The 60,444-nt window shown below is 42.0% G+C and overlaps 1 protein-coding gene across 1 annotated transcript; it reads left to right on the top strand.

Moving 5' to 3' along the window:
- The first annotated feature begins 653 nt into the window (after nt 1–653).
- Nucleotides 654–32,858, top strand: pid1 (phosphotyrosine interaction domain containing 1). Its single transcript, XM_083985578.1, has 3 exons — nt 654–790; nt 14,229–14,375; nt 30,356–32,858. The coding sequence occupies exons 1-3, from the start codon at nt 761–763 to the stop codon at nt 30,851–30,853; spliced, it is 675 nt and encodes a 224-aa protein (XP_083841704.1). The 5' UTR covers nt 654–760; the 3' UTR covers nt 30,854–32,858.
- The last annotated feature ends 27,586 nt before the right edge of the window (nt 32,859–60,444 follow it).

The raw sequence follows: 60,444 nt of genomic DNA, 5'->3' as shown, positions 1-60,444 counted from the left end.
ATGTTCGGTTTTGATCATTTCCATTTTAACAGCATTTTTTCTTTGCGCTCGCTGGCTACCCTGGTCTGGATGACTAATCTTAAGGCCTTGATGTCCTCTTATTAATGGGGCCAAACATGCCTTTTGGTGTCCAGCTTGAAAGTCATTCGTTTTTATGTTGATTTTTACATTGAATGAATGGTGGGAATTAACCAAAACAGTAAGGCTGCCAACCGTAAAAGCAAAACAATTAGGTGCAAAAGAAAAGTGCTGCCTAAATCACACTGTGGGTGCCAAGTCTTCTGTGGGTTCACACGCAACTCTTACATCATTGTTGCTTGAGGAAACTATAAAACAGCATGAAAATACTGAAATAAAAAAGGAAAACAAGCCTCAAGGGCCAGTTATTAGCATAGTTAAAAAATAAAAAATAAAAAAATAAAAAGTAAGCTAGCCTTCCTCTGGATCCATCCATAGACCGTAAAGCCCACCTTCTTCTCACTGTCTGGTTGTTTTCCGAAGAGCACCTGAACGCAGCACCAGGAGATCAACCGCCATATCTACGCAGCGTACAACCAAAGACGGTTATATCTTTGGTACAACCCCACCTGCTGGTCATTGTAGAAACCACAGCCGAGGCGGAGCAAACACATCCTTCATTACCGACCAGTCCAGATTGAGGGAGGACAGAGAGTCAAGCCGTGAAAGCGAACAGATGTGAACCGGACTACGAAAAGGGAACAAGCTGTAGCACAGACGGAGAACCTCTGATTCTGCTAATATGTGGCAACCCGCGTCGGAGCGATTGCAGGTAGGGTAACGTTAACGATTGTGTGTATGTGTGAGTATGAGTGTGCAACGCTCATTGTCGACAGGGTAGTAGCAGATAGACTGATACAAGCTGATCCGTGTTAACAGTCACCGAGACCCGCCGTGCTGTGCATGGCTCCTCCAGCCTGCCTGCTACGGCTTGAGAAGCGGCTACAGATGTTTTGTGTGCACGGTGTTTCACTCCGGCTGCCGTCTCTGAAATGGCAGCAACGAGCCACATGCGTTCAAACAGTCAATCATTTTTTTCTGCGTATCTCTGTGTCTCCATATGATTCCCTCTCGGTGCTGCGTTTAAATGCACCTATTCACGTTACGCAAGCCGGGGGGGAGAGCCGATGAGCCGCCGTGCAACAATTTGTACGCTTCACACATTTAGAAAAAAAATTCTTAAATTGTCATTGACATAAATATTCTAGCAAAGTGTGAAATGCTCATTTTAGCACCTCTGGCCTGTTTTCATCCAACAGTGTACCTTATTCACATTAACCTGAGTGCAGCTGGAGGCCTTCTCCTCCTCCTCCGGTTGTCACTCTTATTTTTCCTTCATGTTGCCACGCAGGATGCTTAAAAAAACAAAACTTAAAAAGAAAAAACCCAAACTCTGCTCATTCCTTTGCATAAACAACAAGATATTCTGGTCAGTAACCTGCCGTCTGCGACCTGTTAAGAAATGGAAAAAAAACGCACATACACACTACTCACACACACTGTTAATGACACGTAGTTTGATATCCAGGGGCAAGCCGCGCACCGAGCCTGGCTTCACGTCTCCTGCAGACGTAATGCTCTCCAGATGTGGGCCTGTGGACTGTCTGCCAAGTGAACTTGCACAATCCCCTCTTCTGCCCAGGCGTCAAAAAAAGATGGAATCACGAATTATTATTGTTATTAAAAACCGAGAGTTCCGGTGTTTGTCCTCCTAGTCAGACGTGGAGTTAAATTATCCCATAAACACAGACACAGCTAACACGACTCCTCTCCCCCTCCTCATTTAAAAATCCATATTTTAGCGGTTAAGTCAAGTCAGTGATACTTAATGTGTCGCCTAGCAACCGCATTCCAGAACTATCACCTGGAAACAACGACGTTCTTCTGGAACACTGCGCCACGATTTTTGGGGGATATTCGGTGTCACGCTCAACAAGTGTCATAAAGTCACGCGTATATCTCACATTTTCCGTGACTCGTTGCTTAAGTCAATTAGGATTGTGCTTTGTGAGTAAGTGAACCGTTCCAGTCGTTCACTGTGCCAAGTTCAGGCAAAAAGAAAAAACAGCCACATGAACAGTCCATGTGCTGCAAGGTTGGAATAATGTGAGGTGATGAAAACAATGATAGATTCTATTTTTCTCACTGTGTAATTTATTGAAGTTCATATAGAGCTCTTGGTTTGGTTATAAACAGTAACAGACCGTTACATCTGTGGAATTTGTGGATTCAGATTATAGCACCATAGCCTATGCATATAAAAGCAGGAGGTAGGTGTATTCTTTGTAGGGGCATTGAACTCTTTTTATCCTAATTGGGGAGTGACACTCAACCTGTAAGCATTTGTAAGTTCTCTAAAGGGCCCACATTATATTTATCATGTTGCATTCAAGTCATCATCAGAGTTACCGTAATTACAAGATTCCAACTTGCAAACAGCATCACGTCAATGTCCAAGTTATAATTATTACTGGGAAACTTTTGAAATCTTCCTACTGTAGCCTACTACTGCCTCATGTCAGCCAAAGGCGGAATGGATGTCGTGTCTTATTGTCTGCGCCTTCTTTTGATTAAGCTACTCTGTAATCATACAGCCACCTTGAGTCAATGTGAATGTTTGCAAATATAAAATAAGTGTATATGCCCCTTTTGTCCATCCTGTGTGACATTAATGCAGTAGTATTGTGAGGGTTGAATGGCAGATGCTGTTGAGTTGCATCATGGGACATGTAGGATCCAGCTTCATGGAAGTGCAGAACTAGACTGATGTAGGGCAATGCATGGTTGCTTTGTATGTTTGAAGAAATCTAACTGTAGATCACCAGCCCTTGGCTGACATCAGCTCACCGAACAGCTGTGGTCCAGATTTGATAAGGAGTAGGCTACATGGCATGTTTTCCTGTCCACTTCAAAACTATGAGACACCGTGGTTAACCTGATGGATGACTTTGGAGGAGAATTTGAATCAACAAAGTGTACGAGTCTTGTTCCGTTCTTGGGGTAAACAGCAGAGAACATAATAAATCGGTCATAGTTCACATGGACTTCCTGTATTTTTCGGATCAGTAAGTAAAAGGTTGCAGTTTAGCAATACCTGGCCATTTCCTGCTTTGTAACCATAGCGACAACCCCTCCTTTCAGCTGGTATATTTAACCTCTTTAAGACTGGGAATGGTGATGTTTCTGGTTTCTAGATCTGAATCCTTTACTGTAGGTAGCTGATCTGGAACATACTAGTGTTATCATCTTCTGTTTTGTTGTTTTCATTCACTATGGCATCCATCCACACGTGTGCTGTCCTCTGTTGCCATAGCAACACCTGATGTCTTGCTGCATTTTTGTCTCACGCTCAGGCAGTAAGAGGAGGGGGGGGTAGATGGAGGCAATGGGGAGGAGGAGATACAGGTCATGGCGTTGGAGTTTCACACTCGGCACCAGTGGCAAGCAGCTTTTACCTTGAGACCTTTGTTGGCAAAGTGTGTGTGTGTGTGTTGCTAAGGCTGTGTTGGAACTGCATTATGCCTCACTGGTACACACTCACCCTCTCTCTTGCCACTTCCCCATCCCTCCTTTCTCTCGCTGACCACATCCCTCAGTCAGTTTCAGGAGCCCTTCCTCTCCAGCCAGAGGCCATGTTAGTTCAACGACAGATTGCGCAATATGCAGTCTGGACACACACGCACACACACACATATACATCCATGCAAGTTTGCAGGCAGGTTAGGCATGCATACGCACACAACAACTTCCTTTTTGAATTTCCTTAAGCCTGCCAAATATGTTCTTTTCCCTCTGTCAGCAGCTGTTGCTTTAGCCATGGTTTCCACTTTTGACATTTTAATGCGTGAGACACTGACAAACTGGGCTGAGCAGAGAAAAAGATGTGGACCTGACGGTGCAGAAATAGCCAACTGAGGTCAAGCATGGTCAAGCAGTCACAGTTCATCCTCATTGTTTCTGTCTTTTTCTTTGGATGTCTGTCCGTCTCTTTGTCCGCGTGAGGTTGCTTTGTAGCCACAGCTATGTTGTTGAGACTGTGGCCTCAGTGGCAAAGGGAAATCGCAGAAGACTGGCACAAAAATTCCTACAGATTCTTAACTGGCAGTGTTTTTTTTTTCAGTCATCATACATTTGCTTCTTGTGAACAAATGGCTGTTGGCTCACTAGTTGGGTCTTTGTATTTGATGAATGGGTATAATCTCCTGTTTGCAGAAGTTATAATTTTTCAAGGTTTTTTTTTTTCTTCAAGATTCAGTTGTATCTTTCCCATTGGTCAAAATGGAGCTGTCTCAGCTGTATAATTTAGTATTTTGATCTTTAACTTGTGTTTTCAACAAAATATTACCATGGATCGTACACTGTGGTCTTGTTTTCCTCTTGTTATGTCTTGATTTTTAGCAAAGTGTAGATATCTTCTTTGCTAGATAAATCCTACAAGGCTAGAATCATGGCACTGGAATGATACTAAACAAACATCTCGGTTTGTCCATGGGGAGACTGTGTTATGGTTAACTATAGGCTGCAGTGGGTCTCTCACATCTCTGAACTTTCAGTAGTGTATTAAACAAACCTACATGTTGATCTCAAAAAGCCATGGGAACATTGACAACGACCTGTCCACATTTGCCAATGTTAACAACTTTCCCGACTTAACAAAGCACAAAAATCCATTATAATGTCCACACATTTTCATCTGAGATGCACCAATTGATGGCCTTGTGATCAGGAAAGACCGGCTATGATCGGTGACTGGCCGATCAGTGTCAGATTCTATGTTGGTTAAATTTACACTCAAGCTCGATACAATGCTTCATGTCATACACATTGACAGCACAGCTACGCACACAACATATTGGTAGCATAGGAGGCCACTTTATCTTAGGTTAGCTGATCAGAAACATCCACGACATTTTGCAGTGACAAACTAGGGTTGGGCGATATGATGATATTAAATTGTGAAGAATTAGAACGTGTTGACGATCTGCCAAAGCAGAGAGATCTTATCATCTTTAGAGCACATTCTATCCAATACTGCTCTTGCATTGATGCATCAGATCACACTATTTGCTAGTCCATTTCATTCCTAGAGACATGACGATCAACCAATCAGCGAACTACAGGTAGTGCTGCAGATTTGTCATTCCCCATCTGTTTGATTGAGAGTGTTGCAGAATGATTTACCATGAATGAACGGGCATTGTGAATAAAACCTCTGCTTGTATTCTTGAAGCGGCAACTCTATGTTGCACTCTGGGCTAATTTTACACAACTTTGTATCATTGATGTGGCAACTTGTCCAATCAGACTTGAGTATGGAGTTTAAAGGTTTAGCAAGTGAGGAGTGACCCAATCCGGGGTGAGATCAGCTGTTGCTGCTGCAGCCTGTGTTTGAGGAGCCAGAGGAGCTGTTCAGATCTTAAAGGACAATTCCAGGCGAATTCAACTAGGGGGTGTATTTTCATATCATTTTAGGTCTAAAAGAATGAATCTGAAGATTTTCAGTTTAATCGCTCCTGTTTTGCGGTAGTTGCATCTGTCCCCGCATCCCCACGGCAGCAATGAATGGGAGTGGATGTAAGTTCCGCTGTTTAGGCTGTTTACAGCCCTCAAAGCCGCAATTTTTTTTCCACAGACAGCGTCAGATGGCGACTCAAACATGCACCGAGAAGTTTATTTACTTCAAGCAAGCCGGCATGTTTGTAAAACTAGATCTAATTCAAAGTCTCCCGGAGTCTCGCACGAGCCCAAAGTTGCAGTGCTGGTGTATTCAGGCGCAGTGGGAGCTACCGCTTGTGTCATAAACACAGGAATATCAACTCTTTACTTGCTTGAAGTGTACATTTTTTTCCACAGACAGCGTCAGGTGGCTACTCAAACATGCGCCGAGAAGTTTTTTTTACTTGAAGCAAGTCAAGAGTTGATATTCCTGTGTTTATGACACAAACGGTAGCTTTTCCCACTGCACCTGAATACACCAGCACGGCAACTGGGTCTCGCGCGAGACTCCGGGAGACTTTGAATTAGATCTAGTTTTACTAACATGTCGGCTTGCTTGAAGTAAATAAACTTCTCGGTCCATGTTTGAGTCGCCATCTGACGCTGTCTGTGGGAAAAAATTGCGGCTTTGAGGGCTGGAAACAGCCTAAACAGCGGAACTTACATCCACTCCCATTCATTGCTGCCGTGGGGATGCGGGGACAGATGCAACTACCGTAAAACAGGAGCGATTAAACTGAAAATCTTCAGATTCATTCTTTTAGACCTAAAATGATAGGAAAATACACCCCAGAGTTGAATTCGCCTGGAATTGTCCTTTAATTGTCTGTACAACAACTTGCTCTCTACAGATAAACGATCATTGTCTTCTACAAACATATCAATTACTAATTCATAAAATCACAAAAGCAAATGTAACGACTCATTACAGCAGGTGAGATGAGGCTGTTGCTAGTAACACATGCAGCTGGTCTCTCAATGAATCGGTCACTCAGAACGTGTTTTCTCAGTGTTAACGTTGACAATATTATTTTGTATTAGATTATTTTTGCAGATGCATTCTCATTTGATTTGCTGGTATATTGGAGTTAATTTTCATTAGATTTTTTTTTAACTGATCTGATTCATGCAAAACAGTCTGATTGTAGGCCTACTTGAAAAACCTTCTCTATTGTACCTGCCACAAGTTGGACAAAATTGCACAAACTGATCTCTGAAATCTATTCAGAAAGGTTCTTTGGCTTAAATGCTGTATTATAATTTTCTTTTCGTTTAGGACTATGTTCTTACATTGGGAAATAGCTAGTTGGGTTGCACTGTTCAGTAACTTGCAAAATAGTCAAAATCAATGTGAAAAATCGTGATAACATCCTGATCGTGATTTTACTGTAAAGAATTCAGTCATGTCATCTGAATCATGTCGCCCACCCCTATGACAAACATCATTAGACAAGTCTTGTTTGGACTGGTTTTGACCCAGGGTCACATTTTTTGTCACTAGTTGGTCCTTCTCACAAGCCTTAAGACTGTGAAGACAATTTAAGATGTTGTGGTGAGTTCACTGTTTACGTCAAAGAGTTGTTGATGTTTTTATTGCCAGACAGAGATTGCCACCCCCAGGCTCTGAGGTTTGGGTACTTAAATACCCACTTCCTCCTAGAGAAGTAACCCACCAGTCATAACATCCGATCACTGACCTTCTCCCCGCCTACATGTCCTAACCCTCCAATCACAGTTGGGGAAAAACAGGTTTTCCTCTGCTAACGGACCTCCCACAGTCCTTTTCAGGGCTAAACCCATTCAGACATATTTCCTCTCATAAACTGTACCAGGATCAGAGAGGGAGGCTGTAAACACATGGAGGGACATTCACAGCTTAGAAAGTTACACTGCCCAGTCCTTTACCATGCAGGGAAGTGAAGGGGTGCATCCACCTCCTGACTTTAGGAAGTAATTGCCACCACATGCTGGGTGAACCCTCCCCCTGCTCTACCTGTGGACCACAGTGTATACCTACAGGATGGTTACAAAGGGAAAGATGTGTTTGTGTGCACAACTGAGGTCTGAGGTACAAACAAGGGTAAGCTAGGGCTGGTTGCCAGTACAAAATGATGCAAGATTTGGTAAGTCATTGTTTGGAAAGACTTATTTGTTGGATAAATTGGGCCTGTTTTTAGGACAAAACTCATGAGCAACTAATTTGATGAGTAACCCCAGTTCCTCTGCTGTTTCTTCCTGACAACTGGCACAACCATACTGTAGGTCAGCCATGGTCCTGTTACTAAATATGTGGGACATGATGATGTTGTTTCATGTCTGTTGAATTTTTGCTCTTGCTTTAAAGGCAACCTGCGGAATTTTTGGCCGCAATGTTTTTTAAAAGTTGGCACCCATCTGGTTGGTCACCTGCACTTGCTCACGATGCACATCCCTACCAATGGGTTTCCAACTATGCTGCTCAGCAACAAGTGGAAATAACAAGCCAACATGCAACTGAAAACACCACCCAAAGGCATGGAAGAAGATGACAGCTAGCAAGCAATCAATGTAAACAATGCATGAAATGTATTCAACGTGTTTTGTGTCACTAAGGCTAACACACATTTCACTAAGATGCAAGTAGAACCTCGCTTACAAGAAAGCTCCACAGGGCACCAGGTTTTGTCAGCTAGTTGAATAGGACCATGTGCAGCTCAGTAGGTGATACGATGTGTTTCACTCCCTCTTCACCCTGTCATTGAGACAAAGTGTGATATCTTGCTTTCTTTGATAGCTCTACTATACTAATTTTCATGGTTGGTCTCCTGATGTCCATGTTGACGAATCGTGATCAAAATTAAAACTCTAGGGTGGTGTATGCATTAGTGTTGTTCACAATAACCTGCCCGACTTTTAATTCACAATAAGATTTTTGATTGATTTATACTAGTTACTTCTCAGATTATATTCCTTTCCATCTGTGTTGTGCTGCGTTTAGGATTACTAAACTCTAGTTCAGATTATCCTGTGTCCTGTGTAACCCATGTACTGGTGTTGTTGGCTGCACTGCAACAGCAGGGCTAGTCCTATGTCCCTGACTGACTGACTGACTGACTGACTGACTGACTGATGACATTTCCACCACTGTTGAGCAGAATGCCCATTTACAGTTTACCAAGCCACTATTGTTTTCCAGTTTTTTGGGAATGGGTTGGCGGCGGGGGAGTGCTTACAATAAATGCAACCTGACCTCCATTACAGCTGTTATGACCAATTCTACACATCTAACAGGGGACCTACCTCTAATAAAGGTCTGTTATGTTCTGGAGTTGAAAGTATGCTGAATTTGTGTGGTATGGAGTCTGTAGCTACAATACCAAATAATAATTTTTGCCTTTCATTTTTTGGGATGGACACCCTGGTAACTGACATAGTAGAGCCACACACCCCCTGGTGGTCCAGGTTTGAATTGAAACCTTTGCTGCTCTTTCTCTCTGTCCTGTCTCCAGTCTTTTCCAGACTATCTCTCACTGAACAAGTGCTAAAGGTAAAAGCCTGAAAAAATAACTTAAAAAAGAAAAGACATCTGCATCTCCAAAAATCTGAGTGATTATTTTATAAGTAAATACAGCTGAAATCACAGCTCAGTCTTTGGCTTTAACTTATGCACTTTGTGATTTTGTCAAACAACTTTGCTGTTATAAAATCAGGATTTAACCATGTTGATCCAGCACATACAAGGTGTTTGACCTCGTCTTGTTTAATGGGTTACAGACACTCATCTATACCAAAAAATGCATTATTAAGTAAGTTTGGTAATACAAATATGAATGGTTGTTTATCAGAGTGCAAAATACTGTGCATACAGCTGTATTTATCAACTTAGTGATTGTTTATTTATTCCAAACAGCTTCATGGTGCCAGATTAGCCTAGAAATCTAGACGCACCCTAGTGGCAGCAAATGTATATTGCTCCGTAGGTGGGTCTAGAAACGAGCCGTAGGAACTTTTTGAGTCTTGAACACCGTTTGTGTTCACCAATCACAGCGCTCTATCTGTTTAGAGTCGTTGGGCGGGCTTAACGTGATGACGACATACATTTTAATTGGCTTGTCGCCATCCTGCTCTTTGCTCTGATTAGTCGTAGCCCTCAAGCGCTACCCTATTGCGTGCAGAGGCAGTTTGAAAGACAGCCTTCATCCCGCCCCCTGGATTGAGCCGAGGTCTACCGGTCGTTGCCAGACATTTTAATAATATAGTCTGGCTTGTCAGGCTAGTGCCAGATATTACAGTACTAGCTCTTTTCTGTTGTTCATGGAAACACGCACTGAAACAGTTGTGATCATATACTCAATCTGCCTCTGTTTGAATGCAGAGCTGGTGGAAATAAAATGAGATGAGATGCAGAACAGATGCCCAGATAACAAACAGTGATGTCCCACTGTCTTCCCCTCTGCCAGCACCCAGCAGACCTACAACATCTGGTACAGAGCTCTACACACTCTTTCATCAAGTGTGTCTGGCCCAGTGTATGCAGATGTGTCTCACACAGGCTAATGTTGTTGACAAATTGTTTTGGTGTCTAGTTCTGTCTTAAGATCTCAACCTTACTTCAACCACGTTTGGGGTTTATGTCATGCACCAGTAGCTGTCTGTTTCCGAAGCATGTGTTCTTTTAGATTACAAAGATCATACTTTTCAGACAGAGAACATCTACCAATTTAGCTTCTGCTGGCTTCTCAACATCATTTCCAGCTGTTTTCCACTGTTTTGTCATGATCACATCCGTGGAAGTGCATTTCTGTGTGTCTCAGTGGGTGTGGCAGAGGTCTGTTTTTACCCTGTTATGCAGTGTCCTACCAAGAGATTGACCTGAGAACCTGTTTCCTTTAAGAATGCTCCCTCAGGGGGGCGAAACTTTAACTTACCATCTGCGACCTGTTAAGCTCATCACTGCAGGAGGCAAACTGCACAAGACACTCTCCAAAGCCTATCTGCTTTACATGATTGCTCAAGCATTTCCCTGGATTTGCATGTTTTTGAATGCGCAATTCACAATTATTAACCTGTGGAGACACTGGAGAAATTGGCATGGGTAGTCACTCTGATGCCACTTGTGATTAGCAGCAGTAATCAGAGATCTACACAGAGAGCAGTCATTCAGGAATTGGCTGGTAACACTGGATCTTTTTGGTGATAAGATCCAGATTTGACTTTGGTCTGCCCGATTTTAAAAATTCATAATTTGCTCAGAACAAAAAAGTTAGGCCCACATTTTCTATTGTGGGATATACGTAGTTTATTGGAAGTACAGATTTTAGGCAAATGCACATTATATGGGCCATGAGAGCCGTAAAATATGAATAACTGAAATGTTGTAAAAGTCACACTGTTGGAATTTTGGAAGTTTCAGTCCTGGTTCCTTTTTGCTGTAACGTCTTTGCACTATAAATACAAATTAATCACATGGGTGCAGGCAGCTGTGAGTCAGTAATCATGCTGTTAGTGTTACAGTCATGCTGCTTAATATGCAGAACTTTACTTTTTTTTGACAGTAAATGTACTTATCGGCTTACAAGTGACCAAATACTCCTGATTCAATTTACAGCTAGTGGCAGTCACAAGCATATGGACTATATCGTATTATTTTAATATTTCTTAAATCACTGGTCATAAAATCATAAATCATTCAACTTTTAAATGTACTTGCACTCTCAGGCATGTGAAAAGATCTGCGGACACATTAGAATATTTTATATCTCCTCATGAATAATGGAAATCTACCAGCTGGTTTGAATGTGCACGTTAGTATGTTTTGTACCATGTAGCTCAGCCTCTTACAGTATATCTCAGAACTACGACAGTAAAATGAGAACTGACTGGTCTGTCAGGGTTTCTCTTTCTACAATGATCAAATAAGTTGCTTTGTAATGGGCTGTTGCATGATAATCTCTAATCCAGTTATTAGAAGTCCTGTGTGAACCTTTGTGACCTCCTCGCAAAGAGAGAGAACCTGCTTTGATTAAATTGACTGGTGATCCTAATAATATCCAACATGTAGAACTACCTTTTTTCATAATCCTTAAGAGGACAGTATAGCAGCCATTGTTCATCAATTGGCCTGTAAGTGTAGACAGGACCGTGTAGCCTACAGTGGCCTGATGGTGGAGACAGAAAACCTGCCTGGATCCAAGTTGTAATTCGAAATAGAATCAATAACAGCAGTAACTTGATGAGGAGACAGTTGGGAATTGAGAAATAAAAAAAAACATTGAAATGAAGTGAAAATATTATGAATAGAATTCCAGCTTTAGGCCACAAGCGGCCCAGTACGCTCAGGCGTTTTGCTCCTGGTGGGGGGTGGAGGAGTCGGGGAGCCCGCCACAGGCCCCCTCAAGACACCCCCACCCCACCCCCTGTCCGTACTGGGGCCAACCGCAGGAATGTGAACCGCTGTCAGGAAGCTGTAAACTGCTGACGCGGAGGTCAGCGAGCATTTACACATGTGGCTTTACTTTCACAACTCCATCTTTCTTTTTCTCCTTTTCCTCTTCATCTGCTCTTTGTTTTTTTTCTCGCCTTATCTTCATCTTTCCTGAGCCCCCCCTCCCCTCGTTGCTTTATTATTCTTTTGAACATGAGGGTCCATGGTGTGCCAACCCTGTGTCTTGTTCCTATACTGCAACAGGTTGTACTGTGGGGCATGGGGGTCACAGGATTAGGTCTGTTACTTGGTGGCACTGAAACTGGCTTAATGTGTGAAAAACTTTCTACATAGTACGTAACAATTCAACTATACAATTACTCTAATTGGACCCACAATCTTAATTGTTACAACCCAAGACGAGGACATAGGCATTGAGGATGCATTTAATGGAAATACAATAAAGTATAAACACTAAGATTTAGAGATAAAATGCCAAGTTTTTCAAGTGAATGTTATGAAATGCATGATAATTATCCGTGGTGGTGTTTATTTTGAAGATGGAAATCAAACTTGTTTGTGGAAGTTGGTTGAAGATGGTCTTGTTGGCTCCTCAGGTCTAAGTCCTGATGATGGTCTGTATTGACCATCTGTTGAATGAAAAATGGACTTTGTGCAGGTCCAACATGGAAAACAGTTTTGAAGTGCCAAAGGGGAAAAAGAAAAAAAATGAATGGGAGCATTTGTAAAAGTAATCTTGACGTAATCCATCATTTTGTTGTTGTAATCACTTACAACAATGTTATGTGAAGCCAGGACTCTGTCTGTGATATATCTTGTTCTTACAGGACCAACAGGTCACTGGTTCAAGACCTCTGCGATGGTCTGGCTCTGGTTATAACAGCATCGATCTGTCCGACAGAACTGCTGGCTTCAACTTTAGCAGCTTAATGTCTTGACAGCTATCGGATGGATTGCTATGGAATTTGGTGCAGACAGTCGTGGTTGTAATATCATGAATCCTGAGGTCTTTGACCTCTTCTTTGGCTCCACTCCTAAGTTGTCGTTTGTGGTTTTCAGTGTTTGGATGGATGGTTGGATGTATTGTTATACACCTTAGAACTTTCTAGACTTTTCACCTCACATGAACATACCAGTTTGTGCAACACTTTTGTTGATGACCGAATAGTGAGCTTAATTTATTCAACTGGCTTTTTTTAAAATAACAAACCTGTCAGAATTGTGTTGGCGACTTTCATGTTGTGCAAGAAGGATTTCTTTTCAGGATTTTTCTGCCAGAGTTAGACGACGCTAAGTAACTGAGATCAGGCAGCAGACGGCCGGCAGACGTGCCATAGGGCGTCCTTTTTCTGCCTTAGTTGCGAAAGTCCTGATCTCATTAGCTGCTTCGGTTTTGTCTTTTGACTATATCGAGGAAGCCCAAAAATTCCACAGGGTGGAACGTACCAGGCCAGTTTTGCCGTGTGGTTCTGCTCCACTTCAGGAAACACTGGCCGTATAGTTTTTGGGGGTGACCTGTGTGGGGTACGGTGCGGGTGGGGAAGGGATTTATGTTTATATGGCCATGTATATTGTGTTTGCTGTCATTGTTATTATTGTACTTTTTTGTCATGTTTTTCATTGTTATGTTTTTTTAAAAAAAAGAAGAAAGAACTGAAATGAAATTGATCCCAAAAAAACAGGAAACACTGGCCGTGGTCTGTCGTATGAGAGCAGGCAGCTCTGTGCTCTTGTTTTGACGGAGGCAGCGAGGGCACAGCTCCCTTCTCCTGCTCCTCACATTCCACCTTCTCCAAAATAAATCTCCTGCACCATCTCACTTTCAATCCTCATTTCTTGTTTTCACCAATAGAATGTGGTTTCTCTGTGTGAGTGTGTGTAGACCTGGAATACATGTGCCTTAAATTTCATACTGCGTTCTTTTCGATAAGTGCTAAACGATAGCTTAAAATATAATATCCTGATGTCCTCTGGTGGAATTTCAACCCTTTTGAGTCTCATAAAAGTTTTATGAAACAGCAAGTAGCATTTTTTTTCCTATCTGGACATTCCTTACTGTAGCATAAAACTTGGATATATCTGGACTTGTGAGTGGTGACATATTGAATACTGTATCACACAAACACACACTTACATACCAGTGTTGTGGGGTTTGCAATTTATTGAGCCTTCAGCAGTGTTTTCAAGGAAATTACAAATACTAGACCATAGGCCATGCACCTGCACCTGTCTGGGACTGACTTTGCCTAAAGCACATCCTATTTCTTTCTTTCTTTCTCTCCACAATCAGCACTTTCAGACCATGCTGAAGACCAAGCTAAATGTGCTGACGCTGAGGAAGGAACCGTTGCCCACGGTGATCTTTCATGAGCCTGAGGCCATCGAGCTGTGCTCCACCACGCCGCTCACAAAGAGCAGGACCCATGCTGGATACAAGGTAGGATCACATGAGCCTAATAATCCCCAAATCCAGGCCTGTTCCTGAACAGTAAATCTATAATAGCATTAATAGAACCATAATCCAACTGTTTTTCCCTTTTTGTTTTTGGATGCAGAAGTTAAATTCCTTCCCATGTGCACCCCCCTCCTCCCCCACCCCCCACACACTGGGAGACACACTTTTAGAAGTTTTTGTGTCTGAATCACATCTTTGAATAATTAATATTAACTGTGTGTATGGCCACATGTGCATGTGTGTGTGCTCTGGCGTGGGTCTGTTTGTTTTCCTCCTCTCTCTGGCTCTGCTTAGTGTCAGATGTAGAATTTGAACTGATGTGCCGTTGCACTCGCAGCCTATTCTTCTTTCTCACTGTCCTCGAAACAGAAAACAAACAGGGGCTACAGATTTAAAATAGCAGCCGCGCTCTGTTATTACACATAACACATTCAACCAAGTAACTGAGTGTGTCTTTGTGCATATGCCTGCCTTGTGCCAGAGCATTGTAAGCATAACAAATAAAGTGAGACGACTGTGGGCACATGTGAGACAACTTGACGGGGCCATGTGGGAACAAAGATTTAGTTTTTTTTTCTTTCTTTTAATTTAAATGTTCTTTCTTGGTCACTCGTCCTGCACCGCTAATAAGCACATCAGAAAATAAGTTCCAGGTTGTTCCAACTTCACCTAAAATAAACATTTCATATCTGGCAGTTGGTGTAAAGTGTCGAGGAAAAAGTAGTTCCCTCTTGAAATTATTGCCAAGGAACATACCCATGGAACACACAGTCCCCATGCTTGTTGTTGATACTTGTGTTTGTTGGATCACTGTACAGGAGAGCTAACACAGACACACACAGACATACACTGTATATATATATTTATGTGCATTGAAAAAATACTGAGTCCCCATAAGCAACTTACCAAAAGTCAGGAAGATGCATTTTACTGGCAGAGATATGCATGTCATGCAGCCATGGCGATGGGTTTCCTGTGACTCATTGTCAATAAAATGGTTATTATATGTTAAAGGGGAACTACGCAAGTCTTTTCCTCTGTGTTGCTAACCCTCCTCCCGGCCATGTGCATTTGTTTTTAATGAAGCCGGTGACAAAGCAAGCTATTTAGCGGTGGATAACTTTATATATCATATACAAATTTAAGATATGTATACAGTATTTGTGTAGTCTTATCTATCATAAACAAGAGATTACGGGTTAGGGGGCGTGTTTGTGTTGCAGTCCCGCAGAGCTGGAGCTGGGACACCGGTGCTGATCTTGTAAGGTTGGTTTCCAGCCAAGAGATGATAGGTGGAAGGCAGAGAGCCTCCATTCTCCCTGTAACAAGTTACATGTCATTTATTCAACCATCACAATTACTCCGAAGTTTTTTCATTAAGGTAAAAAATCTTGCATAGTTCCTCTTTAAATAACAGTATGGCTCTTGACGATGAGAGGATGGTGATGAGAGCTGACAGACCACTTTGTTTAAAATAATAATAATAAAGAAACATTCTTGATATGACATTGTTAGCTGATGCATTATTTACGCTGACGTGAAGACTAGCTTGTCTTCATGTCTCTTAAAGACAGCTGTTACTGTATGCTGCCAGTTATGATAAGATCAAGCAGGGCCTCAACTTCTTGCAAATGCTGCAGAAAGCATGTTTTCTCTGAGTCTACACAGGCAGACCAGTGAGATAACACTCTAAATTCCTCTTTTTCTAATCAATGTTGCAAGAGTGCAGTACCTGACTGGCATTAAAGCCGAAACCCTTCCTCTTTCAAGATGTTGGCTGAAAATGACTAATGACTGAGATGGACTTACTTGTGTTAGGTGTTGGCACAACTCGGTAATGGTTTAAAACTGTATTTATCCTTTTTAAAGGCTCAGTAGAATAACAGTTAAAGCATCTGAAGCTTGAAGATGCTCCAAGTGTTGTTACCTTGGGAGAAATGGGGTAATTGGACCTCAAGAGGTTGTTCCACACACTTACAAACACTCGATTTTGCTCATGTTACCCTGACATGGGTTCTTATAGCAAGCTAATGTGAATTTATACGATAGATGGGAGCTCAAATGGACATTGTATTGGATACTTTAATGTATGTTTAATGTAGCAAGCATTATCAAACATTTTTGTGCCAGGATTAAAAAAAGGCGGGTTTTGTAAATTCTGTAATAACAACTGCAAACACATGGCCTCAAGAACTTTAATAATGTAGTTTTTATTTCCCTGTGTTGTTAAGACTTTTTACTCCATGCGAAACCCAGTGAGGTAATGTTGTGTCACACTTGATTTCCCCCCGATATAATCGTTTTTCATTACCTGTCATGCACATACAGTAGCTGCATTATGTGGCTGCAATAAGTTCATCTAAACTCAGCAGCAGTGTTTTTTATATATAGGGGAATCAAGATAGCAGTGACACAAACAGCCTCCTATCATCCTACTTTGCAATCGCTGCCATGATGCAACATAAATATTGACATATCACCTGGGTGAATGCTGCACAGAGCCAGACTTGGTATCCCTCTCTGTCTAGTGTGAATCCCAGCGTCCTCTCACTGGCCGGCTCCTCTGTCTGTACCCGCTGCTCTTTCCAGCATTGAGAATGCCAAAGGCACGTTGCCATGGATACCACTACAGCTATTCAGCAGAATACCAGCTGCACACATAAAAAAAAAAAAATCATTTCCCTCATCTGTCTGCAACCTCCTTATTTGCAAGTCTGTCTGTCTTGCCGCCTGCATCTGTTGGCCTGTGTATTGGCTTGTGTAACTTCTTGTCTGAGTCACTACCTGCCCGTCTGCATATCTGTCTGCCCACCTGCTTTGGCACCTCTGTCTCCACTCTTAGACCTCGAAGAGACGTGATTTCTCTTTTCGTGGGAGAAAACAGAGGAAACAATGGTATTTTTGCACTCCTTGCCCTCATTCCTGCTTGGATGGGTTTTTTTTTATAACCCTACAATCCAATACGATACAATTTACTATCCTCATGGACTGTTTTAGTTTCCTTCTCCATGAATTTTTCACTCCTTCCTGTTATGCTCCGCTCTCTCCCAGGTGTACTCCCAGTTTACAGGCAGGCAGGAGCGCTGGCGAAGGGCTGCCGCGCCCCTGCGAAAGCTAACAGCTAGCCAGGATGAAAGGCCACCTCTCATTGCCCTGCCGGGGCGGCTGCTGTCAAAGCGGGTCCACTTCATCTCCATTGAGAAAATGTGCTCAATGCACTTTACAACCATTGCCAACTCCACAGTCACACTCCATGACAATGGTGAAATTACTTTGGAGACCACTCAGAGCACAACTTGGCTCCTTGCTCATTACTTTGCTGGGTGTGTTTTTTTAAAGTATGTTTTTGGGCACTTTTGCCTTTATTTGATAGCATAGTAGAGAGAGAGAGAGAGGAATTGGGAAGGCAGAGAGAGTGGGAATGACATGCAACAAAGGGCCACCCGATGCAAGACTCGAACCAGGGCCGACTGCAGCGAGGACTATAGTCTCTGCACATGGGGCGCCCGCCCACCCAACCCAACGCACCACTCGGCGCCACGACTTTGTTGCGTTTTAAATTTAATCTGCTCTCTACTCTCTAAGAGTAAAAAACAGAAAATGTTCCCAACACAGTCATGCAGACTCACACACAGTTCATCTTAAACTCTCTGCTCCTGTCTCCTCAGACTCATGTTTTCAGGGGGGGATCAGGCCATAAATCCCAGACCAGTCAATCTGGTTTTTATAAAAGTGTACTTTTGCATGCCACCTCCAGGCTATGCATGTACAGCAAGATGGTGTGAAGAGTGTACAGAGATGTCAAGTAGAAACGCCTCAGCCAAAATGCAGATGTCAGATCAATGCAACAATTAATCATTTGGTTCAATGACAATATTTTAATTATTTATTCATCTCTAATTAATCTTTCATCTCATTTTTAAGCAAAACATGTTGTATTTCCAGCTTCCTGGTTCTAAAGATATCTTTAAATGTGACCAAAACGTCTTTGCCACAGATGTTGCAGAAGAAAAACAGAGGCGTAAATAGATTTAGACTAATGGCTGAATTCTGTTCAGCTGCTTCAGTTTCAGGGTCCTGATATTTAGCATGATGGTGCAACATTACACTGTCATGACTTACTGGGACACTTATATAGAACATCATAAATGTTGTGAGGAACATGTGTGCTGCTTTCCCTGCTGTGACACGTCAAAATGCCTGCTGTGAAATAGGACCTATTGTCAATGGAAGCTCACGTTAGCACTTTCCTGCTCGTTCTGCTCTCTTCTGTTTGGCCCAGTTTCCCTCATGTTGAGTTGAACCAAAGCAGCGCTGGTGTGTGATTCTCCCACACCGACGTCATTCACACTGGCGGCCCAGGGCAGGCTGGTCCTACCATGTCTCTATCATAATTGTCAGGCAGAGGGTCTTATTGTCCCTCTGTAATTGGTATGCTGATGTCAGTCAGTGTGCTGGACGTGCTGTCACTTCTCCTCCAGTGAATGACAACAGCAAGCACAGTGATGACATTTAGATGATTAGCAACCTCCAGGGTGAGCTGCCCGGTGCTCCCGGCCCCCCGCTGAATGCATGAATGTCTGTGTCTCTGTTTTAGTCTGACGGAGCCTTTGTGTCTGTCTTTTGTCACATGTGACATCGTACATTCCCAGGTTGTGTCTTCCCAGCTTAAATATTATCTGTAATGTTGCCTCACAGCTGATGCGTTTTCTGCATTCAGTTAGTCAGACGATAATCCTTAATAAGTGCCTAATAAGTTACCTGTTACTGTTTGGTTATGGTTGGCAGAATATTCATGGGCATCAGCATCACCCACAGGTTGCACATGCATTGCAGCGACTCTTAAGAAGTTATGAAAGCTTAAGCACATGCACAGTTCTGTTTCTGTAGTTATATTTGAAGAAGGCACTGCAACCTGTGATCGACATTAGGGCCAAATAATCGTAATTCAGAGGCACATATTGTTTAAAATGGGATTTCCTTATCTTTTTTGATTATAAAGCTGGTCTAGTTTCTAATACTGTGCACTGTGCCCTGAAACTGAGCCGTCCAGCCATGCAGGATTTGGGTTCTCTTAATGTCAGACATCTTTCCTCTGATTGGCTCACTGACAGCTCCAGGGAGAAGCCTTGGGGGGAAAAGATTTTAAATTACATTGGATGTTTTTTTATTTGTTTTTTCCAGTTAAATCCATTAATTTATCTTATTTTGGATTAAAAAAAAACTCAAAACACCATAAAAGTTTAAAATGTGGGCCCTTTTTAAGCTTTGCAATGCTTGTTGTACTGTTTGTTTTGTAAGAAACAGTCTGAGTGTTTTCTGGTGTGTTGTCTCTGCTGGCACTGCTGCTCATCAGTGGGGGAGCCAGACTGGGCTGCAGTTCAGGGCCTCTCTCAGATCCACTGATTGACCCAGGCTGTTTGACTCCTCTCAGATAAAGACTGCAGAGTCGGAGCAAATGTTTAGTCACCATCTCTTTCTTTGCGTATGTACAGCAGTTACAAAGTTTCAATGCGCCATGGCCTAAAGGCATATAGGAAATAAAAGTGTCATTGATACCCTTTTGTATTTGCATTGCAGATTTGTGTGGGTGCGTTCGTGGGTGGGTGAGACCATATTTTGTGGTCAGAAAATGAAAAAGTCACTGGCTCCAGTGTCGCCTGAGTGAAAAGCCATTGGAATATGGAGAATTTTACCCTATAGGCTGAATTGAAGGGGTCGTGAATGTGAAAGCTTCTTTCATATACACTGAGGTTCTCCTGTCTTGACTTACATTGAAACATTCAGACTCAGTTTTTCACACACACACACACACACACACACACACACACACACACACACACACACACACACACACACACACACACACACACACACACACACACACACACACACACACACACACACACACGCCACCTTCTACTCAATGCACAACACAAACAAGCAAATACACACAGCACTTGTAGAAAAAAAAAAAAACTCATCCATCTTTGCATGCCGTGGCAAGCGGAGCCAGCTGTACTCTGCTGATTCAATAAGTTTAGAGGAATGTTAACAACCTCCTCAGGAATGCTGCGTTTCCCAAGCTGTGGATTTCCAGTCATGTTGAGAGATCCACACGCAGGGGCCTGCTGAAGGAGAATGTCAGGATAACCTTCATCTCCAACAGTTTTACACATGCTGTATCATTTCTTTACATGACTCAGTAACTGTCTTTATTCCAGTGTCATGGTGGCGACTATAGCCTGGCTGATAGCAGAAACCAAAACAGATATAGTGATATATAAAGTCAATAATCTTTCTTTTTCCTCCAGATAAATATATTGTGGAAAAAGAAAAAACTGTGACCCAGATACAGTGTGTGCTGAGGAAGGCATTTTGCAAGCGAAACATAAACTTGTAAGTGCTCTGAAGAAGATAATGTTGATATTTCTAAATTACCTAAAAGTGTTATTGTCTGAAAGCCGTCCAGGGGGAACCCGCCTTCTTGAGATTGGCTCCAGCCGTCCCACGACCCTGCATGGATAAGTGGTATAGCTAATGGATGGATGTTATCGTCAGACAAAATAATCTTGACTCAAGATCCACTTACTACCTTTTTTATACCTTTTTTTTCATCAAATTGCTAAGTTTTTATCCTAAAATGTGATCCTTGTGTTAAGATTATTTTGTCAAACTCACTTGCTCACTGACTTTTTGGCGCTGCAGTTTCTTCCTTACTTATCAGCAGACATACTAACTTTATGCCAGTACTCCTGTCGTCCCCATCTTTTCTAAATTCTCTGAAAGGTTAATTTTTTGGAAGTTATGAGCTTTCTTTTAAGTGCTGATTATTACAGGCAGCCAACATCAAGTCACTGCTGCCAGATACAAATCTGATATGTTTCCAAATAATCAGCTTGAGGTATGAACAAAACGATTCCCATTGGCATCTCACCTAATGCCATTTGGAAATGATAGAGAGTTGGATAGAGAGAGAGGGTTGAGAGAAAGTGTGTTTTGTCTGCAGCACCTGTTTGTCCTTGGTCCAATGTCTGGGAAAGCACAGGCCTAATGTTGAAACAGCCAGTTCCAGGAGGGTTGCTGACTGTTTGTACCTTCACATCAGTCTGTTCCCACACTTGATCCAACAGGACCAAAGTGCTTTCCTTAACAACTGTGTCCTTGTTCTGCTCTAAGCCCCTCTTCCTGTCATCTCAGCCCCTCTCCTCTTCTTCCTCCGTGTTCCCAAAGCTTCTCCGTAGGGACAGGTATCTCCTCATTGATTCCTCTAAGTCTCTCTTCCTCCTCCTCCTCCTCCTCTTTTTCCCATACCTCCTTTCTTGTGCTGATAGCTGCACCAGCTGTGGCCCCAGCAGCAGCGGCAGCAGCTGCCCAGGCTCTACACCTCTCATACACACATGCATGCCTGTGTGCTTACACGCAGATACGGACTCAGTCTGACCGATGCAGACACACAGACGGTGTGTGTTGTGCGTGAGTGCACCAGGATGTTCCTGTCTCTTTTCCCACTGGCGCACTTGCTGGGCTGCGGATGTTTTTTCTGTCTCCCTCTATGTATCCCTCTCTTTCTTCTGTCTTTTCTTTGCATTACTTTCTATCAGCTTTTTCTGTCTGTTCCCCCCATGTGTTTACATTAATACGTTTCTGTGTGTGTGTGTCTAGTTCTCATTTCATTCCTTGGTTTTCAGGCGTTCGGGTTATTGCACTGCAATTCTTCGAAAATATTTTAATGTTTACAGTGTGTTTACATTTACAGGCCCTGTTCTAGACTGCTTTGGCTGGGGTAGCAGTCACACCTAATGTGTGTCTGCGTATGTTTAATGCAAATGTAAGAGGGGAGGGAGACTCTCAACGGACCACCAGGTTGAATCACCGAGCTAACAAGTGCTACGGCTAATATGAATGAATGAATGAATGAATATTTTATTTTCGTGTCATGCCACCACTGTGGCCCATCCCATATGGGATTACAAGACACAATAACAAATACAAAAAAAACAAAAACTAGACAGTCCTTCCTGTTGGTGTTACTTGCCACACAGGTGTGACATAAATAAACAATTTCAGATTACTTTCAGTACTCAACAATATATCGCTCTTCGTCTCATTGCCCAAGCCTCTTCAAGAAACAAAGAAAATGCAAAAATATTCAAATAAAAAAGAAGTTTTAGCTTCTCAGCATCGTCCAACCACACAAATTCATTATTTGGATCTACTTTACTAAATAATTTTTGTCTTGTAGAGTCATAGAAAGGACAGTAGAACACAAAATGCATTTCATTCTCCACCTCTCGGATGTCACATAGGTTACAAATTCTATCATCTTCTGCTGTGCCAACATATCTGCCTGTCTCGATATGAAGACCAAGAATACCAGCTCTCAATTGAGCACACAGGGATCTTTTCTTTTTAGACAAATTATACAAAACATAGTTTTCTGGGCCAAATACCTGTTTTATTTCACAGTAAGTACGCAGCTTTGGTTTACCCCAGATATCTAATGCCCATCTATCTTTACTTCGTTGAAAAATAATTTCTTTTAATACGTTAATCTCAACTTTCTCTTTGTTATAATAATGGTCTTCATATCCAGCTCTCAGCAAGATGTCATATATGTCCCTATCCCAAGCCCCATTGGGGCTAATAAGCTGATTTGCTAGTAAAGATGAAGCTACTGCGAGCGTTCAGTAAATAAAGAAGTTAATAGAAGTCCACTTAATAACACCTTAGATCATTTGTTTTATTTGTACATAAACAAAAGTGTAAAAATAGAACAGGCTCTTCCATTTACTTACAAACAGAAGCTAGCACCATTTTATTGACCATTTAAGTTCTGTTTCTTCGGCCTCCTGTTAGACTGATTTATGTTATCATACAACAAGAACGTTAATTGTGTAATATTTTGAAGAGCATTCCAGTTGTTGAGCTAAGCTTACTATACAGTATATTCAATTTAGTGTTTAAATTTACGTTTGGATATGATAGGAGTTTGTTTAAATTGTGCCAAATTTCCAGTCAATTCCCATAAATCCTGTAATTCCCATGGAAAGTTTCCAATTTGAAATATTTCCAAAATTCCCCAGCTTAACGTCCCATGGAAAGTTTATGGAAATTGACCAGCTATTTTCTGCCCCTTTGCAGCAGTGAGCAGACAAGCTGGCAGGGCTAACAAAATCTAGCTGTCTCTATCGTGTCATGTGACCTTTGCCTTGCAGGTCTATCAGTTCATCAAGCAGTCTCTTGATGTAGGAGAGAGAAAGAATAGAAAAAGACAATGACCTCCATAAACCAAGAGTAATGGTGGCCACATGTCTCGCCACACATGTAAATGTTTAACCACACTCCTCCCTCTGTGTCACAGTCACAGACTCACTCCATTTCATTGTTTTCATCTCTCTCCTAATAAGCTGGTATTCAACATCTAGTTTCTCATCTGCTGCAGCAATCCAATGATAATTTAAATTTCAACTTGACATGAGTTTAGTTTCCAAAACCCAGATTTTTTTCTCCTTCCCACAGCCTGTGAGTTTGTCTGTCTGTTTTCCTGTCAATGTTTGCTCTGTAGCATTCCTTCTTTGCAGCCCCCAAGGCCTTCTCTCCTGTAACTGATCATTATTTCTGTCTCCGTCTCTGTATTGCTTCACATGGAATCAATATTTTCAGTTTGACTGTAAAGAATTGCTAGCAATTAGCCGCAGAAGGGAGAGCAGAACAATAGAGGGGACGTGAGGATAGCGAGTGGAGAGATGGGAGTTCAAGGAAGAAGTGGGTGAAAAAGAGAAGTGTGAGTGGAGGGAAGAAGAGACAACAGAGTTCCAGAGTGGAGGAGAAACACATGGAAAGTTGAAACAAAGGGGAGGACTGTAGATCTCTGGAATGATTTAAGCTGCCTGCCTCACTTCGCCAGCACTGAGACGACTGGTGAGCAGGCTGCCAGAGCACAGGACAGCAGATGTGTTTCTGTTCTGTATGCATAAGTTGACGTATCAATTTTTGTCCCATGCTTGATGTGTAGAAAGACGGAGCAAGAGTGATATGCTTCGTGCTCTGTGCAAACACTAACAGAGTCCTCACACAGGAGTTTATATACAGTAGTCTGGCTTGGAGATCCTGAACGCAGCTTGTTTCTGCTGTCGGTGAGTCAGTCCTTTCTCCGTCTGCAGAATTTTACGATCATCTGAGTCTGTGTGTCTCTTCATTGTTCCAGTCATAACTCGTGAGTTGTAACTTTGGAAACTGTCCTCACACACACACACACACACACACACTGCTGTTAAAACTCACCGACTTAACTTCTCTGCAGTTTGCTTCCTGACACATATTGTGCACCACCACATGCTGTTGCTTTGAGGCCTCATATTTAATGCCGGAATTCATCTGGTGTCAGGTGTTCAATAAAATCTGTGTTTTTAATTTTATCGTCCACGTCCATCTCCGGCCACTTTTGACCTGCAAAAACATAATTTTCTTTCATGTTTGTCCAGAAACCAAAACAAGACTCAGACCGTGTACAGTACTGTACATCTGAGACTGTGATGATGTTTGGTTATGTAGACACAAAACAAAACATCTGTGACACCCACAGCTGGTGGCATTTATGTTTTCGGGTTTTCTGCCTGTCCGTCCAATTCCAGTCCTAACATCTCAGTAATGATGTGAGAGACTTCCTTTAGATATGATACAAACATTTACTTGGAATGAACTAATATGATTCTGATGGTTATAGGTCACAGGTGAAAGTCACTGTGACAGGACAAAATACATGTTTGGCCTCATCAATGTGACATCCCTGTAACACTTAGAGCTTTTGTTGTTGTTGTTTTGTTCTCACCTCAACTCGAGCTGAACTGAATAGATTTTGATGGGTACAGGGTGAAGGTCAAGGTCACTGTGACCTGAGAAAACACATAATTGGCTATAACTCAGTAATTCTTAAGCTTATTATTACGCAGCTCAAAAGATACCTAAGATAAAATCATGATGTTGATGTTTGATATCCAAAAGGTCAAAGGTCAGCTTCACTGTGACATCATCATGTAACACTGGCTGTCAATCGATTAAAACATTTGATAGCAAATAATTGCGTTATTTCCATAGTTAACAAGTTAGTTGCAAATGAATTGCTAATTTCTTATCTGTTCTAAATATACCTAGAGGAATATTTTAGTGTTTTATACTTTTATCAACTTTTATCAATGAGAGTGGAAAAACATTTGTTTAATGCAAATGTGTGTTAATTATTATTGCAACAATCTGAAAGAAGGATAAATACCATCCAGAATATTCTCCAGAATAACCTCTGAGGTGCATTGGCTGTGCAGTTGTCCATGTGTCTCTGTTGCAAACAATCCAGTGTGCTCTGCTTTTGGCGAGGTGGAGGAGGGCTTTCTGCATCAGCTGTGTACTTGGCCAGCATGTGGTATTTGGGACTTGACGTACTCTCTGGTGGTAACTGGGTGTTTTCACACATACTGGTGCGGACCAATGGTGCGCACCAGATGAGAAAATGATAAATGGTTCGCGTTCACACACGTTTGTTTTCACTCTCTGGTCCAAACGCTGCACCACTGGCAGAGCATCATGTTTCCATGATGACTGATCGGAGAAAGACGCGTGGTAGGCTACGTCCTGTTTATTGGAGCAGATCGAGGTCCGGCCGTGTTCACATAACAGACCACACCAGAGTGACAACGCGAGAGCAACTGTTGTGTTCACACTGACTCAAACGCACCACGCTCTGGTCCAAAGTTACAATGGGTTGACCTAAACACAGCCTGTGTAAAAACACACAGACAGTAAATGCAAATAACTTTGGACTTGTCGAAAGAACCATCTGGCAGGGATTTAGCTGCATTGCTAGTAAGCGCGTCAAAAAAATTGTGGCGTTAAAATTTGTGCTAACTCGTTATCGCATTAACTTTGGCAGCCCAGGCCTAAACACTTGGTTGGTTGAGGAGTTCTTGCCCAGCAACATAAAAAATTAATCTGTGCATTCACTGGTGTTTATTGGGATTTAAACCCAATAGACTCCACACTGTGATTCACATTTGGTGCACATAAATGTACAAACACTCAACTTTCCTTCGAGAGATGCTAAATTTATCTACAGACCACATTTTAATACCAGGTGTAAATGGGCTCAGTGTTGTCTTGGGCTTGAAGGGGAAAAAATGCCAGTACAGTTGAAATAGGTGATTCATGCACTGCAAAACCAAAAAGAAATCAGGCGTATCCACTGTTTTAGTGGTGTATTTATTTTTTATGAACTCAGCCTTATAAGATGTATTTTTTCCCCCATCGCTATCTAACCCTCATCTTTCTGCTCAAGCACGGTAACACTTTTGTTCAGCTGCATGTTTAGACTTTAAAGACACATAATCTGATGTTTGCTCTGTCTAGTGACCTACTCACCTCACACACTTAACACTTACTTTTCTCTCAAACTTAACAGACACTTACACCAGTTTATTTCATTGGTATTCATCTATGCATAACTGGTACAAGCTGCTTGGAGAGAAATAATTTATCCAGACACATTGACAGCATCACTTCCTACTTTTGTAACACAGCAGCAGAACAGAAAAAGTAAAGCCAGACACGTATGGATTGAGAGAAAACACTGGCCTACTCCCAGTTTTTGTGAGAGAATTGAACCTGGCAAAGCCATCAGCCTTCACTCAGCGAGGAAGCAAGCAATCAGTGGAAACGATCACAGTTTAAACAAGTAACTCAATATCAAAATAGGAGCATCAGAGAAAAGCAGTCCATAATGACTCTTTATTGCTGTTTGACATACAAACAGCACACTGGATGGTTGATGTATCTTGGCTCAGTCTTTGGATCTGTTGGCTGGCTGAGTGACTGACCGCCTTTTGGCTTCAAGAGGGTGTCAGTGTGGTCGACTAGCAAACCGCCCAGCCTCCAGGCTGCCCCTGCAGACCTGTGGTAGTCAGCTGAATGATGGATCCAGTGTAAGGGCTGCATGTCCCACCCTGTGGTCACTGCTAATGAAAACCATGTACGAGTAGGCAGCTGCTTTCCCTGCCTGGATCTCTTATGGTTGCTTATATGAAACGGTGAAATCAATGTTGTGTTGCGCTGCAATCACTAATGGGGACCGATCCACCGAACTGGGAGGATCCTATTGCTTATGTATGAGTGGATAAGGTTTACTACAAAAGACCCTTATTGTGGTTTTGACATTGGTTTGGGAAAATAAGCTACAAATGTTCAATCACTTGATTTTCAAATGAAATATTTTGTTTTCCAGTTTTTTCGAGCAGTTTCCAACATTCTGGGAATTGATTTTACCTCTGTACTCTGTCAGAGTAAACTCGAGTCTACTCGTATTACATTTGTTGCATGTGTTTCAAACATTTTGTTTGCAGGCTCTTGTGTTTCATTTTTCCCAAATCAGCCTTTTGTCTATTAAAGGAAACTTAATGGGAAACATCCTTTCACACAGACACTGTAATACTTGTCTATTCCAGGCGTGCTACACACTAGCCTTCCTCTTTTTTCATTTCTGTTCCTGCTCCATTTCTCCATCACTTTCACTTCCTCCCTTTTTTTCTTTAAAAAAAAATCCTTTCACATATGTTTTTGTGTATTATAAGTTCCTCACCAGTGTCAGTCATCACTGGAAGCATGATGCTTCTCAGGTTGCTGTGTCTGCTCCATTCTTATGAAGTTAATATCTTCAAATTCAGTGCAAAAAACATTCACTTGGACTTATGGACAGGCTGATGAGATTTTAGTGGTGAAGGGTCAAGGTTTCTGTGACCTCACAAAACATGTTTGTGGTCTCAGGAATGCCTTCATCTGACTCTTCCTTACAAGGGCATCAGTGTTGTGAGTCCACTTCAGTTTGATATTGACTGACTGACCCTCTAATTCTCATTGGTTTAGCTGATATTTAGCTTCATTCATTCACTGGAATCATACATACAGTTATAGCAGTAACTTCCACTTTGCTAAAAAAGACACTGCATTTTATCAAATACTCTACAAACTTCACAAGGGAAAACATAATCATACCGCACTGCAGTGATTCAAGTTGCATTTAACTGCTACACCTGCCCAGTCTGAGACTAATTACCTGTCTAGCTGAGAGACTGGCGACTGGCTGACACATGCTCACTCTGAAAGATCCTATTCAGTCAAATCACAGTGGAGAATGACGGCAGGTAACTTGATGGTGGCACATAATCAGTCAGAAACAGTCAGATCATGTGACAGGACCCAGGCTTCTGCAGTTTATCACAACGTGGTGCTTTATATCTGCCCATTTGTCTTTTTTATTCTGTTACAAGCATCATAAAACATAAATGAAAAGACCGCAAACCACATCTTTCTGTAAATGTTCCAGGCTGTTATATGATACGAATCCCTTCGTTAGTATCCACACACCTATCGTTTGACTCGTGTTATCTGCAGCTCTGTGTCAAACGTATGCAATATGGAAGCCAGCTGTAATGAACTCTTGAGAGTGTAGCGTATTTCCCTGCCCCAGTATAAACACAGACAGGAGTGAAAACTCTTTGAGTGTTTGACTCGTAGCAGGCTCCTCCTCTGTGTATTTTTATAAAGCCATAAAGAACACCATGTAGAGAAAGCGCACAAGTCAGCCATTATTCCTGGAACGCTCTCGAATTGGCCACATTCCCACAGAAAACTCCAGCTTTGTTCACATCTTAGCTCTCTCCCTCGCCCCTTATCCCTCTGCATCTCCTCAGTCTATCGCTCTCCTGGTATGCCGTGTCATTACTATGGTATTCTTTGGTCCTTGTTGTAACCACAGCTTCTCTTTGGGAAATAACACACATACAGAGTCTTCAGCATGTCAGCACAGTTACCACAGAGAATTAGAAAAGTCTCTCATCACCACTGACGGTTCCTAAAACATCCTTCTCTATAGAGCGAGTTAAGCACCCCCAGTTTCTTTCTACTTCTTTTTAAGATAACTGGCCTTAAGATATACATCAAATTTATTAGTTCACAGTGAAACATTATTTTTTCATTAGCATGTAATTTAGTAATGTTTTAAATATTGAAAACTGCCTGAGGTAATTTGCATGGAAATAGATGCAGTCTTGTTTTTCACAGGGACCTTTGGGTTTAGACATGAGCTCTTTGTAGAACAGCCCCAGGTTGGTGGGTGGATGCTTTTCCTACTGAGAAAGTGGTCTCTGACTTTTGGACCCCAATGTACACTTAAATATCACTATCACACGTATTACTTAATGTTCTTGACCTTTGTCTGTTAAATCATGGTGTTCCCCATGGGTCTAATCTTGCCCCAGTGTTATTTACAATTGACTTGTTTCCCCTCAGTCAGGTAATACAACACCTTGATGTCCATTGTTATTCAGATAACCCCCATTAATCATTCTACTTTTATCCAACGTTTCTAGCAGTATGCCATCCTCTTGTCTGTCCTAATGACATCATTTCTCGGTTTTACTCCTTGTCTGTAACGTATCCTCTTCCTGTATTTAAAATCACATGGCTGAGTGTTGAATACGTTTCATCTGGTTTTATCTCTTCACATTTTTTCACTGCATGTTGTTGTCCAGGTGTGTCATTACTGTATTTCTTGATTTTATTTGACATTTTAAGGTGTTTTGGGTTGCACCAGTGTTTTTTTTTTTTAATTGACAGCTTCTGAAAACCAGGTTTTCTTTTTTTTAAAGTATATTTTTGGCCTTTTTGCCTTTATTTGATCGTGTAGTCGAGAGAGACAGGAAACGGGGAGGCAGAGAGAGGGGGAATGAAACGCAGCAAAGGGCTACCCAAGTCGGGATTCGATATGGGGCCGGCTATATGGGGCACTTGCTCTACCAACTGAGCTAAACGACGCTCCTGAAACCTATCTTTTAAAACTGTTTACATTTTTTGTAGTCATTACGCCATGGAAAAGATGAACCCAGTAGTAACTATGTGCATCTCCTTTCTTGCAGGTGGCCTACCTTGGTAAGGTGACTATCTCTGGGACCCAGTTCCTGTCTGGCTGCACAGAGTCGGCCGTGATAGGTCTGGTGGATCGTCGAGCCCTGGCTCAGCAGCAGGGCTGCTCTGTGGGCAACTCCCTGCTGGAGATTCGGCCCTTTCAGGTGCGCCTTCACCACCTGGACGAGCACGGCGAGGCCTCACTAACCATGGACACCTACCAGGTGGCGCGGATCGCCTACTGCACAGCCGACCATAGCGTCAGACCCAACGTATTCGCCTGGATCTACAGGGAGATCAATGATGACCTGACCTTCCAGATGGACTGCCACGCAGTGGAGTGCGAGAGCAAGCTGGAAGCCAAGAAGCTGGCACACTCGATGATGGAGGCTTTCCGCAAAACTTTCCACAGCATGCGCAGCGACGGCCGCATCCACAAGAGCGGCTCATCAGACGACTTTGCTGAGGACTCATCCACCCCCGAAGACTCGACCCCAGATGACGGTTGAACTGACACTCGCCTAAACTCCTGATCCCCATCCTGACAAAGCGAGGGGTGGCTGGAAGGATGGACAGATTACCTGCTTTCTCTCATTCTCCCCTACAATCTCTCTTTTCTGTTATCAATCTGGAACTAAATTAAGTGACCCCGTGAACCAACACACCCAGGATAATGAAGTAGCTTCTAAATACTGTAAAGGGAAGGTAGATGGAAAAGACCTACACTTACATACAGGGATAGCAAAGTGCTGCCACTTTGAGTAAAAACGGCCCTCAAAGACCCACAGGGGCCTTTTTAAGCACCTCTATAAACGCCCTCAAGAGATTGACTCAACATTTCCATTCTCAACCACTGTCCCTCCTGCACCCAGCGGAAACACTGTTTGTGGTACTTAAGCTTTTTCATCTAGGATACAACAAAGTTTAGTCCTTGTTCTTCTGACCCCAGCTCATGAAAACCTTTCGCTACTCTTGCCATGTAGGGACCCAGCAGAAATAGGCCTGTGACCTATTCTGGATCCCAGCTCAGAGTTTATGAGACTGTTGGAGCACATAAATTCTTTAAATGTTTAATCATGTGGATCTTTGTTACAATGCCTTTGACCTTGATAATAGCAAATGAGGATGTGAAAGAAAAGCTCAGCCTTTAAGCACTACTCATATCATCACTATGGTACCTTAGTCCAATCCCGAAATTCTTTGCCGGCATGGCTGTTACTCATGGGGACGCTGGAGCCAGAGCTTCTACCTCTGTCTCTGTTTAATAGGTACTTAAAGATCCTGAGTATGTTAAAGGCACCTGGGAGAATAAAGGTGCTAAATGATGTTACATTTTAGAAGTTCTCTCTAGGCTGAAAGCCTGGGTCGTTCTCAGACACCTTAATCATCCACATCTGACTTCTGTTTTGAGTATACCAAAATTCAGGCTGGGTTTTTGCCTGTCAGATTATGTGCCTCACTTTCCTCTCACATTAGTTTGGTCTCTCACCCAGGTCCCAGTGTGTATGTGTGGCCATGTGTGAGTCTCTGTGCGCGTGTGTTTGTTGGTGTGTATGTATGTGTTTCTGTGTGTAGGTGTAATTGCTTACTCCTGTATTTTGTGTATATGAATGTACACGTGAATGCTTGCATCTCTGTGTGTAAAAGAGAAATGGTAAAGGAGGAAGATCAGAGGGAGGGAAGACTTCTCATCGTGCCGAAAAAAAGCATCAGTTTTTGATGCTAAAAGGAGGCGTTTTAAAATCACTCATGGTACTGAGAACATTTGCCACGTTTTCTTACTTTAATCTCGTGTGAAATGAAAATGTGAGTATGAGGAGTCTGAATGTGCCAGTCACTCAGGTTGTAGGACCCGAAAACACAGCCGTCCAAGAAAAACGACTGGCACCTCCCGGCCTCTGCGGAATGAAACGATGACTCTGATGTACTGTGAGCAACTCGCACCATCTGCGGTCGCTTCAGCCTCCCATAATCCCCTTGTGTTCTCACAGACGGCTGTGAGGGAGCAAGCTGGTGGCGAGTCCGCTCTGCTGCCCCTGCATTGCCTCACTGGGCGACGAGGCATAATTGTGGGGGCAAAAACTCACCAGAGCCCCCCATGTTACTTTCTTCTTTTCTAACTGGACTATATTGAACAGACTAGACGCTGTCAGTGGAAACGGTTTTGGGTCAGTGACTCAAACAACGATCAGACGGCTCTGATCAGCGCACACTCACATATACGCACCTACATACATACAACTATACATGTACACACACACATTGTATTTGAAACTCGCTCAATAAGCTTATGTAAATACAAATGTATCACTTTCCAAATATTACAGCATACATGTTGATAGCTATTTTAAATAATAAAAAAAAAAGTTGAGAACATCATAAGATACAGAAACAGTGTTATGTTATAAAGCCTACTGTGAATAATAGGTGGAAAGCCTGGCTGTGTGGTGTGAGCGTGTGTGTGTCTGTTTGTATGTATGTGTGTTTGGAAGGGATTGTATGTGGTGAGAGGTGTGTATGAACAGGATGGGAGGGGCGGGGGGGTGTTTATAAAGTTGTAGATTACTGTGTCATGTCTGTCTGAAAGCTCAGACGCGCTTTAAATGTTGGAAAAATGTTACTTAAGTGTTTTCTATACAGTGTTTGCAAAGATAAAGAAACAATTGCATATAAAGTATTTACCAACACCAAGTGTGTGGCGGTGTGGTCTGTTTTGTCTCAAATCCACATCTCGTGTCGCCTCCTCCATTCAGTCATTCATCCTGTCATTCACTCCCCACTGATTCTGACTGAAAGAACTTTTTCTTCTTTAAACTCTGCATGAATTTTTTTAACTCGGCGGATTCCCTGTTGCGACTGTGCGTGGGAGGACAAATACAAAGCATGTTCAGTGTCAGAGCAAACACAATCAGTAACCAGATGATGCTCTGACAGGGCGCCAGGACAGATGTAAAGTGTAACCACCACCACGCAGTCAGTTCATCCTCATCCTGCATACTGGAATGTAATTTTCCTATTTCCCTAAAGTCTTCTCCATATAAAACCTGTTTTGTCATGTCGTGTGTGCTTTAAGAAATGTTTGGATGGGACTTAAAGCCACAAGCCGACTCAAAAGCAATTCATTTTCTGTTTTTCATGGGATCATAACTGCCAATTGTAGGTTGGGTTGACGTATTTGAAACATCAGTCATGGTGCATATGTGCAGGTTGGAGGCGTTTAACATTTCTGCTACAGTCACTCTTGTGCTGTGTGTGGCCACAATGCCCTGAAACACTCATAAAAATAACTTTATGGCACTTCCAAGCATGTTTCAGGTTAAAGTGTGACACAGCCACAGCTTTGTATGTCCTCTGAAGGAGGTTTTTACTCTCCCATTCCTCACATTCCTCTGACTTCCTCAGATCTTTTTCTTTATTTTTTTTTTATTGTGTTGTTATGCTCCAGCCTCTTGTCTGCCAGAATGTGGCAAACCTCTTTCTCTTCAAAGTGCCCACATCAATAACAAGATAACTAGCTGCTCTCTGCTTCTATGGCTGGCGATCATTTTGCAGCTTAAGAGCTGCAGAGAATTGGAGGCAAAATGGATGCTGTGAAGAATGTTAATGTGCGTTGAATGAGAACACTGCCTCCCTCTGGCAAGATGAGCCACAGCTCCTGCTTTGAAAATTTCTTTTCAAAGAGGCCTTTACATGCTGTCATAAACAGTCCTAATCGTCATGGTGATTACCGATGCTTTGTGTATGGCAGGTTGGAAAGACATTGTTTTGCTGTTACATCACTGGCTATAGGACTGACTATACAGTAGGATTAAAAAATAAAAGGACATAGAGCCTGACTTTGTGCATTCTGATTTTTTTCTACAAATACTGCTATTTATGAAAGAGAAAGTTTAATATTTGTTTATATTTGAAGCAACTGTTTACATTAAACAGATGCAACATTTATCTATTAATGTCAGCCATCATTAGTCAGGCCTCCCTGATGCCCCTTTGTCTTAGATCTCTACCGAACGCACACTCTCCAATTGCTCTCTACTGAGCTCTTATGTCTGTCTGACCCACTTCTAGCAGCGCATCAGCACAGAGGGGCCCTGTGGGGCCCAGAAAGAGGCCACCCGGGCAGCCTGCATCTCTGCTTCACTGAGGCGTCAGTCAGCTCACAATACCACTCTGTTACCGCTCCAGCTGGCTGCTCTTCCTCCTCGAAGTCCCAGAACCGCCTGTCTATCCACCCGCCAAGGGCCCACACGCTTGAGGTCCGGCTGGGGAGGAAAGCAGCTAGTGCCAATACTGGCTTTTGATCAGACTCCTTGTATTTCCTATCCCCTATCTATGCTTTACTCTCTTTTGCTCTCGGGCTGCTGCTGCTGCTCCCCAAACAGGGGGCCGGGGCCTCTTGGAGAGAGTGTGGTGGAGTACTGTAAACATATGTGTGCAACATATGTGTGAAATGGACCAGGAACTGTACACATTCTTTCTGCCCCTGGCTTGACTGATAAAGAACATTTACCATTGCAAAAGATGCAAATACTTCCACATGGGTCAGAGTGGGAAAACAATAGGGTTTTAAACATTCAGAGAGAGCAAACATGAGTTTTCTATTAGTGGTGATTGTTGTGTGTGTGTGTGTGTGTGTGTGTGTGTGTGTGTGTGTGTGTGTGTGTGTGTGTGTGTGTGTGTGTGTGTGTGTGTGTGTGTGTGTGTGTGTGTGTGTGTGTGTGTGAGAGAGAGAGAGATAGAGAGAGAGAGAGAGAGAGAGAGAGAGAAATTACTCTGGCATGAGTGTTCTATCATCACCATGTTGAACTTCTGAAAACGTAATAGTATTATATTTAATACAGACTGAGCCTGACAAACGTATATTCTGAAGAAAACTGAGAAATAATGTGGGTAACTCTTTTGTTTTTTTGTGGACCCTCAGTTTGTAGGAATTTCACACACAGTTTTCCTGGAATGGACTTTGTAGTATTACACTATTGTGGTGAAAATAAGAATTTCCTTGAAATTGCAGCTCCATTTAAATCCAAGAAATTCATTATTTTTTATGATTTAAAACAATTTGAATGTTGAATTTTATGCTTTGTCCATCTCAACCTATCATCTAATTGGTTAAAAAACAATGACAGTGTTTTCCAGGAAAGCTCTGAGGAAAGTATTGGGAAATGATTACAGATTCATAAATATTAAGTGTTACCATGATGGAAAGAGACCTAGCTTAACATCTGAAGTACTGGGGGGTGATGAATCCTCCAGACCTGAGGATGAATGATGACGAGGACAGCCTCAGTTACATTCTTTTTTTTCTGACACACAAAGCATTTCCTCTGATCATGTCCAGATCCCCTCTCATCCCCTCCTGTTGGACCGGTCCCCGAAGCTTTCATATGATTTAAGATTCCTGTCGTAATGAAATGTGGACAGGAATGAAGGGGTTGGGGGGGGGTTGCTCCAGACTCTCTCATCTCATCTGTTAACCTAATCCCAGAGGATTGAGTGCACATCACTATTGTAATACACCTAGAGTCACATACAGATGAGATGCGACTCTGAATCCCCGGGGGACAGGAAATGTCTGGACTGTGATCCAGGAGGAGCTGGTTTGTCAGGAACAAGGGATAAAGGTCTGAAAGAACAACAAACTAAAACAGATCCCAGAAGAATGTAAGTGGCTCTGTCTTTAAAGTCCTACTGTGCACTGTTTTACTGTTATTTTAACAGCTGTTGGTGTACATCCAACTACTGAAAAAACAAACTTATTGGATTTCTGTGAAAGTAAATGATATCCATGTAAAACGTATCCCTTTATAATTGTTTATGTAGTTAATGCCACTCCTGTGTAATGGTGAGCAGAATATGGTATTTGTCCCTCTCTGCTCCATGGGACCACATTCTGCATGTAGATAAAAGCAGATTTGGATAGTTTGCTGCCAAAGGAGGACAGACGCAGTAAGAAGACTGTGGAGGATTGGAGAAGAAAGTGGAAAGGAATGCATGTGTAGAAAAAAAGAAGAAGGATAGGATGAATAGGTGACAGGAGTGAAGACACGTCTCATCTGGTTGGGCATCTTGCACCCAGATGTTGAGGGAAGAGCTGGCTAATCCAGCTCTGTCACATCCTGCAGACTGGGCCAGAAAAAGAGCTCAGGAAAATAAACAACTGGCCAGAAACAACTGGCCAAAACTTTCACATCAGTTGTGAATGATATAAGATGATAAACTTTATTCAAACGTGCCGAAAAATCATAGGCTAGTCTGTAACCTAGTTTACGGCCACTGTTAAGGAGCCTAATAGACACAGGAATACAGTACATTAACTTTTTAACCTGTTCAGTCCACACTGAGGAACTCTGAGCCTCTTGCCAGCGGTTTGTATTCTGGATGTAAAACATGTGATGGGTCATCATCACAGATCACAGACACAAATAGCCGAAGACTTAAACAAAACAAAAAAAGGGCTGAAAACAGAGCTGAGGGCTGAACACACAGCTGATGTTACCCACTGTGTCCACTTGGTGTCATCGTAGCTCAGCAGTTGGAGAACAGATGGACTGGCTTGGACAATGTTTGAAGAAGGGACTGCCTCTCAACGAGATAGCAATGGAACTGCACAAGAGCTGAATATTTCACTCTTTTCAGATAACAACATTTGTAAGTAGTCGGTATTAACTCTTGAATTTATTATAATTAGTAACCTGGCAAGTAATTTCACTATGGTCTCCTTTTCTCTTTTGTTCACTCACCCCCTATTAGATGTGACCTCCTTTCCTCAGATCGGGGAGTTTTAAAATGACAATTCAAATTTTTAAGATAAATGTGTCCTGTTTGAATAGCATTCCTTTGGATTGTTCTGAATGAGAGGGGGTGTCAAGAGGACATTTGAGATATTTCAGCCTCTTACAGGGACCTCACTACAGGGTTGTTTTATTGAAAATGTCATGATTTCTGGATGGATGCTCCTTCACGTTAGCTTCCCTTCCCACATGTCAGAGCCTTCGAGAGGAGCACAAAGATCACTGAGCAATAAACACATATCATGGCAGCAGATCAGAATACCTCATGTGATGTGAGTTTTCAACCCGCAATTCAACATACAGTCTTGATAATCAACACTGTCAATTATATTCCAATATGTAAATAAAATTGAGGTTATCCTGTCATATTGTGACATGTCGGTGAACTGGGCCTCCGTGGCTCCCCTTGAGCTGAAGAAAGAGTTTTTCAGCATTGACATTTAGGTTTGACTTCTGACGCAGTGGCCTACCTGTGTGGCTCAGCTGGTTTGATCCTGAAGCCCAGAAGCTCTGCGGGATGTTGGGAAGAAGAGATGGAGCTTATAGCACATCTTCAAAATATCTCTCAAACACAGGACAGATCTCACAGCACCATGTTATCAGTTCATCTGACAGTGTGTGTATGTATGTATGTGTGTGTGTGTGTGTGTGTGTGTGTGTGTGTGTGTGTGTGTGTGTGTGTGTGTGTGTGTGTGTGTGTGTGTGTGTGTGTGTGTGTGTGTGTGTGTGTGTGTGAAAAAGATTCATAACCTTAATCCAAGATGGGAAATGGATTTCATGTTTGTTACCGACGATAGGATCCACATCTTAAATGCATACAGTAGATACCAGGCAATCCTGTTTCAAAGGAAAGATGGCTTGGAGCAGACCCAACTACAGTATACTGAAAATATTGTTGGTTTCATTTTTTTTTTTAAATTGGTGAGTCGAAATAATAGCAAATAAGAGTGGGACACTTTTGAAGCAAAGTATCCCCAAGAGGGTGGTCAAACATACAGTCCATGGGCCGAAACCGGCCAATCTGGCCCGCAGGATGAATTTGCCAAGTGTAGAAAATGCATAGAAGACAGAAGAGGCATACTATGGTTGAAATTGCACATATTTTTCTCAAGAGATTTCAGGTTGTTCGTAATGTTTTGTAAAAGGATAGTTCATTATCTGTAAACATCTCAATAATGTACTTGTATTTCTTTGCTCTAAAACAAAGGGAAACGTGTTTATAGGTTATTATGCTTTTATTTTACTGGTCTTAATTGCGGTGTATGTGGCCCCTGAACTAAAATGAGTTTGACACTCCTGCCCTAGAGTATGACTATTTCTTCCTTTGGAAAATCTTAAATAATACAAAGGTCTAATGCCAGAGTAAAAAATACTTGGTCACTTGGAAACCCAGTTGTCTTATATCATCACGTAACTTATCCTTTGATTTTGTGGCTTAGAACACAAAATACAGATGTTTTGTGACTGAATCTAAATCTGAAAGAAGTAAACACGATTTAGTTTAAAAGATTTTGGAACAAAACTACACTACTGTGTGATTATCCTCATCAGATAAGACGGAAAAAAAACAATTTACAAGTTACTGGCACTCTTGTATAGCATCAGCCGCCAGTCGTTCTTTCATCTTGATTCCTGAAGGGTATGATACTGTACTGAAATATAACAATACAAAATAGTAGTAGACATCAGAGAATATGAACAGAATCATGACTCTCTTTCTGGGATAAACCAATGGAAACAAACCTTGTACTGTAACTACTCCAGCAGACAGCAAGCTGCCTCATGTTAACAGTCTAGACAGGTAGTGGAGCTATTATAGTGTGAATAATGTTTTCATCTTCTGCAATCAATCATGGTTTGAATGCCACAGCCACACGCTTACCTTCATGCTTACGCTTACCTTCATGGCCACAATTTATGGCAAGAGAGTTGAAGCTGGGAATAATACTGCATCCAAGTGTTAGCACTTATTATATAGCACTTACAGGACAAAAGAGGGCCCGGGCGGGGTTTGAACCCCAGTCTCCATCATGCATGCTCGCTGACCATTCGACCAAAGGTACATCCCTGTGGCCAAGTAGTCAGGGCACATGAGGGACAGTGACAGGTCAGTGACCGTCAACTGTCACATAGGCTACATACAATGTGTTAATTTATATATAAAAGCAAAATAACAACTACATGATGTGGGGTTGCACAATAGTGTTGGTAAGACTAGTTTAATTGCACAAAAACAAAACTTAGTGGCTAATAAACAGTGTAGGCTAATTCACATCTTTCAATCACAGTTGAAGCACAGAGCAGCCATCTTGGATTGAAGTTCCTTGGAGATTCTCAGCTTAAAGGGGCATTTCTGAAGACATGGCATGTAGGTGCTATGGGATGTGGCTTCCTCTGTCTGGTTTGGTTTTCTCCAGCATTACCTCATCAACCACAGTAGTTAGGCTACAGATACTTCAGCCCTTCCATCAATCTTTGCCAGATTGTTCAGCAACCATGGTTGTAGCAAGCGCTTAGTCAGTTTCTTATTTGGAATATTATCAAGAGTTGGATCAGCCCTGGATCAGCTCTTCCGCACCATGAGACCTCCATGCTGCATAATGCACCATGTCTGTCTCAAACAGCTCATCAGTGGCCTCCCCAGTCACCAAATTTGAATCCAGAAGATTTGGCAGAACAGGTGATTGGCAACATGAATGGGCAGCTGAACTCTGCAGAAGTAATTTGATGTCAACTGAGAGCAGAATTGCAAAAGCTTCCAATGTCATGTAGACTGAACACTATGAAGAGGGGAGTTTTGGGAGTAAATACAGTTCTACATTGTGTTAGTTTGGCTGCAACTTATGGTAAACTTTAATTCTCATTAACACGACACTTGAGAAAATAATAGATTACCAATACATTTGATTGTAAAAGACAGAACTGAAGGTTTTGTCTTCATGTCACTAGCCTATCAGTGCCACCAAATTTTAATTAATCTGAGCAACACGATCTATCATGTCGTTTTCAATTAGGACTGTGGTGCTTGGGTTTCGAGTCAGAAGTCTGATAAGCAACAAAGTGACAAAGTGCTATCAAGATTCGCTGCTGATAGTAGTGAGTGACACTGATGCAGGCTCTGTATGACTGAGCAGACCTGCTCAACTCTGTATGGTCTCATTCCCTCTGACGGATGTTTGCTTGACTCCATTGGCAGTGAAAAAAATTCTGGTGATTGGTCAGTTTGTCTCCATCCATGTGTGTCAAGACGACCCTGAACACAACGCATGCTGTCGCGGGCATCACACACAGGTCGTACACAGGGGTCCGCGTGGGAACATCACAGCCATTAATTTTACAGCCATCTGGTCCGGAGTGCAACAAAATGTGTACAGACTCCTCTGTAATCAGGTGCAGGATGTCTGCTGTCAGGACACGGTGCTGAGCGGTGAAGAGCTGTCAGATGTAATAATGTTGCTCGTCGTCTGTCTGCACACGTTATGGAGAATAATCACCCTATCTCTCCACTTTACTACATAGGGAATGGAAAGGTCACAGGTCATTCTTTGTGGATGAAGGGGGGGTGCTACTGAAATAGGAAGCAGCACAGATTTACAACCTCAGGACCCTCACCCCTGTCATTCTCAATGAACAGCACCATCTGATGTCAGGCCTTGTCTGTTATTGCAAGTTGCAAACAGTAGGCATACTGTACACTAGTGTTACTCACACACTGAAGATGGTTACAGTATGTGATTTGGTATGTGTGTGTGAAGCCATACAGTGACTCACTACAATGAGTCATTTTGCAACATGAGGTAACATTAGCTGCTTGTCATGCTAAGACTGAAGAAAGAGTACATCTGTTGCAAATTTTCATTTTTACAATACCAAGGGGTATTTTAACTGCAGCCAAGAGTTGCAGACAAAAAAAAACATTTTATGAATTATGTAATTGGTGTTTACAGTGATGGTAGCATTTTGTACTATTTTACACAAATAACAGTATTAGGATGACACTGAGTGATTTCATTAATTTCTTCCTAGCAAATGTATTGATTTAGTTTCTACATTAGCTCAGTCTGTGTTTTTCCCTAGAAGGAGCCCTGAAATTGTATGGGATGTCCTTTTGTGTTATTGTACAGTGAGCTAATTACATTTTTTTCTCTCTCTCTTAAAATGAATGTTTTATGAAATTTAATTTATGATCCTAACTAAACTAGTGAGCAGCAAGTTTACCCCCATATCCTCAGTTAACCCGCCATTATTCATGATCCTCTCTTATTCCCTTCATGTCTACATGAACACCTCCAATCTTTTCATACTTGAGAGCCATCAGCCTCCAGCCAAGGAGTCCCTGGATCACTTAGCTCATCCCAAGGCTACAAACTTGACTTAATTTTTGAAAATGTTCTCAGCCATCAGTATTTGCTCAGGGAGGTTTTGTGGGGTCAGTTGAGCTTACCAGAGACCTCGCACGACTAAATACCATTGTATAGGTAAAAGTGACCCTGTATTTAATTGCTCGTGAATTTTTAACTTCTAAAGGCTGTGGGGTGTTCTTAAAGAAAGACATTTCCTTTTTCTTTTTCAAAGCAAGAGTCGCTTTAAAGGAGGTGGAAGAGTGAGTAAGACTGTTTCCATTAACTGTCAGCAGAAAGGACATTGTCTTGGTCTGTAACCAGACACCTTGTCAGTTGTATTTATCCTTTATTCAAGGACATCAGTGTGTGTGTGTGTGTGTGTGTGTGTGTGTGTGTGTGTGTGTGTGTGTGTGTGTGTGTGTGTGTGTGTGTGTGTGTGTCTAAGTAGTTCCAGGAACGCCCCCCTGTGGGTTATCTTGTCTTGCCTCTCAACATGTCACATCTCACCCCAGCTCAGTAGAGTCAGGTGTGTGTGTGTGTTTGTGTGTTTCACTGGAACCTCAAAATGGCCTTTTCATTATGTACCTTTGTCAGAAATAACCTAAAAAACAGATGTAGTAGCAAATAAATTCAGATTCCACCTTTGAATAAAAAGATTAAGAATAAAAAACATACACTGTCCTACACTAAGCTCTACAGTATGCTACCGCTGTTGCTGTATCTGTCTCTACACTGCACCAACAAACTGGACATGGACATGGTGGACATGGACAGTAACAGCAGCTGCTTTTCCTTTACCCGCTGTGAGACCAAGAGACACTTCCGACGAGGTCAGAACACTGTGTTAGGTCCACATAACCACTAACACATGTATCTTCAAATACATAATTTCACACCTCTTACACCTCCGCCATGGATCAACAGACTGTGTTGTTAGACTATTGCCCTAAAACTGCATGAGTCCTTGAAGACTTGCAGTTGGTTCCCTTGACATTACATATGACTATTTAACAAGCCATTGTCCTTGGACTCGTCTCCAGGTGTCACAGCTCGCTCAACACATGAATAAATAAGGCATAGAAACCGCTTCAGGGGAGTAGACAATGACAGGAAAATATAGAGGTAGCACTTGAACCAAATGGACTTTTCCTCATGAATAATAATATGTCTTTGTGGATAATTTAGGATATACAGGCAAATGGCAAAGACAAATCTCCCAGCAAATAGGGAAGGCTTCTTCACCTCTGGTGGTAATGAGCAATTTCAACAGCTTCAAGGGAAGCTAAGCCATTGTCTGAAATCGTTATTTTTTACACAATTAAAGGTAATCTGTAAAATGTAGTCACAGAATCTATGACTATAAAAACAAAATAAAAAAGTGAATGTAAATGTGTGCTTTCACAGATGGACAGGCAGTGCCAGCCAGACATAATCATGTAACCTTTAGGCAGAATATCTGTGTGATTCCCTCCTTAGTTTTACATTGGTTGACAGCCAATCTCCGCTCTTCAGTCTCACTACACTTAATAATATTGGATTCTTTACCTCCCTCCTCCCTCCTCCTGACCTTTCCCTGTGATTACATCAGTGGTCTGACATTTCCTTGCCTATCCTCTTTGTTCATTACAGGCCTCGCGGGAGCAAACAACAAGGGCAGGGGGTTCAGAGGCCAAAGCAGGCGGTTGGCCTGTGTTCAAACGGTGGCGGCACCGGCGAAGGAGAGGGGAGAATTCATTTGGCTGCCGCAGTCTGAGAAACCCTGTGGTGTCCATGTCCACGGTGGATAGGAAAACACAGGATGACAGCAAGACAGACAGAGATGTTATTAGAAAACAGCATGTCCAGTTGACAGGTTGATGTGCCACAGCGATTTGGTCAATATTGAGGTAACATAAAGTAAACATAAAGTAACATTTATTTCTGCATCCAGGATAGGAGATCCAGGGGTGCCACTGCTTGGGTTTTGGTTAATACAGGTTTATGAAATTACAAAATCAGTGTAAGGTGAATCTCTTGTAGTGCTCTGGCCTGTTACTGTGGTCAAACACGACAGTTTCAAATAGATCAATCCTTTTCCAACCCCAGATAAATGATGGTTTGTGTGTTTTACAAGTGCTTATAGATTTAATCATAAGTCATTGTGCATGGTGGCTTTGTAAAATTGCAGTGTAATAACATCTCTGATCTTCACTGGAGGCATTTCATTTACTCACAACCAGCTAGTGTGACTGAGTAGGCCTACAGGTGGTGGCTGAGAGGTCTGTTTGAGGAGAGTGGGTTCCTCTTAAAAAGGGTTTCTCTTATTACTCATCTGGAAATGCCTCCACACAGGTTGTGCTGTAACTCCCTCAGTAAACTGTTGTTTTCAGCAGTGAATCCCTAAACGACAGAGCTGAAAACACTGGCAGGCAGTGCTGCTTTCCATCTGAATTGCAAAGGTATTTTTGATTATGCTTGTCATGTGATCACGTTATATTAGCCTCTAACAGCCTCTCATTAAATTTACAGAGAACCCTACATGTGAATAATATGCACTGGACCAAGCAGGACCATGGGACCTTTCTGGTGATCCTAAGGTCAGGGGATCATGATTTTTTCACATTTACTGATGGATTTCTTATAAATATATGCACATATGATACATTTTTAATATGAAAACATTAATTTGGTATAAATTCCACAATTTAAATGTAAGTAAACTGAAGAAATGTGCAGCTAACAAAGGAAATTAACAGGTACGTATTTAACTATAATCACTGTGTCCTCAGGCTATCCCTGTCCTCACATGCACTTTGACTCTGTGCTTTGTGGTGTTGTGCAAAGACTTGCTGCCAAAGCTACTGTACTAGAAACCTGGCTTATATTTTATGCCCTATGGGGTCCTGATAAGAGTAAGAAATGTTAGAGCTGATAGGATGTGAGGCATGTCTGTGGAGAAAAACACGAGCTCCAAAAATCACTCACACACACACACACACACACACACACACACACACACACACACACACACACACACACACACACACACACACACACACACACACACACACACACACACACACACACACACACACACACACACACACACACACAAATTCAAAATGCATATGTCTGAGCAGAAATGTACTATTTTGAGAGCATCACACTCCAAAGTGCCTGATTTGCCTCCAGTCTTCAGTGTCTTGGTGTCAAGGGTTATTCAGTCATCCTCGATGATAGACCTGAGAGAAATCATGCACAGCTGCCAGCTTATAATGAAAAGACTGGTAGACTCAGTGATAGGGAGGAGACATACTGAAAGAGCCAAGAGCATAAAGCTACTTTACATAAGAGCATAAGGTTAGGTATTCATCATAAAATTTAATAAATGGAGAGGTGTTCTTGTGAGGAGACTATTTGGATGATTTAATGCACACCATCTACAATACGTGGGGGTACAAGGTTAGTCCAAGAGATACAAGTCAGACCAGATGGGGCGGAGCCATTTATGATGATGTGGCCAAAGCAATATTTTGTCACTTGTACATCAAGCAGAGAAAATGTTTTATTCTTTAATTTCCCCATAGGTTTTTGATGACAAACTACACGGGAGAATCGCCACAGTTATTTATTGCTATTGTTAATAATGCAAATATTGCATCTTGAACTTTCAATGTCTGTACGAAATGTCATGGTAATCCATCTAACAATTGATGGATAATGAGCTTTGTAATGGATGCAATTCACTGTGCACAAAAGGAGATTATCGTTGACATTGGTCTCATGTACAGATTCAATAATTAGGTTATCTTAAATGTAAGGGCAGTGAGATGAAATCTCTACATGTGAAACTCCTCTACACGCACCTACATAAAAATGGCACTCAGAGTGATCAGACAGAGATCATGGTGCATCATTTGCATGGGATTAACCGCTGGGCTGTTTATGCAGTCAGTGTTTATTCACCCCAAATAGCCAGTGTGTACAAACTGTAAGCTAGCTAGCAACAGACACACCAACCTTGGCTGTGGGATCTCGCCTGTGTGGTTTGGTTGAGCTCAACCTCTGAATGAACTCACCAGAAACTCAGTTATTTCCCTCTTGTCCCTTTTCCTCTGCACTGTACAGTATGTATAACTATTGATGACGGAGACTAATAATTCTCTGGGATATGCATACATTTGCACTGAAACTGAATATTTTCAACCCATGCAGCCACAAGTTTGTCAGTTTGTGTTTTTACATTGATATTTTATGCAACTGTGCCACCTTTGAAATCATCTCTGCATGGTTAAATACTACTTCTTTGGTACAACTTGCATATAGTAAGGCCAAATTCAATGCTCTGTTTACCCTTGGACAGGAAAAAAACAGATATTATCCATACCCATTTATTAATGTGTCTGGCTCTGGGCTTATATTCAACCATAATGCAAAGATATAGGTGGATCTTCCGCAGCCTGCAGGGTCATACTGTAGGGGATGTTGAAAGAGCCAATGTGCCTCACTGACTGTAGCGAACACACCACATGAAACACCATTCATTTTCCAGCTGAGTGGTGCAGTTAGCCGTCTGACAAGCCAGTCATCCACATGGTTTGAGCCAGAGAGGCTGAGAGCTAGAGAGCCACGTAGAGGTGGAGAGCCAGCGGGAGAAAAGACAGAAAAGTGAGTGGAGAGAAAGCAAGAGAGGAGAGACCTTGAGCTGTAGGGTTAATGAAGTCCAGCAATCCTTCAGGGCAGATTACTCATCTCTTAACGAGCTTCCCCGACCCTCCATCACCACCCCCCTCTCCTGTTGACTCTCACTACCACCAATCACAACTGATTACCGTTTCTGAGTTTACAGCCCCAGGTACCCAGTCTGTCTGCATTTTGTCAAACTCCACATGCATACGGAAAGTCTGGAAACTCACACTGCCAGTGAGGATTCAGAAACACACTGAACCATGTGGTGAGACTAAAAGCTAATATGACAAAGACTTTCAAAGCATTTCCTTTAGATACAACAAAGATGAACTTTTGAGAACGTGGAAGGATTTATACCATTGTCCAACTGAGCCCTGAATATGTCCCTGTAGTGATTTTAACTCCTAGGTCAAGTAGACCCTACAAATTCAGCTATGTATGCCATTGGCTGATCAAATGGCCATGAGATGAGGAAACTGTTCTAGACCCTAAATCTGTCTGGCTCTTTATGTTTTTAAAGCTCACTTTTTCTTTTCATTTTACTATTAGCCTGCATTATGTTAGCCTATAATAAAGATAGATAGATGAGGGATCAATGGGTTTTCACTGTAGGCTACTTTTAACCAAATGCAGTAACTTTTTACAATGTTGAAGCACAAAACTAAACAAAAAACAAAGAAACAAAAACATTAATAATGTTAAACAAATCCTATGTCATAGACAATTTACTGATTACAGAGTACGTCCTGGGATTGGGGCCTTTTTGGGTGGAGTTTGTATGTTCTCCCAGTGGCCTGCATGGGTTCTCTCCAGGTTCTCCAGCTTCCTCCCACAAAGAGACATGCGCAATAGGTGGATTGAAGACTAGTGAACATGTTAGTACTACTTTGTTCATCTCATAATCTCATCCAAGGGGGTGGATCAGACTACGCGCAGGGCAGGCGTAACTCACATTCGGCCAGGATCACTGACAACAACACCCATCCCCTCCATAAAACACTGGACAGTCTTAAAAGTACTTTCAGTCACAGATACAGACTCCCCCGCTGCTCAAGAGAGCGATATAAACATTCATTCATACCCACTGCAATACAGCTGAACAACTCCTCAATCTGATTAATTAATGCAGTCATCACAAGCATCCTGGACCCAGCACTTCTTCTTCTTTTAACTTCTTAACTTTTAACCTTCTACACGCATCTCTTATTCATATATTTATTTCTTTTTATTCTGTGTTTTAATACACTATGTGTTTTTATGTCTTCATGTATTTTTACTCAGTGTGTTGTGATCTGTGTTGTTGTCTGTATTGTCTTGCTGCTGCTCTGTGACATTTTAAATTTCCCCTTGGGGATTAAATAAAGTATTTCTAATTGTAATTTCTAATTTCTAATTCTAATAATGGAACGGGCAACTTGTTTTGACTGAAATCGGTAGCTATTACTTTAACTAGGATTTGCATATTGTTACTATAATGTTACTTTTATATACTTACTTATACCTACTACATGATAAAAATTATCAGTGGTTTTAAGTATGCTGCATCATAACTGCATAAACATTCATAAAAAATCAAACCGTTTGGAAATCGGACAAGTTCAGGTCATTATAGCAGAACATGCACCACAGGCTCTGAGGGAGAGAGTTGCCCTTTCCAAGATGGCCGCCGTGTGGCTACGCCGTGTCATTGGGCAGCAGCTGCGGGTGAGTCCATAGACATATACATATCTAGGATAGACCTGCGACCTGTGCCCCTCACTCAGATGGGATTGGTTCCAGCCCACGACCTCACTCGGAAAGCGACAATGACACTAGTACCCCTTTCCCACTGGCCAAAAAACCCGTTTAAACCCGCTAACAATCGGCTTTTGGTGGCAGTGGGAAAGGCGCACCGAGCCGCTTCGACCCGCGTCGACGCGGGTCAAACGACTCGGCAAGCGACGCGGGTTAAAATCGCCTTTAATCGGCTCGGCTCCGAACGGCTTGCAGTGGGAACGCCAGACCCGCGTCAACCCGCTAATTTACGTGATGACACTGAACGTTACGTGACGCTACGTCATCGCGCCGGTCGCGTCTCATATCACGTACCAAAACAAAGCTCTGCTCCGCTCTGCTCTCATCCGAGACTGGGATCAAAACATCAGAGAACACTGACCAAAAACGATAGAAAAAAAGAAAAGAAAAGAAGCGACAGTCTGTTTAACTGATGTGTTGTGCCGCGGAGGTCCGTCATCCGGCCGCAGCAGACTCTCTGTCCTCCGCGGTCCTGGTGCTCCAGGTCAGCCAGCCAGAGAGTCTGCCTCGGCGGAAGGACACTCCGCGGCGGGCGGCTGTGGCATGACTGTGTGTGTCTCTTGCACCGCGGATGAGAGCGGGGCGACTGGTTTATGCTCTGTCTGATCCCTCAGCGGGGGGTCAGACTCGGCTCATTTTGGTCAATGGGAAAGGGGCCAAATGCCGATTGTTAGCGGGTCAACCCGCGTTTAAAAAACCCGCGTCGACCCGCTAATTTTAGTGGGAAAACGGCTAGTGAGTCATTTTTTTGATAGGCTGCCAAATCATGAAGCCGAGGGGCGGGCTATTTAAACTGTCATTAGCCCAAATGTTGTATCTCACGAACTAGCTCCTGTGCTCTTAGCTCATCCTCCTCCTTCAGGTGCCTGTGTGGTGGAATAATTTGTGTTTTCATGCAGCTCCTCGTCTTTTTTGTGGGCTCGTCGAACGAGAAGCTGAAGACTTTTTTTATTTTGGTTTGTTTTGTTCCCAAAAGGATTTACTTGACGGTGAAGTGCAGGGAACCGCAGCAGCACTAGCCTACAAAGTGAGTATCCGCTCTGCTGCTTGTGCTAACATGAAGCTATTTAATGTTTGTTTTTGTGTTTGCTTTTCATGTCAGCTAACTAATACAGTCCTGTAGCTACATGAAGCCACACTGTTCCTTCCTAATTGTCCTGTTTGTCTCTTTTCTGGCTCTCTGTTAGCTGGCATGTGAAATAGGCTAATCTACACCCTGATGTTTAGTATTATGAGTGTTCTTGGATTTATTGTTTCAAGGTTGTTCCATGTTGTTTTGTTGACTCATTTTAAGCAGCACTCGTTGTAGTGTAAAATTAATAGCTGTAAACATTTTGAAAATCACAGATGGAACTCGTTTTTCATTAAAGATGCTTCATTTCCATTGGGTTATCTCTCAGTAGCTCCTGAGTGGGAAGCAGCATAATTTAAAGATATTACACCTGCGCTTTCCCTAGGAAAAAAGTTCCTATAGCCTAACTTCACCATCACCTGTAGGACCAAATATCCATACCACCTACCACATTCAAGCAACAATGTAAGAAATAGCTAGCTATAACTATTTAACATTGTTTTTTTGACAGTTTGTTTTATGCCCCTGTATAGCCTAATAGCTGAGCTTAATTTTTATGTTGTCACATTGCGTTGTTGAAGCTGCACTTATTACTGTCCTAAAAATTACAACCCGTGCTGACAGCCATCTGCCTTATAACACTTTGATTGTGTGCTCCATGCCATGAATTTTGGGGCTTTTAATATTCTTAATAGCTGAAGTGAGTCTGAATCTGCTGCTGCGTATCAGCTCTATTGCCTTGACTAGACAATATGTTTTCAGCAATGATTGAAGGTGAGTCGTCTGGAAATGCCCACATGGTGGCAGGGACCTGGCACTGACAATGGCATATTCCACAAAATAGCTGGCATTGCACTGTGTATGTAATGTGATTTTCGAAAGGGTGGGGAGGGGGTTAATTACTGCCATTCCCCCAAAACTCTGCCATGCTGTGCTTGGTGCTTGCTCATGAGGTCAGAGCTCCAGACTCCAAATATAATCTCTGCACATATTCTAGTTGCATATAATAAATAGTTTCCCTGTAAATCGGTTTACTAAAATGCACTGCTCTGAAAGACTCAAATAAGAGCACACATATTTCAACACACACAAAATGTTGTTTAGTAATAAATGTATTATTTTGCTGCCATGCTTACCTTACAATTTGGTTTCCTTACAGAGGTCATCCTAATGACATGTAGAGCAGACAGTTTGTTTGTGTCCCTTTAAGGCCTTTAATACTTTATTATCCCCAAAACACAAATATTTCCCTAAAATGCAAAACTCTTTTATGATATCTAGTACAGTCATACTGATTGTAGGATGAAGTCATTGCTGTATTTATTTATCAGTGGTTTCTAATAATGTTTTGCCATTTTATTCAGGTTGATGAAATAAGTAGACAGTTGTTATTATCCTTGCTATTATGAGCCTACCGTTCTTTCTAAAATGACCTATTCAGTTACAAAAATCCAATAGAAGTTACTTTTGGTAAACATTAGGAAAGTCTTTTTAAGTAGCAGCACTTTGTAGCTGAGGCTTTCAAGTCAGATGCATTTTCAGTTGGCTGCCCTTGGTTTTGCTTCAGATGAGAGTAAAGGGACAGAAACAATTACGATGGGGCATGATTTGTTTTTGTTTATGTGAATCAAACAAACAGGTGTTCCTTAGTGTGGAATCAAGATTATTCCTTTGTGGCTATAACTGTGTGCTGCACAAAGCAAACTACAGAAACCATCAGCAGACAAATGCAACCACCCCACACTGCCCTTGACCCGAAGTTCACAATATTTTAAGTTTCAAATGTAGGACATTTTGTTGCGTTAGTCACCCTGGGAATGCCTTCTCTATCGTATCTTCTTAAAATAAATAAATAAACAAACAGGAACACAACTAAATCACACATATCCTGTGAATGTTACTACACAACAACTATAATATAGTACATCGAACAGATGCAGCTGATAGTGTTGTGGCCTTGTGGTGTCTAGGTTTGTTCTGGAGCTGTGGCTTTGTTCTAGTTGGATCATTAGACGGCTTTTTTGTTGCTCTTCCACAGCTTGACGTAAAAGAGCTTCTGTAGAAAAAGCCTATTTAATGTGTATGTTGCTCAACTACAGTCATAAAAATTGAATACAATATGTTTCTATATGAATACATAGCCTAATATTTGTCAGGTACTTCTGCACTATGATGTATACTTAGCTTTAGTTCTTTTCAAAGGATGTTTTCCTCCTTTCCCTGGAAATACATTTCAATGCTTTTCATGCTTCTTCTCTTCTGTGTACTGCTACTTTATTTCAAGACCATCCTTGTTGAGATTGCATTAGTAGTACAACAGTCAAACTAGTATTCAAGCCACTAATGTACTATGCTTTGTGTTTCATCCCGGCCTGCAGCCTTCATGCTCACTAAGCCCTTACCTCTTTTCTGGCTGTGTAGAGTCTCATGGTGCTGGATTTGTGATGAAATCCTGCTTGCATTGTGTGGAGATCCACAGTCTTGATATCAACAGCCTGCATTTGGTGTTTCAGCCAGCTTACTCCACCAGCTGGATACAGCATATGATGACTGGCTGTGTGAGTTGATGTTGGGATCTTCTTGTTATTTTTTTTATTGAGCTGATAGGCTACTAGTTAGTGGATTGAGCAATTTGGATGTTGCTGCAATATATTTATCTTGTAGCTGTTTTTGCAAGCATCTGCTTACATTTTGTGGTTCCTAATGTTATTGTTGTACATTGTGTGTTGTATTGAAGCCATCAGGCTGTCTCTTAATTTGTTGTCTGCCGCTGTCTATACACAAATTCGGCGAGTGATTTGTGTATGCCGCCATCTTGCGGCGGCGCCAAAACTGATTCTCTATGACAGCATCATAAATAGGCTGCATTTGTGATGTTTAGTGCCCCCCATGTAACTGATGGAGGTATCTTACATGAATACCAATATTAATTTAGGAATTAATCATTTGTTTGAGCGATTAGCAGGAAAGATTAGAGTAACAGGGAGATACTGTAAGAGACTGTATCATAAACAATATAACGTAGGCTACGTTATGCGTGCTGACGTTAGCAAGCCAGCAGCGGGACATTTAATCATGTGGACAGGCTACATGAATAAAAACAACAACTTGTGCTTTGTTTTAGATATTCAAGAATATTTTATTGATCAGCTGGCCTCCGATGATCAGAAAAAACATCAATTACAGGTCTCAGATTTATGGTCAAAATTACCTGAGCTGCGGATGGGTCGGACATATTTTACACCGGCTTTTAGACGACCATAATCACATCATATTGAAGGGATCAGTGAGACATTCACAGACCGTCCACTTTTACCACGATGTGAAGGTAACGGTGAGAAGGTAGAGTAGCCAGGTTGTACAGATCAGCTGTGACTGCATCGCTGGCGGCTGCTGCTGCTGCTGCTGCTGACACGCTGTACGTAACATTACGGTCTAAACACGGACACTCCTCCTGAAGTAAGGGGCTGTGTTTTGCTGATATTAGAGCAGCCGAGGACGGCACATGTCCTCCCAGCCTTCCTAGACATATTTACAGAAGAGAAAAGGTCCACTTCTTGGCGCTTGCATTCAAATGCCCGCTTCACGCACAGAACCCATCGCTGCCTGACTGGGAGCTGTCACTGCAGTAATGGCAGCTGCTCGACTAACGGTTATTTCGACTCAGATTGCTCTGTAATGTTTTTCATCTTAGCCATCCTAGCCATGTTCAAGCTGGTAAATCTCTAGTATATTAAAGGTAGCCAGTTGGATTACAGTGTAGTTTATTCAAGGACACTTAAAGGTCTGAGGCTCTGGTAAGGATTTGACCATAGACTGTAAAAATAATGGACGTAGCACCCGTGACGTCACCCATTGGTTTGGGGGAGTCTGTTTTGTGCCGCTACTACGGGGGTTTGAGCTGCGCCATGTTGGATTCTACTTGCCATATTTGGAGCGGTGCGGCCGTTGGCCGGCCGAGGGCCCGCCCACTGGCCTCGAAGCAGTGGTCTCCGGACCTGTCACTCAACGGTTCTGCGCCCTAATTGGCCAGAACTTTAAACCTAATAATAGTAAAACGGTACAGTTTAAAAAAAATTCACCCCCCTCAGAGTGTGTGCGGGGGTAGAAACTATCGGTTGAGACCAAAAAATTAAAATGTACCAGGCTGTAAATATGTTTTTTTAAGCTGTAAAATCGGCTATTTTAACATGGGGCTTAATTGGAGTTGCTCCCTTCTGGAGCCAGCCCCCAGCGACAGCCGGGGGGATTGCAGTTTTTTGAACGCGGAAGTGAGCTTCACTTCTCAGACCGACAACTGCCCCCTTGGATTTGACCCATTTGAAGTTATAAAGGATTTATTTCATGTAGGCTACAGCCGAGTTCAAACATAGAGGATGAAAACTGTCACAGCCTTGCTTTGGGAGTTTACCTGTTTTTACAGTTTTCTTGAGAAACTATAAATTTTTGGGGGAGAACAAAAAAAATTGTAAATACTACAGTATGTTTGCTATAAATGCTCTTTAAGAGGTGTAAGGAGGGTTTTGGCATGTGTTATCTTGTATTGGTGTGTTTCTGAGGAGAGCTAGTTATGGCCATGGGCACTCTACATATAGAGAAAATACTTATTTAATGCCTTCACAATTGCAATTTAGACAAAATTCAGTTTACTTGTGGTATGTCACTTTTAGCAATACAACTTAATGTTGTAAAATAAAACCGATCTAGAAGGCCAAAAATAGCAGGAGCAGGCTTGCTTCTCTCTGCTGTGCACACCAGTGGTCTGTCTGCGCCCATGTTATAAAACTTTATTGGGTTGGCTCTACTGAGACCAGTGTGGGATTGCTGTGAAAAGGCCTCTATAACTGCGGCCCCACAGGGAACATTGACAGCAGAGTAAGAGGAGCCCTACAAGCTGCAAGGGCAACTCAGACTGGTCACAGTCAACTGAATGGGCATCCAGAAATGAAAAAAGCTGACAGAAACACCCCAGATCATTTCCCTTATTTACTATATTATTTTTTTATTTTTAGGATGATGAAGTCACATTAATAACACATACGGCTCCACTCTACTCGTCTGTCATCGTTTTGACCTCCGTAGCCCTCCCATTACCATGTAACATCACTTTCCTCAAGGGTATGACACATCACTGCACTTTGGAGGCCTCAGCTAGACATGCATGAACTCATTTGTGGCCAGTGCCAAGGTCAAACACCATCGCATGCTCAGCCAGCAATTACCTTTTTTTTTCTTTCTTCCTTTTTTCTGATCATGTAACGAGAGATTTGTTTATCTGCATGTACAGTATACAGAAAGGAATGAATTTTGCAACTTGTCAAGAATTGTGTGGCCTTGACAACAAGCAGCCTCCAAGAGATCATGAAGATGTCTTTGTTTCCTTTACACAAAAGAGGAATTAACAACAGAGAAAAATAAACATCCAAATTGTTATTTTAAACATCAGTATCGGTATCGGCCCAGAATTTCACAATTTGTACATATGTAATAAGATTTGAAAATACATATAGAAATACAATGTCGTGTTTAAGTATCTCATATCCCAAGTAAATTGTGTAACTTAAAAAGACTCATAGAAAAGAAAACAGAAACATACTTACCTGTATTTTGAACTACTGAGGAAAGACCTGGCAACATTTTGAAATCTGTTCTTTCTTGCTGCACTCTCTTTGTGCTTCTCTTTCCTTGTACCCACTCTGCTTGTCACTCTCTGTTCTCCTCTTTTCCTTCTTTCTCTGCACTCTTTCATTCTTCTGTCTAATGCTTTTTCACTTCTCTCTCCAGTTTTTTCCTCCTCTCATCCACTTTTTCTATCTCCAAAGCAATACTCTGCCTCGTTCCACCACTTGGCTCGTGCTCTTTAGAGGCTGCTTTCTTCTTCTCCCTGTGTGAGGCTGCAGTGGAGGAGAATTCACTGCATTGTTCTTAACGAACTAGGATGATGGATGAATGTTGCCTTTTGATTTTGGATCTTCATCTATTAACCTGCACCACCTCTAGGACACAGCAGTGGGTCCTCCTCCCTCTGTTCTCAGGTTCCTTCAGGTTCTTTAGAGAAAGGACAAGGGATCATAGTTTTCTAATTATAGCTCTGTTAGTTTTTTTTTACACTTTAATTTTTTTTGTAAGTAGATTTTTTGGGGCTTTTTATGCCTTTTAATAGATAGTATAGTTGAGAGAGACAGGAAATAGGGAGGCAGAGAGAGGGGGAATGACATTTTGAGCCAGGGCCGACTGCAGCGAGGACTGTAGCCTCTGCATATGGGGCACCATGCTCAACCCACAGTGCCACTCGGTGCCCCCTCCACTTTTTTTTTTTTTTTTGGCTGTAATTGCACCAGCACTTTGCTGCGGGCTTTCTTAGTTGGCTTAACTGAATCAGATCTTAGCTTCTCCCAAAGGTATTCTGCTTTCTACCTAAAATTTATAATACCGTATCTCTAATTCACCTTTCACACACTGATGCTGTATGTGTCAATACAGAAAATGATCAGACAACCATACCTTGCATGCTAACCAATAACATAGATGGTAAATTATAAATGAATGCCTTCAAACTCTCTTAACTTTAAAAAAACAAAAACTTTGATCCATATGAGAGACACTTGAATTGACAAATGCGTCTAATACTGCACATGTTAAAACTGTCCACACAGTGAGGATGTATGAGCAGCTTTTTGAGGCTTTATGCAGCAGTAAATGGACAGAGGCTGTTAGCTGGCTGGCCTAGCTCCAGACAGTCTTATCAACAGCCACTCAGAGAGTCACTGGCTCAATGTATGAATGGCACATAACACCTACTCCTAAAACTGTCCCATGATGAATGGCCCCAATTATGGTCATGACCTTTCCCTTTGTTGGTGACTATTTCTCTTGATTCCTTTTAATAGACTTTCTGTTGGTCTGTTTACCTTTCTGCTACCACCGGTTTCAGAGATGTTGCTGTGAGTAACTCCCTTTTGTCTCATCTGACCCTCCATCTCGCTCTTGTCTCTTTTCTTTCTTTCCCTCCGTCTCTTTCAGTGAGGCCACAACCTGTGAACCCTGGTTTGCAAATACAGGCAATTTTATTTTGTAAAAATACAGAATTTTCCAAACGGTAAGTATTTTGCACTTATCTTTTGGCAACTCATGTACAGTAACTTGAAGCGAATCAATCGAGAGGCAGTTAATCAAACCTTTTATCTAGGTTCTCACAATATCCATTAGATTGGGCATGGGAGTTTTCATACACAGAATGAATAAAACAAGGGTGGTTGGATGGTGCAGGAGGAAAAAGGCACTTGCCCACCACGGCAGATATCCAGTTGCAGCCTTTGGCTGTGATGTTCTGAGCTTGGCTCGGTGCTCCATTAACACAATTGGCATGTGCAAGCTGATGTGGGTTCATGTCCTCATTGCTGTACCAGTGACTCCTACTGGCTGCTTGGATGTGGGGAGAAAAGCCAATATATATATATATACTGTATATATATTTTATTTATATATTTTTTTAAATGAGAGAAAACCCCAGTTTTTAAAACCATTACTCATCTATATGCAAGTTTCCCTATGGAACACTTCCTAAATTATCCTGTCAGTTTTATATGACCTTCTGGTTCACTGTATCCATATTAAGTCTGAGGGTACCACTCTGCTCACTTCCCCACAAAGGAGCTATTCTCTACTCACCATCCCATTTATCTGTCCACTTAGCTTCACCTGTAACTGGCTGCCTTTATCTCCTAAATCTGGACGTTAATTGGAAAGGAGGCAGTTGTTGTTGACACTATTGGTCACTAGATGGTCATAGTTCTGGCCCGAGTGGGACGTGCTGACGGCGCGTCACAATAGTAAGTGCACATCGATATAGTTGGTGACCAAACTTTTTCACAGTAGGGACCCCCCAAACTGACACTAATGAGACCACAAACCGCATTTGGTTTTAGACATTTTATTTTTTGTTTTTTGTTAGAAAACCGTGAAAAAAATAGTTGAAAATCATTACGGTTGGATTTATAGTGATAATTATTTTTCAATACTTTTTCTTGGAGACCCCCATCAAGCCATGGGGTCCTCCTTAGACCCCACTTTAGGAACCACTGATTTAGTGAGCTAGGAAACTATAAATTTAAGTGGCGGGATATCAAAGCCAAAAATTCTGCTGACCCATAGGGGTAAAGTCACCACAGCTCAGTCACCGTCAAGTGTGTCGTCTCTGTTATAGAAAACAGTTTTTACTGCAAAGAGATTTTTTTATACATTATTACAAGAGGTTGGAACAAGATGACATTACACACAGCCATGTAAAAATATGATGTTAGTATAAAAATGGCTGTTTCATGTATTAATTTGAGAAACATTGTGTCGTGGAAATGTATACAGGTATTGTCATATGTTATAAATGTGATGAGACTCCAGGCAGCGTATACTGAATGAAATGACCATCTCAAATTCTGTATTTTTGTAGTTACAGAACACATCCTGCTTGACTGACCCTGTAATGTCAGTTTGCATTATGAGTTGCTTACTTTCATTGTGGTGCAATCATGATGGTGGTGTGAAAGTGGGACAAAAGGCTGTGCTTTTGATTGCATTATTTGGTAGGCTTTTAGGCAGCAGCTGAAGTTCTCTGATGCCCTTAAAACCCAGCTGTGCATAGGTCAGGCATAAGTATTAGGTGTGTGTGTCTCTCTCTGTCTGCCTGCTTGTCTCTCTCTCTGTCTGTCTATCTCTCCGTCTTGTGTGTGCGTGCTCAACCCACCTTTACTTGCTGCAGTAAATTGCTGCTCATATGAATTTGCTGTTAATCAAGAGACCTGGCTGAAGGGCTGAAATAGTAATAGCTTTACTCTCTTGGTAAAGATTGTTTTTTGTTTTGTTTTGTTGTAGCTCATATTTTAGACCTGTTTTGTTGTTTATGCATTTTTTGCTACATGGTTTAGTACAGAGGTCTTTAACGAGGTTGAATCACAAACAATTTGAATATATGCGAGCAGTTGACCAACATTGTTGATATTGGCATTGGTATCGGTTAACAAGGTATGTTTATACTGTATAAATACCTACCGGTATGAACATGTCTTATTATTTGACTAGCCTAGTACTGAATGCACAATAACAAGGTACATTTAAACATAGCACTAGGCCCAGTTTAATATAAAACACAATTTTATACAACATATATAGTTGGAGGTCCCTGCTCCATCTCTCAATCAGTTTGGAGGTCCTTGGCCAGAAAACCGTGGAAGTCCTCTGGTTTAGTATATTCATGCAGCAGTGTTGCTGCAGTATGCTGCACAGTAGTAGAGCTACTGTAAAGCTCAAAGACCTTATTCAAGGACAGATTAAAGACTCTTGGGAGAGCGCACAAGGCAGTGCTGGTTCCCATTCTCATGTTTCACCAGCCAAGTAACCTTCTGGTCAGAAGCCTGCCTCTGTACCCGTTAGGTTATCACCATGCCTAAATGCATTAGTAGAGTTTGGCACCTTGTAAAGGTTTGGGCTTGTTCTGCTGCCCTGGCTTCTGTGTCAAGGACTAGTCCTGTTAAGAGCTCATCATACGGTCCACTAATCTACTTAAACGTTCATGGTGTGTGCGTGTGTGTCATAGGGGGGAATGATTTAGCCTGGAGGGCGGGCAAGGGAATAAATTATTGTTTACAGTCCTGTAGGTTGACGTCTTCGACATGTAGACTAAGCTTTGTGGCTGATAGAGATTGACTGTCGTCAGCTGATCGTTAGCAAAATACATTTAATCACCTCTATTCCCATTCACCTTCCCATACCTCATTACCATAACATGACCTCATGGTGTCCTATAGTAAAACTTAGTAGTAGTACACTTCCTCTCACTATGAACCATTAAAGTAGCCTTTGAGAGTCTTACTTCCTAAAATGTAATTGGGAAGAACCAGGCCCTGACATATTTGAAATCAGTTATTAATCTAATATTTTTGTAGAGAATATTATTTGTATTGGAAAGTTTGGATGCATCTGAGAGTCAGCAGTCACCACCGACTCTGTGTAGTCTCAGCATAGATTGATGTGATCAAGTGTGGGCATTTATTTGCCTCTGAAATAAGTGTAGTTAATATAATCATGTATAGTGAAATAAGTGATATGACATCATTCAGGGGTGACGACCAGTGAATTTGTGCATTACAACCATGGGGCACAACGACTAGGGGTATTTCATGATCAATTAAGTGTACAATGTAATAACTCGGCAAACTAGCAATGAGAACACCTGGCGCCACCATAATAAAAACCCATAACAAATCCCAATGTAACCCATGTTGTGATCCTGACTCTCCAGTGAACATTTGCTGCCTAGCACCCACTCTACTCAGCAGGGATTAGACGCACTAAGACACACACACACACACACACACACTCACAACACGAGGCAAATATCCTCTGTCCTGAGCCTTGGAGAGGTTGACGTGATAGAAGTAGAGAGCAGGGACGGATTTTGAGAAAACGTACTACAAAGAGAGAGGGAGCAGTCTAACCTCTGTCTACAAAGATGATGTGATCGACCCTCATGAGTGTGGTGAGTGCTTTTGGCCGTGTTGGTGTAATACCTGTTGCTGTTTGATGTACCTCCTCTGTTGATGGTGGGTGTGTGCTTATGCCTTTCACATTTGTGTGTGTGTGCGCGCGCACACTTTTGTGTTTATGTATTAAAGGTCTTAGTAAACAATGCGGCAACTTGTTCCCCCTTGCAACAGCGGCTTCCTGCAACCCCAGTGGTTTAATTATGAAATATTCAACATAACACAGTTATGTTCAGCTTTAAGTTATTGACAGCTCTATTGCATGATAGGATTGCTTAGTGTGCACAAGGTCTCAACATGCATCAAAACACCTGCCATGGTGCTTTTCAGTGACTTCATTTGATCTCTGGAAATGATATATTTGGTCTGTTCTGTCAGCTTGTAATGGTCTTTAACAGTGCAGTGGCTTCTCTGCATAGCAGACTGCCAAGTAAGTTAGCTGCTTGGCCGTGGATGAGCTCTGAGTCAGCAGTCAGTCATGCTAAAGTGTCGTGCACTCTCTCACCTTCTGTTTCTGTCTAGCTGATGATCTGATGGCATGTGGCACTAATCGAAAGATGGGATGGCACTGGTACTCTTCATACAAAATTCATAAAAGGATGCTCAGTCTTGCATGTCACCAATTTGAATATTAACACACAGGTGCCGTTGCATCATTAGGGCCCATATTATGCAAAATCCACTTTCTACAGGTTTTGTAGTGGTCCTATGTGTTCCAGTGGCCTTTCTATGACGCCTGGAGGTGAAAAAAGTCTGTTCACTCCCTTAATTGATTTCTACACTTTTTTGAGATCGTGTCTCCAAACGGGCGAATTGGAAGTGCTGGCAGACTTGACGTCAGGATGCGCTGAACTCAAGTGACTCCACCTCCCGGTACTTCCTTATACTCCCCCT

The sequence above is a fragment of the Trachurus trachurus genome (assembly GCF_905171665.1).
Source record: "Trachurus trachurus genome assembly, chromosome: 13".
In the NCBI taxonomy this organism is placed as follows: Eukaryota; Metazoa; Chordata; class Actinopteri; order Carangiformes; family Carangidae; genus Trachurus; species Trachurus trachurus.
This window is presented reverse-complemented; position numbering and strand designations above follow the sequence as displayed.

What these genes read in the sequence shown, in the direction of transcription:
- pid1 (XM_083985578.1), top strand. Translation starts at nt 761, where the DNA reads ATGTGGCAACCCGCGTCGGAGCGATTGCAG. An exon ending in CCGCGTCGGAGCGATTGCAG is followed by an intron (nt 791 to 14,228) that starts GTAGGGTAACGT and finishes CTCCACAATCAG; the next exon opens with CACTTTCAGACCATGCTGAA. An exon ending in GGACCCATGCTGGATACAAG is followed by an intron (nt 14,376 to 30,355) that starts GTAGGATCACAT and finishes CCTTTCTTGCAG; the next exon opens with GTGGCCTACCTTGGTAAGGT.